Source organism: Bos javanicus, chromosome 20 (genome assembly GCF_032452875.1).
Source record: "Bos javanicus breed banteng chromosome 20, ARS-OSU_banteng_1.0, whole genome shotgun sequence".
In the NCBI taxonomy this organism is placed as follows: domain Eukaryota; kingdom Metazoa; phylum Chordata; class Mammalia; order Artiodactyla; family Bovidae; genus Bos; species Bos javanicus.
In genome coordinates this window covers 66,122,192-66,192,133 of record NC_083887.1, presented here as the reverse complement: position 1 = coordinate 66,192,133, position 69,942 = coordinate 66,122,192, and the positions used below count along the sequence as shown (strand labels likewise).

At 54.5% G+C, this 69,942-nt stretch overlaps 1 protein-coding gene across 2 annotated transcripts; it reads left to right on the top strand.

Annotated features, from left to right (window-relative positions):
* The first annotated feature begins 13,275 nt into the window (after nt 1–13,275).
* TENT4A (terminal nucleotidyltransferase 4A) lies at nt 13,276–54,748 on the top strand. 2 transcript variants are annotated; one of them, XM_061393894.1, is made up of 13 exons: nt 13,276–14,063; nt 38,720–38,843; nt 39,623–39,669; nt 40,513–40,633; nt 41,594–41,701; nt 42,791–42,919; nt 45,061–45,274; nt 47,114–47,240; nt 48,219–48,319; nt 48,867–49,039; nt 49,294–49,452; nt 51,842–52,006; nt 52,596–54,748. In XM_061393894.1, the coding sequence occupies exons 1-13, from the start codon at nt 13,324–13,326 to the stop codon at nt 52,785–52,787; spliced, it is 2,400 nt and encodes a 799-aa protein (XP_061249878.1). In that variant the 5' UTR covers nt 13,276–13,323; the 3' UTR covers nt 52,788–54,748. The 2 variants fall into 2 exon arrangements, with proteins under 2 accessions (XP_061249878.1, XP_061249877.1); XM_061393893.1 differs by having other exon boundaries at nt 13,277–14,063; nt 52,593–54,748.
* The last annotated feature ends 15,194 nt before the right edge of the window (nt 54,749–69,942 follow it).

Sequence of the window (69,942 nt, the reverse complement as noted above, 5' to 3'; positions counted from 1 at the left end):
ATTCATTTGAAAAGACTGTGATGCTGGGAAAGATTGAAGGTGGGAGGAGAAGGGGACGACAGAGGATGAGATGGTTGGATGGCATCACCAACTCAATGGACATGAGTGTGAGTAAATTCTGGGAGTTGGTGATGGACAGGGAGGCCTGGCATGCTGCAGTCCAGGGGTCGCAAAGAGTCAGACCCAACTGGGTGACTGAACTGAACTGAACCCACTCCCTTCAAATACCAAGTGAAAGTGAAAGTGAAAGCTTTCATCTTTTATTTGCTGGTGGTAATACCCACACCTTAATCACAACCAGTGGTCTGTTAAGGAAGCACTGTAGCATCAGGTACTGGTTTGAAGCTTCAGAAACAGGCTGCCTCTCGATCGCTCAGTCATTGCCAGGGGGCTGCCCCGCGCTTTGGAGAACGTGACATCCTTGTGTTTCTCCCAACTACTGTTTTGTTTCTGCTGTGGCTGCCGTTCACAGTGGGGGGCCCTAACCACTGCCCTGTGTGTGTGTGTGTGTGTGTGTGCGTGCACTCAGTCTTGTCTGACTCTGTGCGACCCCATGGACTGGAGCCCACCAGGCTCCTCTGTCCATGAAATTTTCCAGGCAAGAACACTGGAGTGGGTTGCCATTTCCTCCCTCCAGGGGATCTTCCCGACCCAGGGATCGAACCCGTGTCTCTTGCGTCTCCTGCATTGGCAGGTGAGTTCTTTACCACTAGCGATACTTGGGACACCTGGCCTGGCTCAAATTCAGAAGGAAGGCAACGTGAGGATGAGGATTTTTCTTATCAAACAGCCGATTTGGTGGACAAGGCCGCCCTGGCCCCGTCTCCACTTGCCCTTGTGGCTGCGCGGAATCCACTAGCAATGTCTCCCCAGCAAGTCTCCGCGTCCAGGCCTGCCTCCAGCTCCAGGGCTGCTTGGCTGGGCCTGCGAGGTCTCACTGTCTTGAGAAAAGAACCCACAGCTCTGTCAACTCGCTATTTTTAGGCCTGAGTGGACTTCAGCCAGTTCCCCGAGTGTAGTAATTACTCAGCTATTTTATTGAACAGAGCCTTGAAAAATGACAGCACACATCCTAACTCCACTCAGAAATTCAAACGGGTTGAAAAATGCCACGCAGTGGATTCAGGCAGACAGTGACGAGTCTGCTTGCCCTGCGCCGTGAGGCGGGTCCTGTCTCCGTTTGTCTGTTCTGCTCACTGACACCCACCCGGGCAAGCTCACCGCCTGCGCTCCATGCCAGCAGGGAAGGCTTCCCTCCAAGACTCGCCTCTCTAGACCAGCTCCTCGTCCAAATGCATCACTTCTGTGGCCGGCTGCCTCCTGGGTATCTCCCCGGGATGTCAGGCCAGGACATCACAAACCTAATGTTTCCAAAGGAGCTGCCTCCCGCTGCCCTGTGTCTCCATCTAGGAGAGGAAGGCTCTCAGTTGCTCAGGGCACCACCCGGGGTGGTGCCTTTATTCTCCCCTCTGCCCCACTCCTCGGTCAATCCAAATGATTCTGCCTTCAGACTGCACCCAGCACCCCCCCCCCCACCCCACCCACCACCATGGTACCAGCATCCACATCTCTTTGGTGGGACAGCCGTGGCCCCAGACTGGTCCCCTGTCAGGATCCCTCCCTCCTACCGGTTCCCTTCCACTTAGGGAGATTCGTTAGGAATGTAGACTCGACCTCTGTCCCTGGGCTCAGCATCCTCTTGCCCTGGCCTGTGAAGGGGAACATGTGTCTCTGGGTCTTGCTGCCCCTCGTCTCTGGTCTTCCATGTCACACATGGATGTTCTTGACCCGAGTGCCGGTTCAGCAGCAACGGGGACTAGACATGTCCCAGCCCACGCGCCCAAGGGCTCGGTGTGCACAACAGAACAAAACAGACCCCCAGAGGGTTTGTCTGGGGATGAAGATCTACTACAGAAATAGAAAAATGAATGAGTTCATCAGACCTGCGGAGCAGTGAGCTATTCTCTTTCATCACCAGGGAAGTTGGAGCCTGACCAAGAGCGAAAAAACAGGAAGCAGGGCCCTTGACTGCATCTTTCCACTGAGAGCATGAGAAAACTAGGAAACTGAGGGTGTAAAGAAAATTCTAGCTTCTTTAAGAACCTCTGAGGGACTTCCCTTGTGATCCAGGGGTTAAGAATCCGCCTCGCGATGCAGGGGAAGTGGGTTCAAACCCTGGTCGGGGAACTAAGATCCCACATATGGCAGAGCAGGTAAGCCTGGGCATCACGATTAGAGTCTGCGCATTGCAACAAAGAATCCTGCATGCAGCAACTAAGACCCAACACAGCCAAACAAATAAAATATTTTAAGAACCTCTGAGAAATAACATCATGAATACACGTGTAGGACAGGTGCTCTGTGCCCGTCACTCTGGTAAGCACTACACAGGTATCGATTCTTTTAATCTTCACACAGTCCTATGCACGTGTGCGCGTGCCAAGTCCCTTGAATCGTGTCTAACTCTTTGTGATCCTATGGACCGTAGCCCGCCAGGCTCCTCTCTCCATGGGATTCTCCAGGCAAGAATACTGGAGTGGGTAGACATGTCCTCCTCCAAGGGCTCTTCCCAACCCGGGGATCAAATCGCATCTCTTAAATCTCCTAGTCGGCAGGCAGGCTCTTCATCACTAGCGCCATCCTACGCATAAGTTTGAATTATTGTCACCGTTCTGCCAAAGGAGGAGACTCGGGCCACCCAGGTTAATCAGCTTGCCCGAGGCCTCACAGTCAGGAAACAAACAGGAGAGTGACTGCAGTGTGAACCGGCTCCCGCAGGCCCTGTTCTTAACCAAAGAAACTGATCTGGGTTTGAGAACTGGCTGTTTGCTCCAGTCAAGCGCTAAGGCAGGGGGAAATTTCAGCAAACTCCTGAGCTGAGAGCCTGGTCCGTGTACCTGGCCCTGCTTCCCTGTGCAGGGCAGTAGCTTACGGATGCCTTGGGCTGTGGAAGGAAGGTTTGGACCTGGCTGGGGGTGACCTCCGTCAGAGGGGGACCGAGCCCGGGGCTGCAGGAAGCGTCTGAGACTCTGGGGTGTAATGTGTGAACACTCAGGAAGAGCTTCTGGTTGTGGAGGCTTCTCCAGGGAGCGGGAGAAACGCTGCAGCCAAGGAGCCTCTATGAGGCGAGAATGAGAGACCGACGAGCGAGAACTCTGCTGTTTCACCTTCAGGTTGCCTGTCTACACTGGAGGTTTACAGCCGCCTGCATCTGTGGTTCTCTGGCGGGATGCGGAGTTCGGCAGGTGGTGGTGCCCGCTCAGTGTTCTGCTGGGCTTGTAGAGGAGCCCCTGGTAGGCTTGCCCAGGCGGGGGCTCCTGCATGTCCTCCATCCAGGGGTCCTGTCCCAGGCTCTTCACTGGAAGCTCCCGGCTCCGCCCTCTTCCCTTCCTCCACGTGGAATCAATTACGGGGCCGATGATTTTACCTCCAAAACATCCCGTGGCAGCGTCAGCGCTGTGTGTCTGCCAGACGCATTTCCTTTCTGCTGGGCTCGCGGCTCGACTACAATTTATAAACTCCCCCGGCTAGGTGCGGCCGAGAGCCTGAGTTCTGGCCACCGGGCTGCCCGCTGCTGCAGATGTGGGCCACACCAGGTGCGACCCCGAACCTCCTGCCGGACCCATCATCCTTCTCCTTCCCTCCCCTGCCAGTCCTTGCCAGGTACCGGGGGAGCCTGCTGGGCCCAGGGAAGCCAGGACCCCTGGACGGGGTAGCCTGCATCCCTGAAGTACCTTCACATGCCCTCCCTGCCCACACCCAGGCCCCATCAGGCCCAGCTGGACGCAAGTATGAATGAGAGACAAACTCACTACAGCCTGCCGCTGAGATCTGAGGGTGTTTCTTCCAAGAGGCACAGCCCCTGACCTGAGCAAGTTTATCTTCAACTAAATGTTCCTTTGCAAACCTAACACCGTGCTTGTTACTGACTTTCCAGTTCTCTCCTCAGCCCCTGGGTCGTCAGCCACTATCACCACCCTCATCCAGCCTTGTGCATCACAATTCCATCTCCTGAGGCAGAGTGAAAGTGAAAGTCGCTCAGTCCTGTCTGACTCTTTGCGACACCATGGACTACACATTCCATGGAATTCTCCAGGCCAGAATGCTGGAGTGGGTAGCCTTTCCCTTCTCCAGGGGATCCTCCCAACCCAAGGATTGAACGCGGGTCTCCTGCATTGTGGGCAGATTCTTTACCAGCTGGGCCACCAGGGAAGCCCAAGAAAACTGGAGTGGGTAGCCTTTCCCTTCTCCAGGGGATCCTCCCAACCCAGGGATTGAACTGGGGTCTCCTGCATTGCAGGCGGATTCTTTACCAGCTGAGCTATCAGGGAAGCCCCCTGAGGCAGAGTGAGTCTCCTTAAACAATGTAGATCCCGTCGCTCCTCAGTGCAAATCTCCTCATGGGCGTCCAGTGCATCTCACATGCCACGGGGTGGAACATGGCCTTCCCAGGCCAGGCCTCGGTCTACAGTGCCAGCCTCGGGCGAGATTTCTGTGGCCACCCCTGGACCTGGAAGCCGGGACTGTGGTGCTCCTATCCTCAGGGATGTTTCTCTCCCCAGGCGTAGAACATCCTTCCTCTGCACGCATTTCCTGCATCTCAGGTTAGATGGGAGGGGACATCTTGGGATAGCTGTGCTGCTGAAACGTGGTGACCCCCGCCCTTGAGGAACCATGGACGGAGGTCTTTGGTGATGCTCACACCAAGGGCGCTTGAGGACACAGACCCATCTCCACGGTTGTCACACTTCCCAGAAAAGGCCAACCCTGAATTGAACTGAGAGTCTACATCCAACAGACCAATTTACAGAAAACAGAGGAGACTTCCTTGGAGGTCCAAGGGCTAAGACTCCACGCTTCCACTGCAGGGAGCACAGGTTTGATCCCTGGTTGGGGGATTAAGATCCTACATGCCACAGCCAAAAAGCAAAAATAAATCAATAAGTGGGGTCAAGATCTTAAAAAAAGGAAAAAAAAGAAAATAGAGATTACCGCGAACATGTCAAGTGATCCCACAGGGAGATGTACCTGCACAACAGACTGTGGGACAAAGGAGCCATATTCTTCAACAAAAGATTGCCACCCCCTCGACCCCAAAAAGAGAAAAAGACGAGGGAGAAATCACAGATTAAAAACCTGGGAAGATTCAAACCAACCACTGCAATTATAGAGCTTATGGGGGAAAAAACAACCCATTAAAATTTTATAAGATAATCAGATATCGATGATCCAGTAGTCATGTACAGATGTGACAGCTGGTCCATAAAGAAGGCTGAGGGCTGAAGCACTGATGCTTTCGAATTGTGGTGCTGGAGAAGACTCTTGAGAGTGCCCTGGACAGCAAAGAGATCAAACAAGTCAATCCTAGAGGAAATCAACCCTGAATATTCATTGGAAGGACTGATGCTGAAGCTGAAGCTGAAGCTTCAATATTTTGGCCACCTGATGGGAAGAGCCAACTCATTGGAAAATACCCTGATGCTGGGAAAGATTGAAGGCACAGGGAGAAGAGGGCGACAGAAGATGAGATGGTTAGAGAGCATCACTAACTCAATGGACATGAATTTAAGCAAACTCCAGGAGACAGTGGGACAGGGAAGCATGGTGTACTATAGTCCACGGGAGTCACAAAGAGTCGAACACAATCGAGTGTGTGTGATAAGACACAACTTATCAACTGAACAACAACAACAGATATCAGCTATGGATCAGATGTTTGATGATATTAAGTAAGACATTATCATTAATATGTTGATGTGATTAATACCATCAGATCAGATCAGATCAGTCGCTCAGTCGTGTCCGACTCTTTGCGACCCCATGAATCGCAGCACGCCAGGCCTCCCTGTCCATCACCAACTCCCAGAGTTCACTGAGACTCACATCCATCAAGTCAGTGATGCCATCCAGCCATCTCATCCTCTGTCGTCCCCTTCTCCTCCTGCCCCCAATCCCTCCCAGCATCAGAGTCTTGTCCAATGAGTTAACTCTTCGCATGAGGTGGCCAAAGTACTGGACTTTCAGCTTCATCATCATTCCTTCCAAAGAAATCCCAGGGCTGATCTCCTTCAGAATGGACTGGTTGGATCTCCTTGCAGTCGAAGGGACTCTCAGGAGTCTTCTCCAACACCACACTTCAAAAGCATCAATTCTTCGGCGCTCAGCCTTCTTCACAGTCCAACTCTCACATCCATCCATGACCACTGGAAAAACCATAGCCTTGACTAGATGAACCTTTGTTGGCAAAGTAATGTTTCTGCTTTTCAATATGCTATCTAGGTTGGTCATAACTTTTCTTCCAAGGAGTAAGCATCTTTTAATTTCATGGCTGCAGTCACCATCTGCAGTGATTTTGGAGCCCAGAAAAATAAAGTCTGACACTGTTTCCACTGATTCCCCATCTATTTCCCATGAAGTAATGGGACCGGATGCCATGATCTTCGTTTTCTGAATGTTGAGCTTTAAGCCAACTTTTTCACTCTCCACTTTCACTTTCATCAAGAGGCTTTTTAGTTCCTCTTCACTTTCTGCCATAAGGGTGGTGTCATCTGCATTTCTGCTTTATTGACTATGCCAAAACCTTTGACTGTGTGGATCACAATAAACTGTGGGAAATTCTGAAAGAGATGGGAATACCAGACCACCTGACCTGCCTCTTGAGAAATCTGTATGCAGGTCAGGAAGCAATAGTTAGAACTGGACATGGAACAACAGACTGGTTCCAAATAGGAAAAGGAGTACGTCAAGGCTGTATATTGTCACCCTGCTTATTTAACTTCTATGCAGAGTACATCATGAGAAACGCTGGACTGGAAGAAACAGAAGCTGGAATCAAGATTGCTGGGAGAAATATCAATAACCTCAGATATGCAGATGACACCACCCTTATGGCAGAAAGTGAAGATTAATACCATAACTATGTTTTAAAACAAGAGTGCTTATAACTCAGAAATACATACTGAGATATTTACGGATGAAATGATATAGTATCTGGAATTTGCTTCAACGTATTTGGAAGGAGAGAAAGTGGGTAAGGATGTTAGTGAACACATTTGACCATGAGTTGATAATTACTGAATCTGGGTAATGAGTATATAGGGTTTCATTATATACTTTCTTGCTTCTGTTGTATAAATTTGAAAATGTCCATAATCAATGGTGAGGGTGATCACTCATTTTACAGAAATGCTCACCCCCAAGGTTTACTCTTTTTTAAAAAAATTTATTAAATCGATTTACAATGATGTGTTAATTTCTGCTGTACAGCAAAGTGATTCAATTATACATGTATTATACATATATATTCTAGATTTCCTTTAAGTAGTGGCCCCAGCGCTCAAGACTTCCAAAAAGCTCAGCCTTCACCTTGGTAGGAACAGAGCTCTTTGAAGGACATCTGTCTTCATGGACAAGAATCCTTGGGGCACAGCTCAGGTAGATGGCTCTCGCCTCCTGTCTCTTTTTTCTTCATCATATTATTTGCTTCCTAGTGACCAGAGATAATGCACAGGCCGCCCACCGATGCTTCCTGTCTGCCTCTCTCTGTGTGGGAGCATTTTCTGAGTCCCTGGCTGTTGTTGTTCAGTTGCTCAGTTGTGTCTGACTCTCTGCGACCCCAACGACTGCAGCATGCCGGGCTTCCCTGTCCTTTATCATCTCCAGGATGCTCAAACTCATGTCCATTGAGCCGGTGATGCTATCTAATCAGTTCATCCTCTTCACCCTCTTCTATTGACTTCATTATTTCCTAGCATCAGGGTCCTTTTCCAATGAGTTGGGTCTTCACATCAGGTGGCCAAAGTATTGGAGCTTCAGCTTCAGCATCAGTCCTGCCAATGAATATTCAGGGTTGATTTCCTTGAGGATTGACTGGTTTGATCTCCTTTCTGTCCAAGGGACTCTCTAGAGTCTGCTCCAGCAACGCAATTCAAAAAGATGCTTGCTCCTTGGAAGGAAGGCTATGACAAACCTAGACATTGTGTTAAAAAACAGAGATGTCACTTTGCTGACAAAGGTCCATATAGTCAAAGATACGGTTTTTCCAGTAGTCATGTAGAGATGTGAGAGTTGGATCATAAAGAAAGGTGAGCACTGAAGAATTATGAGCAATACTGAACTCTTATTTTAAGCCACCGAGTTTAGGGGTGGTTTGTTACTCAGCAGTAGCTGACTAATACAAACACATGCACAATCTGATTTTTGTCAGTTACTTATATCACCTATTTAGTTTCTGTGAGCAACTGAGTTAGGAACCTTGAATTAGATAGAGGTTTTCAAACTTTACTGTGCTTAAGAATTGTCCAGGGAGTTTACTTAAAATATTGATTCCTGGGCCTCACTTCTAGAAAGCTTCAGTAGATTAAATGAGCCCCTGAGATCTGCATTTAGACCAGCATGTCTGATTTTGGTACAGATCATTCATGAAACACACATTGGAAACCATTTGCTCATGAGAACACTAAAACTGTGATGTAATCACAAATATTACCTCTCCTTAATATCAGGAAAGAGAGAGAGTGGGTTTTGGCCAAAGAAGGGTACATGCTTTGTCTGATAAGCCAAGAAAAAGATGTCCCGCTTCCCGGAGTCTGAGACTGCGTTTTGCTGTCGGTACTATTTCTTTTTTTTTAATACGTATGTATTTTTCTTCAGCTGCATCAGGTCTCAGCTGCGTCACGCGGGATCTTTTGCTGTCGCACGTGGACTCTCTCCAGAGTGCCGGTGCTCGGTAGTTGTGGTGCACGGGCTAAGTTGCTCCAGGGCATGTGGGATTTTAGTTCCCCAACCAGGGATGGAACCCAGGTCCCCTGCATTGCCAAGTGAATTCTTAACCACTGGACCACCAGGGAAGCCCCAGGATGGTTTCTTCATTTACACAAGGAAATGTTTCTTCTAAATCACATAAAAGGTTTATGATCAAATGCATAAATAACAAAATCTGGATATAATTACAAGAAGTTGACTGGTGGCTGAGGAATCAGGCTAAGAGGGATTAACTAGAGGTAAACAGCAAAGAGGGAGTGGGAGGTCAAGGGGCGGGGGTGGGTGGAGAGCTTAAAATGGGGAAAACAAGTGAACAGTGACAAGCTGTGTAATCGATCCTGGAAGCTCGGCTATGCAACTGCCTGCTCTCATTCCCACTGGGTCAGTGAGGTGACGACTGGTCATCCCACCAGTTCATTAAGGGCCCATTGTGTGCCAGACACAATCCTGGAGCTGGCCCCCACCAGAGAAAAGGACAGGTAAAAATTCTTCTCCTTGTGGAGCTTACATTCCTATGGGGTGAGGGGACACAGATGATAAACAACGTAAAGGAAGTTTACATCAGATGGCACAGTGGGTCGGTCTGTGTTCCCTGGCCCCTCCCCCTCAAAAAAAGCTCTGGTCAAGCTCTCCCCCTGGGTGCCAGTAGCATGTGACCTTATTCAGAAATAGGGTCACTGCAGAGGTAGTCGAGTTAAGATGAGGTCAAGCGTGAGCCCTGATCCAAGGTAAATGGTGTCTTTATAAGAAGGGAAAAGACACACAGAAAAAACTTGATGAAATACTGGAGGTAGACAGCGATGTACCCACAAGCCTGAGGAGCAGCTAGAACTGCCGACAGCACCTAGGTGGCACAGTGGCAAAGAATTTGCCTGCCAATGCAGGAGATGCAAGGAACAAGGCTTTGATCCCTGCGTTGGGAAGGTCTCCTGGAGTAGGAAATGGCAACCTGTCTAGCATTCTTGTCTGGAAAATTCCATGGACAAATGAGCCTGGGGGGCTGCAATCCTTGGGGGTCGCAAAGAGTCAGATGCGACTGAGCACAGGCACATACACTTCAGAAGAGTAGGTTTCTCCCCCAGAGCCCCCCGAGAAAGGCATGGCCCTGGGGACACCTTGATTTTTGACTTTTAGCCTCCAGGATTGTGAAAGAATGAATTTCCGTTGTTTCAAGCCATCTGGTTTGTGGTATTTTGTTCTGTGGTCAAGGAAACGAATGGAGATAAATGCTAAGAAAAACAGAGCAAGGAAGGGAAGGAGTGAATGCTGAGGGTCAGGTTTGCGGTTTAAATAGAGCCACTTGGAAGTCCTCCCTAAGGACTGAGAGCGGGGAGGGACCTCTGGGGTAGGAGCGTCCCAGGCAGATGTAACTGTAAGTGCAAAGGCCCTGGAGTGGCAGTGTGCCCACTGCTTTGTGATTGAGTAGACAAGGTGATCAGGCAAGGCAGGGACTTGCAGGTCATAGAACGGCTAAGTGAGAAACAGAGCCCGCAGAGGGTTTGGAGCAGAAAAGTGGCATGATTCTTATTTATTTAAAATCAACACTTTCTCTTTTTTAAGGCTCACTCAGGTGGCTGTGGGGAGACAAGGCCAAAGCGGGCAAGAATGGGTTGGGGAAAGCCAGCAAGAAGGGACTGTTTAGGTTAAACCTATGGAAGCTTGGGGCTTCCAGGTGGTACTAGCAGTAAAGAACTGCCCTGCCCACGCAGCCGGCACAGGAGATACCCCTTTGATCCCTGGGTTGAGAAGACCCCCTGGAGGAGGGCATGGCAACCCATTCCAGTATTCTTGCCTGGAGAATCTCACGGACAAGGGACAGAGGAACCCAGGGGGCTGTGGTCCATGGGGTCACAGAGTCGGACACAACTGAAGCGACTTAGCACAGCACATGGAAGTTTGGAGGGGCTGTGGGTGGAGGGTGGGGTGGATGGAGGCTTTTGGCTGTTTGGCAGGTGAAGCCTAGAGGGTGTATTGGCTCTGGAAAGAGGAGGCTGGGATGACTCCGAGGGCTTTGGCCTGAGTCACTGGAAGCAACGAGTTCCAGAATAACAACTGACTTGTTTTGTGTGTTTTTTTGTGGTTTATTTAACTGGACATGTTCTAATCCTTGATCATAATTTCCACATGTACCATATACAGGTGCTGAGCAATGTCTGAACAGAAATAGCCACTTTTATCAAGTAACATCATTTGAGGGAAGAAAAAAAAAAAAAAAAACCAACACCAAAAACCTAGGTATGCAATACACGGACTTTTTCATGTTGGTAGGTTTCCAGTGTCAAGTACTTAGCGCAGTCCACTCATCTGAGATACCAATGAGGACGAGACCATTTAAAATCTGCTTTGTTCCGAGGTTCGACGGGAAAGGCGTCCAGGCTGCTGGGTGGGAAGGAGGCGAACAGCCTCAGGGCCCTGGCTCGGTCAGGGAAGTCGCCTGGCCCAAGAACGCCCTTCCCGGATCGGGCCAGGCCGGGTGGGGCCGCCGGGTCCGGCAGGCAGGCAGTCTTAGCTCCCCTGGCACAAGCAGACTCTGGACCTCACCGAACGTGTGTGGTCAGCGGTGTGTGCCAAACACCTCCAGAGTCAGAGCGCCGGGCTCAGAGCACCCTCTGGACACGGGAACGCACAGGGCAGACGGCTGGGCAGAGTCGCCGATGAAGCCTGCAGACCCCGGGCCAGCTCGAAAAACCCAGGCCACCGCGGCCTGCTTCCCTGATGGGCAGCGCCGCCGGGCCGGCCTCGGGAAACCGCACCAGTGAGCTAAGCTGCCAGCTTGAGCTTCCTTTTCCGCATAGAAAATCAGTTTTAAAAGCATAACAACAGCAAACCAACAAACAAAATAAGCCTGAGGCGGGATGTGTATTTTCCTTTGGAAACAGAGAGGAGAGAGAAGCTGTGAATATTCAAAACTGTTCCTGGTTAGTAAGATGGGGTATGAAAAATGTAGAACTTGTTTGAGTTTTTAAATTCAGAGAAGGCATAGCACAACGGGTATGCGCTTTAGGCGTTACAGCCACAACAGAAATTCAATGTTACCACCTACTGCTTGTGTGAGGGTGAGCAAGGACTTAGACATCTCTTCGAGCCCGGGTTTTTCTTCCACTAGGAAATGAGAACAACAACGCCTACCTCACAGGGACGCTGACCTTAGCCCACCCCGGCAGCCCATAGCATTGTTTGCGTTGTTAAAGGATTCATGCTTTATTACTTTTGCTATGATTTATTACTATGTACGTCTTTTTATGTCTCCTAAAATTGGGGAGGATCTTAATCTATTTAATTATAATATTAAAAATGAAAAAAAATAGCCTGTGAGGAAACCGGCAGATGAGGGTCAACCCCCCGCAGGGTGTGGGGCGATTCCTCAGGAGGACGCCGGCGAGCACGTGGGCGGCGCCGACACCGGTGACCGCGGCGTGACCGGCCGCCCGCGGGACCCTGGTGGACGCGAGGGGGTCTTTGTGGCATCTCTGGTCTGCCCGTGGGGCGGCGACCGCCCCGCCGAGGGGCCGGTCAGCTCCCTACGTACAGCCTGCTCCCTACGTACAGCCTGGGGAGGGCGAAGACACGGAAACATCCCCCACAGGCGGCGCCGGACTCGGACTCCTGCGCATGCGCGGCGCGGCCGAGAGGCCGCCGGACACCCAGCGCGCATGTCTCCACGCCTCGGCCGGCGCGTGGTGGAGGGAGGTGGGGCCGGCGGATGCAGACGGGACCGAGGGCGGCGCATCGCCTAGCGGCTTCCCCCTCTGCCCCCACCGCTGCCCCAGTCTGGTCTAGAAAGGCCCACGAAGCCGGCGCCCCCTCTTTCCAGCCCCTCCCCCGTCGCGTATCCTTCCGACGCGGTGCCCCGCCCCTCGCTGCCTCCCTCCCCACACGCCCTCTCCTCAGACGGAAGGGAACGCCAGTACGCAGGCGCGCTAACCCAGGCGGCGGTGTCTAGTGAGGATTTGAAATCGGCCGCGCGTGCGCACTGGCGTCCGGGCCCGGGCACGGGAGGCCGCGCTTCCTGCCCGCTCGCCCGCCCCCGCCCCCCGCCCGGCTCCCTCCCCGCCCCTCATTGGAGCGGAGGCGGCGGCGGCGCCCCCTCCTTCACCCGCGCCCCGTCGCCGCCGAGCGTGTCTTTTCGCCGCCGCCTCCGCCGCTGCTGCTGGCAGGGACGCGGAGCTAGCGGCGCGAGCTCGCCTGAGGGCCTGGCTCGCGGCGGCGGCCGCCCTCCCGCGGGTCCCGGGCCGCGCGGCGCCTGGGCCCGCCCCCCTTCGATGGCCTCCGCCGCCGGCCCGAGTGGAACGCCGCCGCGACCCCCGCGCCGCCTGAAGGGAGCCTGACAGGCCCCAGCAGCACCGCCGCCGCCTGCCCGGGGCGCTCCCCGTCTCCTCAGAGACCGCCGCCGCGAGCCGGGACCCCGACGGGAGCCACCGCCGCGAGCCGGCCCGAGGCGCGGCGCAGGCCCGCCCGCCCGTGCGTCCGTCCGCCCGTCCGTCCGTCCGTCCGTGCGCGGCGCGGCGCGGCCCGGGGGCGGGGCGGGCGGGCGCGCGGGCCCGCGGGGCGGGCGCGTGGATGGATCCGCGCGTGGCCTGGATCCAGCCCGAGCAGAAGGGGCCGGCCAATGCCCTGTGGATGCAGATCTGGGAGACCTCGCAGGGCGTGGGCCGCGGCGGCGGCTCGGGCTTCGCGCCCTACTTCTGCCTCAACTCGCCGGCGCTGGACACGGCGGCCGCGGCGGGGACGGGGGCGGCCGGGCCGGGCGGCGGCGGCGGCCTAGGGGGGCCCGCGCTGCCCGCCGCGTCGCCCCCGCCGCCCCCGCCGCCGCCCGCGCCCGGCGCGGCCGCGTTGCCCCCCGCGCTGCTGACGGCGCTCGGGCCCGCGGCCGAGGGCGCCCGGCGCCTGCACAAGTCGCCGTCGCTGTCGTCCTCGTCCTCGTCGTCGTCCTCCTCGTCCAACGCCGAGTCGGGCACCGAGAGCCCCGGCTGCTCCTCGTCGTCCTCCAGCAGCGCGTCGCTCGGCCGGGCGGGCGGCGGCCGCGGCGGCGCCTTCTTCCACTTCGCGGACGGCCCCCCGAGCGCCCCCAACGGGCACGCCGGGCCGCGCGGGCCCGCGCCCGCCGGCTCCCCGCCGCCGCAGCACCAGTTCCACCCGGGCCGCCGGAAACGCGAGAACAAGGCCAGCACGTACGGCCTCAACTACCTGCTGTCCGGCAGCCGCGCGGCCGCGCTCAGCGGAGGGGGCGGCCCCGGGCCCCAGGCGCCGCGGCCCGGCACGCCGTGGAAGAGCCGCGCTTACAGCCCGGGCATCCAGGGGTGAGTGCGCGCGGCGGGGCGCCGGGAGGGGGGCGGCCTCGGCCGCGAGGGGCCTCCCGGGGCTGCGCCGCGGGCGATCGAACGTCCCCACCCGGGGCTCCCACCTCGTTTGGAGGGTGGGTGTCGGAGGCCGAGGTCCGACTCTGCGGGGAGCTTTTTAGTTTATTTTCATATTCAAAGTATAAACGAGCGGTGTGTCGAGATTCTAGAACTAACGGTGCCGGAAAGGGCCCGCTGCGTTCTGCGCGAGCAGGTGTTTTCCTTTTCTCGCTGGCTAAACTGGAAAGGTGAAGAAAACAGCAGCCCACTCTAGTATTCTTGCTGAGAATTCCCATGGACAGAGGAGCCTGGCGGGCTACAGTCCATGAGGTCGCAGAGTCGGACACGACTGAAGCCACTTAGCAAACTGGAAAGGAGGTCGCAGACTTTCCAATATTACCCCTGCCAGGTTAGGGACCTTTTGTCAAGTGGGATGCAGAGGGGTGTTTTATGTTAACTTGCAGAGGCTTTTTAGTATTGTCGGGAACTTGAATCGAGTTGAAGGCAAATGTTGGTTAAATGTTAACTTTTTTACCGCCCCCACGCCCCCGCGAAAATCCATTTAGAACAGGACTAGATTTTTCGGTAGCGATACAGTTTAACCAACAGCGAACTTAGAAACCACTTTCTCGTGAAGGGGCTTTCACATTGTGGTTTAATTTTGTGCCGAAATTGCCAAATAGCGTCTTCTGCAGTTTTTTTTTTTTTTTTTAATAAGTTAGTAGTGTTCAGAAAAAGTAAAAAACGTTTGTAGCAATTGGTTATTCTCTGGGAAGTGTCATCTCTATTTTAAGTATTTCCACATCAGCCTAATGGGGATTAGAAGTTCCTTTTACGGTTAGAGCAGTTGCAGAGGCCAGGACCTGTGAGGAAGATGGGTGTGTGTGGGGGAGCTGTCCCAGGTGAGACTGTCTGAGGTGTGAGTGCTACTTACCTAACCCTTCCTACGCTTTTCCGAGCACCTGGAAACAAGGTATCCGTAGACAGGTTTTTATCAGCATTTTAGGATTTAAGTTATAAACTTTCTTGTACAGTTAGCTGATTTAAAGGTCACCTAAAGATCTTTCAGGGTGTTAAGGTTGTAAAATATGAGTTTTATAAATCCCACAGTTGCTTGGTATTTGGATTATTTGTAAAAGTAACTGTCTGTTTATCTCGTAGGTCTGTTCATTCTCTTCTGAAGAGTGTTGTGAAACCTAAGTTGATACCACTTTAAAGCGTGTGTGATACACAGTAATACCTGCTGTTTCTGCAGCTTGTTTCTCCTGGTGTGGGTTGGAAGCAAGTTACTTTCAGAAATTCCTGAAGTCTTTGAGTTAGGGCTTCCCTGGTACTTCAGCTGGTAAAGAATCTGCCTGCAGTGCAGGAGACCCCTGTTCGATTCCTGGGTCGGGAAGATCCTCTGGAGAAGGGAAAGGCTACCCACTCCAGTATTCTTGAGTTTCCTTGGTGGCCCAGCTGGTAAAGAATCTGCCTGCAATGCAGGAGACCTGGGTTCGATCCCTGGGTTGGGAAGATCCCCTGGAGAAGGGAAAGGCTACCCACTCCAGTATTCTGGCCTGGAGAAGTCCATGGACTGTGTAGTCCACAGGGTGGCAAAGAGTCTGACACGACTGATCGACTTTCAGTTTGAGCTAGTACTTCAGCCCCAAGTAGGAGTCCCACCTCCTCTTCTTGTCTCCCTCCAGTTGTTACTTGTGGAACTTTCTGAGCAGAGGTGGTAGGGGTGGCTGTAGGTTTCCAGCCTGTCTCCCCTGGAATTGACTGTGTCTGAGCCCTAGGAAAACAGGAGGGCATGTGGTCTTCACCTGTAGAGCTCCGGGTGTGATGCTCTTGTGGGACCTGCTCAGGCTCTGCAAGCGGTGTCCTCACCTGTGGTTTCTGGTAAGCCTGGGCATACGGGTTGCTGTCGCTTTCCTTAAGGAGCCCGCGACCTGCCAGGTGCTGTGCTGGCGTCTGGGGGAGGGGCTGGCGTGGGACATGGCCCTGGGACGCTGACTCGGGGGCCCCTTTCGTGGGCTGTTGTCCTCTCTAGTGAGGTTCAGTCAGGTCCCCTGGCCCCCCCCCCCCCCCCCCGCCCCCCGCGCACCTCTCTTGCTCCCCTTAGGTTAGAGGCGGAACAGACGCCCTGCCTGCCCCTCCAGGCTCTTCCTGGGGTCTCTGCTCCCGGGGGCCTGCCTCCTCCACCCTCACCAGCCCGTTAGAACGCAGCTCCGCATGGTGCAGGGCTGAAGAGTGGGCTCCCAAGCCGCCAGGGGTTCTGCCTTTCAGCCCCTTAAGTAGGTGGGTTTTTTCCCTCTTTGTATTTTTCCCCCTTCCTTGCCGGACTCTGTGGGTGGCCCTGGGTCTGTCCACTCTCTTCCATCCCTGCCTAGAGGAGGAGACTGCTTGGAGCCCACCCTGTGCCTGACGGGCGAGTGTCCAGCGCCTGGTTCCCTGCTCTGAATCCTAGTGGACTGCCGCTTTAGAAGGGCAGAGAGGAGGCAGAGTGCACCCCAGCAGTGGTCCAGCTGGGGGGTTCGCCTGTGGGGGGAGGAGGGATGCCTCCCCAATGGTCAGTCATGTCCGCCGGTCTGCTGGGCTTCTGGGAACTCACCTTTTGGTGTGGAGAAAGAACTGTGTCTGGAGCTTGCTCCTGGCCACCAGCTTCTCTGGAGTGATGAGGAAGGCCACCAGAAGATCTCTCCCTTGTGGCTTAGAAAGGAAAGGAACTGAGGTCAGAGAGCTGCTAGTCCTCCCAGCAGACGAGACGCTTGTTGACGAGAAGTTGCTCAGCCCTTGTAGTCTCCGGACAGCATTTCTGGATGGATGGTGTCTGCAGCCCTCCAGAAAGGGTTGGCACTTGCTGGTGTGGCGGGAATTTGAGTGGCCTCCACTGAACCCCATTGGGCCTCTGCCTGGCAGCCCCTGTAGCAGCCAGCACCACCCTTCTTTCTTGGGGAGCTTTCTGCCCTTGGGAATTCAGCCTGATGGCTGCCTTAAGAGATGGCCAGCCTGTCTTCATCCTCTAGGAAGATGAAGAAAAAGCATGTGAAAGCGGATGGGAATGAGGGTGAGAACTTCAGTGTGGAGAAGGTCAAATGTTTCTCTTGTAGCTGGCGTTGCCTCTAGTTCTTAGTCTGTTTCTTTGGTTGAATCTCAGTCTTTGGGGAACCGTGTGGGCAGTGGGAGGGGTGCTCTGCCTGGGCTGCTGACCTGGGGATGCAGGCAGGTGGCGGACGGGCTCAGGGCCCCTGTGACCTGGCTTCTGCCTGCCCCACTTCACTGGCCCTCGCCTCCTGACCTCGCTGAGCTTTGTTACTTTGCCCGGGTCAGCCTCAGCAGCTTCGGAAACCTCAGTTTCAAGGTAAAGAAAAGTCCTGCATAGCAAGTCGGGGTATGGGCTCCAGTTCCGCTCTCACATCCCGCCTGGTGCCCTGTGGGCCCCTGGGAAGGAGGTCCTGGGATGAGAGAAGAGGCCTGGCGAGGCCTGCCATCAGGTCCTGCCCAGGCTCGGGCTCCAAGTTTGCCCCCTCTGGCCTGCCCGCGTGTGCGGGGTCACCCAGCAGCCTCCCTGCAGGTCCCTGGACGTTTCATTTTTAAAGGTCTTCTGTCCCCCAAAGAGAATCCGCTCAGCCTGAGTGTCCGAGACACCCACAGGTGCCGTTCATAGGCGTGTCCAGCCGCTCCCGCTGGGCCTGGCCCGGTTCCTTCTGCCCCAGGCCTGTTGCCTTCTCCCCGCTCTCCTGAGTCAGCGCCTGGAGGAGGTCACAACCTTGCCCCTCCCTCTGGCCCAGCCTGCGGTCCAGCAAGCGGCCTCCCCTGGCGTGTCCTCGGCACTGGTGGGAGAGCACAGGGGAAGGCCCAGCACGACTGCGGACTGCCGTGGGCCTGGGGCTGTCTCCGCTCTCCTGCCTTTGTCTCGTCCTGATGTCGTCCTCTGAGCGTGCTGGGATTCGCAGGAATGGTGTTTGGAGATCTGCCTCGAAAGGTGGCGCACCTGGGCCTGGTTTTTTTCAGTGTTCATTCCCAGAGGCCCTTGGTTGTGGAGGGCAGCAAGGGTGATGCACTGGGCATGTGTTTGCTGCTGCCCGGGCCATGCCTGAAATCCACTGCCACGCAGGCACTCACCTGTGTGCTGGTCACAAAGCTCTTCCTGCCCCTTGCACCATGGCTGGTGTCTCTGCAGAGTGAAATTGGAAAGCTCGCTCAGGGTCCTGGCTGTGACGCTCAGGGAAGTGGCGCCTGGTCGCTGGTAAACAAGGACGGGCTGACCCTCAGGGAAGGGGCTGCCAAGGAGGAGCGGGGAAGGGGCAAGACAGAGCCCTGGAAGTGGAGGGGCAGCTTGTTACACCAGCTGGCGAGGGGGCCTTTGAAACGGGGTCCCTCAGATGGTTTTGTAAAAAGCCTTCCCGATTGCTCCTGTGTGGAGGGCAGGGTGGGATGGAAAAGCCTCGCCAAGGCCGGGCCGCTGAGACACGGCCCGTGGTGGGGACGTGCGCTCCTAAAAGGAAGTCTTCGGTGTCATGAAGTTAAAAAAAATTCCTAAGTGAAGATTGTTTGTCAAAGTAAAGTGTCAGACTTTCCTTTTGTTTGCCATTTAATTTGTGATTTTGGTCCCCGTTTTAAGTGGGCTCATACGAATGGAAGGAGAGGTAGCAGTCATCCTTGAAAACTGCTGTTGTTAAGGTGATTCTGGTTTAAGCTTTGGCTTTTTTGGTTGTGGAGTAAAAGAGGGTTGTCATAAACAGGCAGACACCAACCTGTGTTTTCTAGTTCACAAACCTGGTTTTGATGACGCAGCCAGAACATGAGCTTACGGGGTGCGGGAGGAGGGCTGACTGACCCACCCCCGGGAGCCCCCGGGTCGTTGGAAGCCACAGTGCCTGCTGGGAACAGTTGCCGGCCTGTCTAGAAGGCTCCAGCTGGCCCCTCAGGGTTCCTCCGCTCCGAAGGCTGCTGAGGGGGTCTGGCAGCAGAGGAAGGGGAGTTGGGCAGGCTCCATGATCGGGACAGGTGCCCGAGACACCCGCCCACAGGGCACTGCAAATGCAGCATCTTACGCTGAGATCTCAGGGCCACACCTGGTGTACTGCTGCTGTGTAACAAGCGTCCACGGGCTCCGGGCTGCGGAGCCGCTGTCGCTGACTGTCTCACGGGCTCTGTGGGTCGGAGGTCGGGCTGGGGGCTGGCTCCTCCACTCGGGCGCTCGCTGGGCTGATGTCTGGGTTGCCTACTGCATCCTCCACTGGGCTCAGGAGCCCTCTGCGAGCTCACTCCTGTTACGGTGTGATTCTCCCTCATGGCTGCAGGACTGAGGTCCCTGATTTCTTGCTGGCCGCCAGCTGGGGCCTCTTCAGCTCCTTGAAGCCACCAGTGTCTTTTGTTCCTGGTCCTTCTGTCTTCAGACCTGCCAGGCTTTGAATCTTTGGCAGCCTCTGCCAGCTGCAGAAAGCCTTCTGCTTTAAGGACTTGTGGAGTTGGGTCAGGCCCACCAGGGGACTGTGCTAAGGGCTCGCAGTAATACAGTGTGGTCCCAGGAGACACGAGCATTTCCTCAGGGCTGCAGGTTCTGGATCTTCCGGGGTAGAGGTGGGGAGGTGTTCTCTTGTAGATGACCTGTCTGCCTGGGAACTCGGGCTGCACTTTTCTTTTCCAACACTGCTGTCCTTTGACTGGACACTAGCCCGTCACTATGACTGGCAGATTGTCTGTCTTCTGGTCTGGTTGTCACCAGTGAACTCGGGCAGCCAGCTCGACCATAGCTCTGAGTGCCTGTCTGTGTGTCTCTCATGTGGACTGTTCTTAAAATATGTTATCTGAGCAGAGTTTATGTGAATGCTGTGGACATAGAAAAATCTCAGAGATTGAGAAGTCATGTGTGTGAGGTGTCCTGCCTTGGCTCGCTTAGCGAAGGTGCCCTTTCTGCGCCGGGGAAGGGTGGCCGGTGACTTGCCTGGTCACCCCTGAATTACCCCACAGTCCCTCCGTGCTTTCAGAAGACCCAGCCCAGGTCCCGGGACTGGTGCCTTGCTCAGAAGCCCCGCCTCAGGGCTCTCCCCTTTCCTGTGGAGTTATTGCTGCTCTTGAGAACTGGCGCTGACTCTCCTGTGTTTTTTCGGGGGAGAGTGGGCTGTGTCCTACCCTGCATTCCCAGTGCCAGGCACAGTCTAGCCACTGGTGTGTGTCTGGTGGGCGAGTGAGCGAATGAATGAGAGAAAGAAAGGAAGAGAGTCTGGCAGGTGTGGCAAGTCTGCAGAGTTGAAATAAACCAAATGCTAAAAATAACTTTCACTGTTTTTCTTAGAATTTTTGAAGATTTGATTGCTAACTGAGGTTATTTAAGTGCAGAATGAAGTAAGATCTATCACAGTGTATCTGCCTCCCTTCCTGAAAAGTTGCAGAAGTCAGGTTTACGCTTTGCAACCCAGGATGTGAAAAACAGAATGTTCAACAGTTAGAAAGGCACCTCCAAAAAAAAAAAAAAAAAGAAAGGCACCTCCATTTAGTTTTTAACTGGTTTCTCTTTCTTATTATTAAATTAACGCCTAACACTAGGAGGCAGAAAGCTTGGTGCCCAGTCGGTATCCTGCAACCGGGTCCCACGTGCCCTGGGCTTCCGAGGCCCGGCTTCCCTTTGCTGTGGGGAGGGGCAGCGGAGGCTGGGCCCACACCGGCCTGAGGCGGCTCTGCACTCGAAGGTGGACTGCGCTGAGGTTCCCCTTGGCGGGGAGTGGCTTCAATTATCAGCACCATGCCCTTTTCTTGTGGGTTTGTGCTCCTTTTAACTCCCAAGTCAGCTGCTGTGCATAGCCATTTCAGCTCTGTGTGGTTGAGATCAGAGTGAACTTCCTAAGTGATAACAGGTGGATTGTAGGTAGTTTCTATCTTTTCACGTTTGGAAGGGATTTTGCTAGAAGCACCATTGCACTGACATTACTCGCTGGCTTGCTCGGATGCTGTCAGTTGTGTCTGGCTCTTTATAACCCCGTGGACTGTAGCCCGCCAGGCTCCTCTGTCTGTGGGGATTCTCCAGGCAAGAATACTGGAGTGGGTTGCTCTGCCCTCCTCCAGGGGGTCTTCCCCACTCAGGGATTAAACCTTGTGTCTCTCATGTCTCCTGCATTGGCAGGCAGGTTCTTTTCCACTGGAACCATCTGGGAAGCCCTTGAAAGGCATTTCAGATCTTAACATTTCTGGAATCCTGGGAATCAGAAGGAATGGCTAGGGTGGAGGAGTTAAAAGGAAATGAAAAATCAAAACATTTGCCTGGTGGTGGTGGCTGCGTGGGGAAGCAAGGGGAAGGCCTTGAGCTCACTGGGTTAGCCCCGTCTCGGGTAGCTGGTTTTCCTGTCTGGACGTGACTGGCTTCTTTGAGGGTCCTGACTTGGGAGCCTCTGTGTTTTCCCAGTGTGTTTCCCACTGTGGCGGGGGGCCCGGCCCTTCGCCGGGCCTGTCACATAAAAGGCAAGCGGGTGAGTTGTCACATGGAGGAGTTAGGAAGGCCACTGGTTTCGTTCCTCCCTCTTCTCTAGAGAAATCGAAACCAAAAGTTAGGTGGTTCTTGTTGCCAACCGGCCAACCGGGTAGTGGCAGCATTCCCTCTCAGGCCAGAGCCTTTGTGTTGGAGAGAAGGCTGCAGGGCACTGGGCGGGTTGCGGGGACAGCTGGGGCAGCCCCACCCAGGCCGGAAAACGCATTCTCCCTTTGATCCCAACAAACTTTTCTGCTTTTAAAAATTAAAACAGTGCCTGAGTCTTGGGTCCTCTAGGTTTAAGCGTCCTGTTTTCCCAGAGCTTCCAGGGTCCTCTGTGTATTTACCAGGTGTGTGGGGGCTGCCCTGTGTAACTTGCTTAGAAGCCTTTGGGAGTTTGGTCTTGTCTTGAGTAGAAGGGGCAGGTGTTAATGCTGTTTCTCTGAGCTCCTTGCAGCCTTCAGCATGTGCTCTGGGTTGTGTCACGACTTGCGACTGAACGGCGGCTATGTGTTGTGCAGGAAAGCGGGGTGAGGGTCCGGGTGGGTCAGAACTAGGGCCGCGCCGCCCACAGGACGTTCGTGAGGACGGGGCCTGGTTCAGTGCTGCCCAGCGTGGGGGCCACTGACCCACTGACACAGGGCTGAGGAGCTGGGTTTTCATCATACTTAAATTTACTTAAAATTTAAACAACTTTACGTTCGACAGCACTGAACTGCAGTAACTTCAGATTCTTTACTCAAAACACGGTGCTTGATTTAGTAACTGCTGCCTAAATCACACCCTCACACCAACAGAGGCCGTGTTGCTCATCAAGGTACCACTGGGAAGCCCCGGAAACGGTGTTTCTGAGTTTCTAGAGGAATTTCTTTCCCAGGGCTGCTGTCTGCAGAGTGCAGGAAGCATAAACCAGGTTCCTGGCGGAGGACCCCGACGGCCGGGGGGTCTGCTCCAGCAGGTGGGCGGCGGTCTCCCGCATCCCAGTCTCTTCTGCAGGGTGGTCTCGCCACCCCACCTCCCCCCGCCCGCCCCACAGGTTTCTCCCTGTAAGCCTTCTCCTGTTGTGTAGACAGAAAAGTACAGCCTGCCCAGGCCGATGTGATCTGGCCAGAGGTGCTGCCCCTGGGACTGTCAGTCTGGCGCTGACCCTGGGGAGATGGCCAGAGACTGGGCTGGAGCTCGCAGCTCTGCAGACCTGGCTGCGGTGTGTCTGTTGAGGGTCATCTGCTGTTTTGCTTTCCTGGAGACAGCAGACCAGGGGACGGGGACCTAGGCCCTCCACCCCTCAGGACTTTGAAGGTCTGATGACCAGTGATAGAGCTGGGGGACCTGGGGGGGGGCCCTTCCGGCCTCTGACGTCCGAGGAGTTCCCCTTCCCCTAGGTATTCTGGAACTGCCTGGGGAAGGCCGCAGGACTCCTGCCATCGGGATTGTTCTTAGAGCTCGGGGTTTATGAACAGTGAAGGGTTTGAGGAGCTGTTGACTTGGGTTCTTCTGGAAGACAACTCAAAGATGGAAAAGCAGGGCTGGCGAGCATGTGCCTCCGGCCACCTCGGTGTCGAGGCTGCTCTCACTGTCCTGCTTCCTCCCAGGTCCTTGGGCAGGAGCTCACTGTGAAGAGCAGGTTAAGTTTTGGTAGATGACGCGTCCTGCCCACGGTGCAGCTAGAAAGCCGAAGAACAGGCGCCTCAGCCTAGGCCTGCTGGACAAGAAACCCGGCTTCCCCACTGCCCGCTGGGGAGGGGTTGGTGCCCTCAGGAAGGCCAAGAGGAAGGAATGTGGTGAACGGTCAGGGGAGCCTTGGTGCAGCGCACAGAGAGTATTCTGTTATTGGCATCTCCTCTGAATTTAAGCAGACAGGTTAAAAACTTGAGGTATAACTCTGGAAATGACTGAAATATAGGAAAGAGGATACTTTGCCTGGCTTACGAAATGCAAAGGGATTCTGAAGTATTGTTACAAGTTACCTCTTGGGAAGAAGTGGATGATGAATCTGTCTGAAGAGTTGGTGTCTCTGTCAAAGACTGACTCATGAGGGACCGACGTACAAACCTCAGTGCAAGGTGAAGTTTAGAGCTAAGAATACAGAGCTGAGTCCAAATTCCAGACACCGGGGACCTGTGAGTATTGTCACAGGTTAAGGCCTGGAGTGAAGGAGAGCTTGCAGAATTGGCCTCTCAGGATGGGTTTTAGAGTAAGCCCGTGGGAAGTAAGTAGAGGGCGGGGCTGGGGAAGATGGCTCCGTCCCGGGGCAGCTGGACAGGGCAGCTGGGCCTTTGCTGCAGGGATGGCAGTGGTCCTCGGTGCGTGTCGTGGTATTTATTAATCATTGTGGGCCTCCCGAGCCCCCACCTCTCCAGGAGGAGGAGAGGGCATGAGGCTCAAGCCGCTGAATCTGAGTGTGCTGTAGGCTGACTTAAATAACGATATTGGTTTTATAAAACAGATTTGTGTGTGTTTTTTGGTAAAAAGTAAAAAGCTTAAAATCACGCAAGCCTACCCCCGGGAAATATCCACCGGCCCTCAGGTGACTGCCATTGTGGACATCTCTCTAAGTCCCGTTTGGATGGACACATGGCATTATCAGCAGACGTACTTCAGTGTTCCTTAAATACAATTTACTGAATTATTAATTTTGCTTGAAAGCGAAAGTAGGATTCACTATTAAATAGAATAATAGTTTCTAAGAGCTCTTGTGGAGACTAAGAATATGAAAAAGATGATGAAAACCTTATGTGGCTAAGTGTAAAGAAAAGTTGGAGTAAAGTTTTTTTTTTTTAATGATTTTTTTTTGCTGGGTCTTCATTGCTGTGTGAGGTTTTTCTCTAGTTGTGGGTGGCGGGGCTCCTCTCTAGTTGTGATGCTTCTTGTCGCGGCTTCTGTTGTTGAACACGGGCTCTAGAGTGCTGGCTTCGTGGTTGCGGTACGTGGGATTCGTTGCTCGAGGCATGGGCACGTGGGATCTTCACTCGTCAGGGATTGAACCCGTGTCCCCTGTGTGGGCAGGTGGATTCTTTACCACTGAGCCACCAGGAAAGCCCTAGAGTAAAAAGTTGTAATAAAATCACTTGCGTTTGCTTGCTGCCACATAGAGCTGTGAGCCCGTGCTGGGGAGTTGCCTCCCGCCAGTGATGTGTTGAAGCCCTGGTGCATGCAGTGTGGTGGTGGTAAGAGGTGGAGTCTTTGCGGGTGATGGGCTCAGATGCGGGCAGATGGGGCCTCATCGTGGGAAGACTGCCCTTATGGGAAGAGGACCGTGTTCCCTCGTTCTGTCTCCACCATGCGGACACGGAGAGTTGGTAGTTCGCACGCCCGGACGAGGCCCTCACCGTCGCCCAGACGTGCGGGGAGCAGGTGCTGGGCTTGGGGCGCCCAGAGTCATGTAAGGCGCCCATCTGCGGGGCCCACGACACGGCCCTCAGTCTGTCCCCAGCTCCTGACATGGGCACCATTGTCTGTCACTGCGCGTTAGGCATTGGTGTCTTGTTCCGTCACTGTGATCATTGCCTTCGTTTATTGAGCTCCTCCTGAGTGCCAGGCCCCGTTCTGAACACTGTGGACTCGTTGAATCTTCATGATGATGCCGCGTTGGGGGTGCCGTCAGCAGCCCCGTGTTTTCCGGGGTAAACAGGCCCAGAGTGGCGGGGATCCCGCCCCGACCCCGCAGTCTGCAGTCGCTCAGCCTCGATTCTGCACTTGTGCAGACGTCGTGCTGGGCACCAGGCTGTCCCTGCATGCCACCAGCTTTCCACATTCTGGCAGGCGTCTTTGTGGGGCTACCCTGCGTGTGAGCACTGGCGCTGGCTGGGTCTGAGCCCTTGCTCCCCCTGGCCCTCATCCCCTGGCCGCTCCACGGGCTGGGGCCTACCAGTCTGGTGTACAGGAGAGCTCGTGGGCATGTGCTCCCCAAAGCCTGCGGGGAGCCAGCGTCGTGTCCTCAGTGTGCTGCCCACCGTCTCAGTGTCGTCAGAGATCTGAGGCAGGACAGAGCTCTGCGCAGGGACGCTGGTTGCTTCTGGATGCCCGAGGCTGTCTCCTGTCCTTACCTGGTCCTATCTGCGGCAGGGCCCTGCCTCAGGCCTTCTTGCAGCCGCCCTGCCATCCACATACCAGGCTCTGCCTTGACTTTTGGGGCTGGGTGCTTGTTGGTTTCATCTTCCTGTTGGCGGGAGTCTTCCACCTTCTCCACATGGACAGCCTGCCTTCTCTCTTTCCCCTCTTTGTCCGCCCTCCTTAAACTGGCCCTTCCCAGGCTGTTGCTGCAGTGGCTCCCCTGTGCTCCCTGTGGCCCCTCACCCTCCTTTCGCCCCCTGTTTATGGCCACATTCTTAGCTAGGTTTTCCATAGCATGAGGCACAGGAGTGGGTTTTCCTGGCCCCAGCCGGCGTCCACTCCTGCACTGGGTTGCCGTCCTGGTGACCTTCGGCATCCTGGTCTCTGCCTCTCGGTTTGCTCTGCCTTGGTCCTGGGCTGCGGTCCCTGAGGATGCGGCATGAGGGTGTCCGAGCCCTCCCACTCCCCTGGAATGTTCCCTTTCTGGCCAGCTGCAGGCTGGAGGGGCTGCTGTGCCTTCGGCGGGCTCTCTGGGACCCGTGGCCCCTGGGTGGAGAGGAGAGTCTTGGGGCAAGTCTGTGGGCCACCTTTTGGGGCTTGCAGCCTGTTCCCTGAAGAGCTCGGCTTCTTGGGGCCCAGCTCCCGTGCTTTCATGGGGGGTCTCCAGGCCTGGCGTCCGTCTGCTCTGAGGTGAGGTCAGCCCAGGGGTGGCTGGCCCTCGTTGCTGGTGTGTCGGCCCCAGGCTCTCTCTGCTCCAGGCGGTGCCAGGTTCTTCTGGCCTCCAGGGCTGCCCTGATCTATGAACGTCTGGCTGCGTCTTGCCCTCTGTCCTAGCTCTTGCACCAGCTCATTGGGAGGCTGCCCCTGACCCCACACCATGGAGTAGCCGTGATGTTGGCCACGGCCACCGTCTGGAATCTCTGCAGGGTGTGCTGTGCTTCACGTTGGTTTAGTTGCTTGCTTGGCTTCCTCCTCCACGGCCCCTGACCCAGCTCCACGAGACGAGGGCCTGCTTTTCTCTGTCTGGCGCCCTGTGTAGCTGGGGTCAGAGCCTGCTCCACCGGGGTTGGCTGAAGGAGCCAGACGATGACTCGCGTCTGCTTTCTGGTCTTCAGTGTGGACCTAAACCTTTGGGGCCAGTGAGTTCTGTGTTTTGTCCTCCCTGCCTGCCTGCCTGTCTGTCTGTTTTTACTAGTTTTCAGCACTGTTGTGTTGTCCCCCTTTTCTGTAAAATGTTTTCCTGGTTGTCTTGGGGGGGCCTTGGGAGGTTGGCGTGTGCTTTTGCTGGTGTCTTGAGCCAAAACCCCAGGCCTGACCCTGAGACTCGAGAGATGGACATGTCTCAGTCATGCCGGGCAGAACTGGAATAAACGATTTACTGCCTGCTCTACACATGTCGAGAACTTTTGCCGATTGAATGAAAAGTAAACATTTGATAGTTAAAAGTTATGTTTTTATTCTTCTGGTATCATAGGTCACACTTGACTTTGATGTATACACAAATACTGGATACCGTGAAATTAAGTAGCTTTAATTACAGTGGACTTTGAGAAATGCTGACACACGGGCATGTGGGGAGACTTGGCTCTCATGTGGCCAGCAGCGCACAGGCGCCTGGCGGTGACAAGCGCCCACGTGGTCATGTCCATGGTCTGCCGGGAGCGGGCTCAGGCTCACCGAGTGCCCCCCTGGGTCCCAGGAACATGGATGGTGGTTGGCAACGCCCTCCATCAGGTATGCCACACAGCGTTCTCTGGGGAGAGGCACACAAGGTGTCTGGCGTCGCTGCCCAGTGGTCGGGGCCAGGGACAGAGCAGCTGGCTGGGCAGAGGTCTGCAGGAAGCGGGGGGTGTGCTGGGGAGCACGGAGGCTCCAGGGGGCTCTCGCAGCAGCGCAAGCAGAGACACGTGAACCTCGGGTTCCTGCCAGCAGGTTCCGTGTGGGCTGCGAGGCTTGGGCTGGATGCCAGCCTCTGAGCATCTGTAAGGTGGGAGGGGGAGGGGTTCTGAGGGTCGTGCTTGTAACGTGTGTCACAGGTGAGTGGCCCCAGCAGGCAGGTGTGCGTGTCAGTTATTGTCTGCCTAGTAAGAATACTGATACGATAACATTGCTAGTGAATTTTAGCAGTTTCTAATTTGGGAAGATCCCCTGGAGGAGGAAATGGCAACCTGCTCCAGTATTCTTGCCTGGGAAATCCCATGGACAGAGGAGCCTGGTGGGCTGCAGTCCACGGGGTCCCATAGACCCAGACACGACGGAGCACACATGTGACATCTGTATGTAGCCTGAGTCCCACCGGGCACAGCCCTCTGGCAGCAGCACTGTTGACAGGAGCCGGCCAGCGGGGAGCCAGCTGCAGTCCCTGGTATGGAGTGGCCAGAAAGACCAGCAGGGGTGGTGGACATCCCCTTCCTCACTGGTCCCCTCCGGTCAGTCATCCACGTCCGCAGAGGTGGTTCTGGGCTTGTAGGTTGGCTTTGTTAGAAGCCTTGTCTCTCTGCTAATAAGCCAGTGACCTGGGTGTACTTTAACCAGAGTTCTAGGGCTGCACGGCGTTGGAGATGAGCACAGGAGGAGGCCCCTGGGCCCCCAGGGTGCCGGGCAAGGGCCCAGCCAGAGGGAGCGCGTGTGTGGGTTTGGCCTTAATGTGAAGGCTGAAGGCGGCCCGCCTGAAGAGAAGCGAAGCTCAGCAGTGTCTGACTTTGGTCTTTGGAGTGAAGTCAGTCACTAACCCTGCATGGGGACGCGTTCTCTTGGCTTCCATTATAAAAGCAGTACAGTAGTTACTGAAGAAATTCGGAAAATAAGGACAAAAACGACCGATGCTACTTTTCTGTTCTTAACATATTTCTCTCTTATTTTTTAATGTTGCTTTAAATGTGTCACAAATGGGTCATTTTGTATGTTCGTTTAAATCTAACTGTAGATAAATGGCTCCTCCTGTCTCAAAAAGCTCTTTTAAACAGTTTTCCAGGATGAAAATTAATGTACATTGTTTCTCAAATAATTAGGAATAGATACATACAACTTTTCACTTTTTATAAAAGCCTGTTGTGCATATTTCTGCCCGTGTCTGTATGTTGGGTGACTTGCTGAGCGTGATTCCCCAGCCTGTGGCTGAAGGTCAGGATCATGAGCTGCACAGCTGTGGGTTTGAGTCCTGATCAAATAATACTTGCCTGAAAGACTGTAATGGCACCCCGTCCCATCATTTTATAGCAAATACATGGTGAAAAAGTGGAAGCAGTGGGAGATCTCATTTTCTTGGGCTCCACAATCACTGTACAGTAACTGCAGGTATGAAATTAAAAGATGCTTGCTCCTTGGAGGGAAAGCTATGACAAACCTAGACAGTGTATTAAAAAGCAGAGACATCACTTTCCTGACAAAGGTTCATATAATCAAAGTTTTGGTTTTTCCAGTTGTCATGTATGGATGTGAGAGTTCCACGATAAAGAAGGCTGAGTGCCAAAGAATCGATGCTTTCGAATTGTGGTGCTGGAAAAGACTCCTGAGAGTCCGTAGGACTGCACAGAGATCCAACCAGTCCATCCTAAAGGAGATCAGTCCTGAATATTCACTGAAAGGACTGATGCTGAAGCTCCAATATTTTGGCTACCTGATGGGAAGGGTGGACTCATTGGAAAAGACCCTGATGCTGGGAAAGATTGACAGCAGGAGAAGGGGGCGACGGAGGATGACATGGTTGGCTGGCATCACTGACTTGATGGCCATGAGTTTGAGCAACCTCCTGGAGACAGTGAAGGCCAGGGAAGCCTGGCTGCCGAAGTCCACGGGGTCACAAAGAGCTGAACACGAACTGGCAGCTGAACAACAAAGACTACTTGGGAGACACTAGTGAAAATGCTGGCAACGCAGACAGTACTGTGCAGTCTCCCAGAGTAGTCCTCTTCCCAGACTGTTAACCGTATTGCTGCCCAGAAGATTACCCAGCTTACCTTCGTGAGTGTAAGCACATCTGGAAATAGGACAGAAGATGTAGCTGTCTCCATTTGAGAAGTGATCCAGCTCCTGGAGCCAGGAGCAGGGCTGGGCAGTTCCCTCTGAGCCCTGCGGCCTGAAGGGCCTGTGCTGCGGCTGCCGTGCAGGGCTGGGTGGCGGGGTCCCGAGCTGTTGTGTGTGGCTCACCCAGGGGTCTTCTTGGCACCGTTTGCCCTGGCAGCCCCTTGGCTGTGAGCTCCTCCAGACTGTGGGTCCTGGAGGGCATGTGGGCTCCTCAGGACCCCACTGTCAGGAGGCTGAGCCCCACTGGTCATTTGCGCCCCGTGACGGGTTGAGGACTTGCTTTGTGGGAGTTCCTTGCTGGCTTACTCCAGCTGGTGGCTGTGGTGCATCCCGGCAGAGTGATGGTTCTGAGCAGTTGTAACCACCAGAATCTCTGCTCACATGTCTGTGAAATGCTGAGGTTGGCTTCATCCTGGTCTGTGGGAAGCTCTCAGGTGTCTTAACCAGCATTTTCTGTGTAGAAATCATGTTAGCATGTCTTTTTTGTTCTCGCAGTGGGTTTGAGAAGATATGCCTTAAATTAACTGCCTCTGCCATGCTTAATTAAGAGCTTCTGGTATCTGACCTCTTGCTTGCTTCTGTGAGGAAGAGGAGATAGTCGTGATTCTCAGGCTACTCGGGGCCCCAGGGCCCTTGCTTGGTGTGTGCAGTATGGTTGGGTTTGGTCTGCCAGGGGGAAGAGGTGCTTCCCCTGATCCACACAGAGGCACCTCTGCTTCCCTTCAGTTCAGGTGCTTGGACGTCGCCTGCACGCAGTTCTGTGTGAGTCATCCCAGGACAGATCTCTGGAGGGAAGGAGAGAGAAAGCTTGCTTTTAAAAAAAAAAAAAAAAATTTATTTTTGGCCGTGCTGGATCTTTGTTGCTGAGAGTGCTTTCTCTCGTTGTGGCCAGCAAGGGGCTACTCCTCGTGGAGCGCTGGCTCTCAGGTGCCTGGCTTCCGTCATGTGGTCTGCAGGCTTAGTTGCCCTGCTGCACGTGGGGTCTTCCTGTACCAGGGGTCAAACCCATGGCCCCTGCATGAGCGGGCAGATTCTTAACCACTGGACCACCAGGGAAGTCCGAAAGCTTGCTTCTGCCAAGAGCTGAATTTGCATGGACCAGGGTGACAGAGTTGACGATTCCTGAGCTGCAGAGCCCTCTGGCCTGGCCCTCTCGTTGTCCTGGGTTGGCCTTGGCCTGGCCTGGCGCCCCAGGGCCCCCCGTCCGTCACTACGTCCTCCTCCTCCTCTTCCAGTCACTCAGCCCTCAGGACCCTCCCCTGGCAGCAGCTCCCCTGGGGCCTCCCTCTGCACTCTGGAGGTCCCGCAGCTTCCTGCAGCGCTGTGCTCTCAGGAAGCCCTGGACCCAGGTGGGTGCTGGCGGATGCAACGAGGCCGAGGTGCGGCCCGCAGGCAGGCAGTGGGAGCCCTGGCTCAGCGACAACCCAGAGCGCTCTGGAGGCACACGGGCTTGTGGTTTCAGTCTCCTTACACTTTTGAGCTTAGGTTAAAAAGTTAACCTTTGACGGTCTCATTCACGGTGTTCTAAATAGTTGGTAGAGATAGTAATTGGTCTGTAATATTATTTAAAAATAAATGCAAATGATTTGTAATTAGCTCACTAACTGTGTTTTAGAAAGGATTGTCCACCCCCAAAATAGAAGTCATTTGGTCATCCCGTGCAGGTCTGTCTGTCCAGGAGCCTGTGCTTTGTAGCCACGGGGGTGCAGGCCTGTCTGTGCCGTGGGCGGTCGGGCACTGGGCTCTTGCTGTAAGAGCATTCAGGTGGCTTGAAAATCTCCTCTAAGACTCCAGTGGTTCACTCCAGATCTTTTCACCAAGGTGCTGTTGGTGGCAGAAATGCAGAGCGTGAACATTGTGGAGCTGAGGGAGGGCACTCCGGTTTCTGAGAAACCACTGGCTTATCAAGGCTTGTAAGGAGAGCTGGAAGGAGTGGGAGAGGGAGAGAATGAGAATACATCAACAGTGGAAGACGGCTTCTAGTAAGTTCTTTTGCCTTTTTCACTGTAATCAAAAAGCCTGGCTTTCCACAGGCATTTGGAATTGACCAGGTTCATGGAGGGTGTGAAAGGGAGGGTGTGAAAGGGAGGGTGACTCGTAGTCAGCAGTAGGGGGGCAGTGGGGGCGGGGGCCGGGGCGTGGGGAGCACGGGATGGGCAAGTCAGACGACTGAGTGCCCGAGAGCGCGGTGCTCGTGGGCTTGGGCACCGAAATGTCCTGTCACCGAGCTGGAGGAGGTCGTATTCATTCATCTCGTTTTTCTTTTCCCGCTAAGCGATGAATGAAGTCTGCCTTCTGACCGTGGCTTTCCTTGGAAAAAGCCACGGGGATCTCACATGTAGGGGAACAGGCAGCCCTCTGTGCTCCCCCCTCGCAGACCTGCAGCAGCCGCCACTGGGCCTTCCCGTTTGCCCCGCCCCTGCCCACACTGTTTGAAGCACGTTTCGCTATCCTCGATTCTAGTCCCTGTGGAATCGTCTCCTGCCTGCTGTGGTGCATCGCCTGTCCTCTTGTTTGAGTGCAGAGATGTCTCCATGGAGCCACTCGCAGACTGTGCCGTGCTGGCAGCGGGAGAAGGAGCCTTTCTGCCTGGGGCTGGGTGCCAGGGCCCCGGGCTGGGGCGGTGCTGCTGCCAGGCGCCCCCTTCAGAACCAGCCAGCCCTCGCTGGCTTTGGTTCAGATTTAGCCAGTGTTGGAAGCCATATAATCCTGCCAGCTCAGCTTCTGCAGGCGAAAATCCTCCTCCTGGAATGGGTCATCTGTTCTCATGAATAGCTGTATTAGCTGTGAAATGACATAGTTTGGTACCCAACTTAATACTCTGTCTTCTGCTCTTTAAAAACACTCATTGACTTGGATTTCATAAATATGGACAGCAGCCATGTATTTACTAAATAGATACTGAAACAAATGCAAAAATTCATTTGGCTAATTAATGTACTAAAAATTGAAAAGTCGCTACCTTTTGAGTGGGTTTGAACTCTTACAAGAGAGTGATTGTAAGAAATGTCTCAGAGGCTTGTTTTCTAGCAGTTCCTTAATTAAAATTCACCGAAAACTCTGGTCTCACCATTTGCATCTTCCTTAAAATAGCCAGGAAGGGCATCAGTTCAGGACTTGCTCCGTTGTGTTGTGTCTGTTTGAGATTCTTCCGCCCTGACTATTGAAGCTGCGTGTGGTCTGCCTGGCCTGTCGCCAGGGCTGGAGTGTGTCAGAGCCCGCCTCGCAGACACGACGTGAGGCTGCCCTCTAGTTCCTCCTGTGCACCTGCCAGCAAGGCTTCCCACCACGTCCCAGCTGACGGCACCTCTCCAGAGGCTAGAGCTGCCTCCATAGGCAGCTGTCCCGGGCTCCGCTGCTTGTGGGGTGACCCCTTTAGACCCTGCGGTGGGACGCAAGGACACTCGGGTCTCCTTACGTGAGGGTGAGGTCTGTGTTGTGCAGAGGTGTCTGGAGTTGATTCTCCACCTCGTGTCTGCAGAGTCACAGTCAGGCCTCACACCCCGTGACCCTCTGTGGCTTTCTCTGCCTCCCCATGGTGCCTTGTGGCCAGCTTCTAATTCACGTGTTCCTTTGGATCTGAGGTGCCGTTACTTGCAGGAACTCGACCCATTTGAAATTGAAATATAAACTTCATATAGACAACTTTCTGTTCATTAGCCAGCTTAGAGGTGTACTGTTATGAAACATGCCGTGAAGAAAGAAAAATACTTAATTCTGAATTGGTTTGATGCTCAGCCATTGATTGAAAGATGCATCCCAATTTTAGACACATTGAAATGTTAAGGGAATATAGTACGTTTTCGTGATAATGGAAGAATAATAGTCTTTGCCCAATTACAAGTTACATCAGTTACTTGGAAAATGCTCTAATCAGGCACCGTTGTTTACCAGGGTCTTGTTGAGCTGTTAAGTCACAGTTTTGTGAATGTAGCAGTGTGTGTATATATAAATTATATCAAGAACTGTAACGCTTACTTTTAACAGTTGCTGTTCAATGCTGTCTGACTCTTGGCGACCCCAAGGACGGTAGCCCGCCAGGCTCCTCTGTCCATGGGATTTCCCAGGCAGGAATACTGGAGTGGCTTGCTATTTCCTGTTCTACTTTTTGTGTTGTATTTAGTGTTATTTCCGGGTGTTAAATACAATTAATGGTGTAATGAGCACACTCATGAGTGAACTTGTATGTGCTTCCTCAGTTGGGTTTCCTCTAAAATGCATCTTTTTTCCTTATCACTTTTTAAACATTATCATTTTTAAAAAATTATACACAATTTAAATTATTTTTTGGCCATACCATGTGGCATGCGGGTTCTTTGTTCCCCAATCAGGGACCCAAGCCCACACCCCCTGCAGTGGAAACTTAAGAGTCTTAACCACTGGACACCAAGGCAGTCCTGTTCACTTTTCAATTTATACGTAGATGAGTATATTCTAATAAACCCCCAAATTCCAGCAGCACCCAGGTGTCTATAGAGTAGGGGGTGGTCACTCTTGCCAGCTTGTTGATCACCTGGAGGAGGAAGCCCGGTGGCCTTGGCTTGTGGCCTCTTGGACCTTTCCCTGAGTTACATGAACACAGAGCGTGCGTTTGTGTGTGTGCGCGCGCGCGCGCCAGAGCCCAGGTGTTTCAGGCTCAGTGAGGGAACCTTCGTTCAGTCAGACCCGTGATCAGCTGACCCCAGGGTGTGAGGTTCAGTCTGAGAGTGCCTTGGTCTTTCTGAACAAATCCTTCCTGTTTCTGCCACGTGTAGCTGACAGTTTACACACCACGTGTTTTTGGATAGAATTTCTTTGCGATGACTCGGCTGTCTCAGTCTTTGGGATTGTCATGTTTGTGGTGGAGTCGGGAGGTCTGAGGTAGGTCCCTTTGATTTTTCTTCTGTTTGATATTTTCATTTAAAACTTTACTTCTGCCTCTGTATTACGTTTTCAGATGTAGAACGAGGCAGGACTCTGCCTTCCTTTTTTTTTTTAGCTACTGTGTCAGGATTGAGTTTGCAGAGAGGGAAAGTCACAGAGTGATGGTTCCCTGACCCCAGAGTGCCAGGACCGGGAAAGGGCAGGCGAAAGGGCTGTGGGTGCACCGCCCTTAAACTCTCTGAGAAGGCCCCTGGGGCTTCTGTCGGGGCTCCCTGGTACCTGTAGGAGCAGGAGGTCCATGATCTTTTAAGCACCTGGGCCCTCCAGGTTATTGTCGCTCCGGTCGGTTTTGTGATCCCGCTTCTCTGATCATGATAGAGGAGATGGTCCCGCAACGGTCACAGCATAGAAATTTTCCTTGAGAGGTGTGGGAACGGGTGACGCGGGCCCCCGGAGACATGATGACTAAATTGCATGCTGATGCGAGACTCGAGTGTGGTTTTTACGCAGAGGTCTTGTCAGCTCTGAGACTCGTTAGAGATTTTGCTGTGTGAGAAGAGAAGAGCAACCATGCTCATTTTCATTATTGAGTAGAAAAGATGAAACCTCTTCCTGGCCATAGTGCTGTAAACCCTTTGGAGAACTGAAGGTGCGTGCGTGTTCACTCTCGGAAGCGGTGATCGTCAGGAGGCCCCGCCATGTGTCTGATGCTGGTGCGGTCGGCAGCGCTCCGTGTGGGAGTGTGCTGTTCCGCCCGTCACAGGTCGTTTCTCAGGCTGATGGATGCTTCTTGTGGTGTCAGTTCAGTCTCTCAGTCGCTCAGTCGTGTCTGACTCTGCAACCCCGTGGACTGCGGCACGCCAGGCTTCCCTGTCCATCACAAATTCCTGGAGCTTACTCAAACTCATTTCCATATTGAATAACAACATCCCAGCTGTTTTATTTAGGACTGTGTACCTTTTCCTAGGATACTTGGCCGTTTAAGTGACTTGTACTCATGCATTGAGTTATCCAGTGCCGAAGTCAAACACCTTCTGGATACTCGTTTTTGATGACATTGTATAGGGAAGGCCAGGTCTTCGGTGATGAGGTCATCAGCAAACTATGTATTTGATCAAAACGTGATTGATCCCACGAGTATTGATGGAGTGCCTGCTACAAGCCACTGCTGAGACAGGCCGTGAGCAGGTGCCCTGTCCTGAAGGTCGTGTTCCCCTGGCTGAGCCGGACTCCTGGCCACCTCATGCCTAGTGGGGGTGGGGGCACTGCTCCTCCTGCCCGCAGGCCCTGTGGGGCAGCTCTGCCTGGCCCCCAGCCCTCTCCTGCCCTTGGAGCTTCCTTCCTCTCAGGGTTCCTCTGAGAGCCCGAGCCAGAGGAGGCAGCTTCAGGGCTTTCTGAATCTGTCCAGATGATTGTCAGACCTTGTATGACTTTGTGCACCGACAGGGCCTCCCATTCCAGAGCCACAGCAGTACCTTGAGGGGCCCTGCCTTCCCGGAGGAAGAGCCCCAGGGTGGACCAGAGCCTTCTTGTCCAGCCAGGCCTCCAGCAAGATCCCTTCTGTTCCCAGAGGCAAAGCAAGCATCCTCTTCCTGACACGTGCTACAGCAGTCGTGAATTTACAGATGCGATTTATTACGTATCTCAGACACGCATTCTGGAGAAGGCAATGGCACCCCACTCCAGTACTCTTGCCTGGAAAATCCCATGGACAGAGGAGCCTTGTAGGCTGCAGACCATGGGGTCGCGAAGAGTCGGACAGGACTGAGCGACTTCACTTTCACTTTTCCCTTTCATACATTGGAGAAGGAAATGGCAACCCACTCCAGTGTTCTTGCCTGGAGAATCCCAGGGACAGGGTAGCCTGGTGGGCTGCCGTCTCTGGGGTCACACAGAGTCGGACATGACTGAAGCGACTTAGCAGCAGCAGACACGCATTCAGTGTCTCACGGTGGAACAGGACAAGGCAAGTCAACAGCCGTCTGACGCCGCCGCCGGTCACACGCGGCCCTGAGGGCAGGCCTCGGGAGGCTGAGGGGTGGCGGTGTGTGGCTGTGTCTCGCACAACTGTCCTTTCCACTCTGTGGTGGCATCTGGGGGGTTGGAGTGGCCTGTCTCCTGATGCTTTCACGTGCTGAATGTGTGGAACGTGAGCTCGGATTTGACCACATCGGCTCTGCTGTTCTTCCAAGTCTTCCAGCCAGTTGCCTGGCTCCTCCAGGCCTGTGTCCTCAGTCAGCGTCTCTGCACCTCTGTGCTCTGCTCTTACCCACAGCGCTGAGCTGCAGGGGAGCCTGTGTTCCTGGTGCTGGGGTGGGCTGACTGCTCACCGACGGACGGGTGACCCAGGGGTGTGTGCAGCCTCCCGGCAGGTGCTGGGGGTGAGGGCTGACGTCCTCGATAGCAGGAGGGTCCCTGGCGTGGTCACTCACCTGGCACGTCTGGTCATGCTGATGACCGTGCTGAGCTCGGGGAATTGTGGCTCACAGCTCTCACGACGTGCCATCTGAGCCGCTGGAAGGGTTGCGGGAAAAGGCTCAGGATGTCGTTGGCTCTCAGTCATTGTTGAGATGATTAGAAGCTTTACCCCCTAAGTCTTGGAAATTTGATTGCTGTTTTGGTAAAATTACTGCATTTCAGTGTGGTGTGACTTACTACCTTTTCTGATTGACTAAAAACTGGACTCATGGCTTAAGCAGTAGCAGCTTGGGGTGATGTTTTGTTTGGAAAATTAGACATGGTGGGCTCCAAGTTAGGTCCCCGGTCAGTGGTGGCCTCGCCGACACTACCGATGTGCCGTGAACAAGGGTGTTGAGGGTTTGTCTCTTGCTCCGACCTGTCTGGGCTTTCAGTGGCTTCATGTCACTTGTAAACTGAGTCCTAGGACTGTCAGTGCAGGTGAGCTGTGGGGAGGTGATCCTGCGGGCGAGAGAGCCACAGCTGGCTGTGAGCTGAGTTGGTGGAGGACGAGATGTCAGCCGTCTGGCCTCACCTTCGTGGCTAGGCACCAGATGGCTCCGTCAAGTCGTGCCTGCTCTCAGGTGGACTGTCTTGCTCACTATTGAGCTGATGTTGATATTATTAATGAATGAATTTCACTTTATCTTCTTTTCCTTGCTGCTGCTGCTAAGTCGCTTCAGTGTCGACTCTGTGCGACCCCATAGACGGCAGCCTACCAGGCTCCCCCGTCCCTGGGATTCTCCAGGCAAGAACACTGGAGTGGGTTGCCATTTCCTTCTCCAGTGCATGAAAGTGAAAGGTGAAAGTGAAGTTGCTCAGTCATGTCTGACTCGTAGCGACCCCATGAACTACAGCCTACCAGACTCCTCCATCCATGGGGTTTTCCAGGCAAGAGTACTGGAGTGGGTTGCCATTGCCTTTTCCTTACTAGTAATCAAACTTGGAAGGGAACCGAGTAGATTTGACTTGATACATAATTTCTGGGAGTAGGTTATTTGCTCCCTTATCTTTAATCCTGCAAAGTAACTGAGGGTGACATGTCTTCCTTCCAGCAGAACGATGACCCTACGTTGCCCCCCCAGGGGACTGGCAGAGGAGTGACTCTGGGGGCTGGGGTACGAGGTGGCTTTCGGAGCCCGCCAGTCTCTCCTCAAACCACTGCTTTTTATTTTATATCTTTGTTAGAAACGATGGAGTAGGGGAGGGCTGAACTGATTGGTGTCCCTCACACCTTGGTCGCTGGCTCCCGAGTCGTGGCCTGGGCCCTTGTTGCCGATCTGGGGCGTTGTCTCAGTGGGTCGGGCAGACCTGGCCGCTGAGACTCGGGCCTGCCAGGCTCCTGAGGTCAGGTGTCTTCTCCTGGCCTGGCCTGTCTCAGAGCCCGCCGTGAGGGCACCCCTGGGCCTGGAGCACACCCGGCTGAGGTGAGACCCCTGGGTAACTGGGGTCCCTGTCGTGCCTCCGTTGGGAGCACCCTTCACCTTCTCAGTTTCTTAACGTCAAGTCACTGAGACGTTTCTTTCGGATAAGACGTTAGATGCCAGTCAGAAGCTTTGGTGCAATGCACTCGTGTTACTCTGGGGTGCTGAACCATACTGCCTCCCCACAGAGGGGTCATCTCACCCTGTACTCTCAAGAGGAAACAAGAAACCGGATTTTAAGTGGCCAGTGATAGCTTTTGTGTCACGCTGATCTGATAACAGAACGAGCCGTGTGGTTGCATCTAATGGTAACTCCAGTGTGTTTCTCTTTTGTCCGCTAGACTTCACGAGGAAATAATTGACTTTTATAACTTCATGTCCCCTTGTCCTGAAGAAGCTGCCATGAGAAGAGAAGTGGTGAGGAGGATCGAGACCGTGGTTAAGGACCTCTGGCCGACGGCCGATGTGGGTATATGCGCCGTGCCGTGTCACTGCGGACATCCTGTCTGCGGGCCTGTGCAGACCTGGCGGGCTGAGCCCCCTGCTGCAGTGCTGGGAGGGCGGCGGCCTCACCTGGAGCTTGTTAGAGACGCACATGCCCCTGCCGAGGGGGACCCCGGGAACCCGGGCTGGGGGTAGGGCTCTTCTCAGCTCGCCACCCCCCACCCCCCACCCCCACTGGTGGTTCTGAGTTTCTGACGTCTTCAAGTGTGAAGACTGTCTGCCTTGGGGAATTCTTTTTTGGAATCTTTTGATTATTTTCCTTGTTTGTAATTTACCCTAAGATAAGTTTACCCCTTCCCGCATCAGACTTCGTAGCAGGGTTCCATTGTGTGAATCCTGGAAGTGTTTGCTTGCAAACTGCTTCCCCAGTGAGTGAACCACATGTGCTCTTGGAGGCGCTTCATGGGCCCTGGGCATGTGGGGGGCAGTGGGAGATGGCCCTCTGGTGCCCTGGTGTCCTCGTCCCTACCGCAGCAGTTTCATCCCTGCCCTTGGGTGCCCTGGGACAGAGCGCTGTGCTGTCCACAGCCTGGAGACCAGCGCTATGCGGCTGTGGGCGCCGCAAGGGGCTGTTTCGTTCTTTGATTCTGAGCTTTGGAGAATTCCTTTTGGGGCAGGCTTTTAACTTAAGGCTTGAGAGGATGCTGTCCGGTCAGTGGGGCCCCGGGCAGGAGCCGAGTGAGCAGTGGCGGCGGGCGCTGCCCGCTCGTCCCGGGTCTGAGCAGTGCCCTCTGTTGCAGGTGCAGATATTCGGCAGCTTCAGCACCGGTCTCTACCTTCCCACCAGGTGAGCGCCCACTCCGCACAGATGAGGGTGTGGTGGACGAAGCTGGGGCCAGGGGGTGGCATCTTTGTGCGTGCTGAAGGCTGAAAGCAGCTTTCTTGTGTGCAAATCTGAGACTGGAAATGTAAGCTAAAGGAGAAAGCCACAGAGCACAGGGGGAAAATTGCAGGAAGCAAACATTTACTTTACTGTTACGATCATTGACTGCTTTGCCTTTTTCCTCTTGCACTTACTGGGATGGGCTGCAGAGAAGATGAGAAAGGAGGGGATGGGGAAGATGGGAGCCGTGGAGCACATGCAGCAGAAACAGTCTGAGCTCTTTGGATGCTTTTGAAAAGTTGCTTTTACATCTTAATGAAACTTCAAGCAAAATTGCATTTGAATAGGATTTTGTGAGGATTTTTAATTGATAGAAAACATCAAACAGGTGTTTGCATTTTAAAGCCACTCTCCAGCGTTTCCTCATAAAGGGTTTTTTAATGTTTAGTTTTACGTGCATCATTTTATTAAAAACTTGCATTCTGCTAAGCCAGTTTAATCCTCGGAGACTAAAGAGACTGCAGCCTCAGGATTTTTGGGGTGGCATTGGCGAGGCTGGTGGGGAGCTGGATCCACCACAGGTGTCCATATGGGAGGGCCAGGCCTCCGCAGTCCCCTTGTGGTGTGGCGAGTCGGTCAGCGTCTGCTCTCTACCTGTTACAAGTAGTTCACAAACTTCGTTTTCTCTCACTAAGAGGGAGAGGCTGGTGGGATGATGTCGGCCCTGGAAGCACTGTGGGCCTGCAGCCGGTGTGTTGCCATGCAGACAGGGGAGCAGGGGTTCACGCTCGCCTCTCTTCCGTCCAGTGACATCGACCTAGTGGTCTTTGGGAAGTGGGAGCGCCCCCCACTGCAGCTGCTGGAGCAGGCCCTGCGGAAGCACAACGTGGCTGAGCCGGGCTCCATCAAGGTCTTGGACAAGGCGACGGTGAGTGCCGCTGCTGGGTGCCCTGTCCGAGCAGGGGGCGCGCGGCCACCTGCCGGCAGCTGTGGGGATAGCTGACACGGTTTACAGCGGGGACTGGTTCTGTTTGAAGACTGCTCATGTGAATGTGCTCGTGGTGTTTTGTAGTTAGGGTTTCTAGCTGACGATATGTTTGGAGACCGTCTGAAGTGCACATTGTACTGCAAACACTGAACTCTGCAAACACTGAGCTCTTTGGATGCTGGTTAAAGCATGACTTTAAAGCATGACTCTTTAGTCGTGCACTAAAATATACGCCTGGGTCATCCTTTGTGAAGCCGTGCAAGGAGGGGATAATCATACCCGAAGCAGGGCACGTTCAGAGGCTGCCTCTGTGGAGAGTGGGGCCCAGTGATCAAACCACGGCATTTATTACGTAGAAAAAGTTACTATTTGCCAAGTTACACTTCAGAAAGAAAAACTTGCCTGGTCCTTTCTTGTTCCAAAAATGTCCACATATGAAAAAACATACTTCCCTCAGGCAGAAGGTGGATGACCAGGCCTCTCTGGTGTGTGTGTCAGGGTCTGTCCAAACCCAGAGCTCTGCACAGCCTAGGAGCCCTGTGTCACCGGCCTGCTCCCTGATGCGCCTCAGTCTTGGCCCCGCCCCTCCGTGGCCCCACCCCCTCTGTGGCTCTGTCCCTCCTGCCGGGTGGCTGCTGGCTTCTGAGCAGGCATCGGTGTTTACATACAGAGCAGCCAAGGGGGCTCAGCCTGACCTGAGCAGCCCCCAGAATGTGAGTTTGGCAGTGTTACTACTAGTTTCCAGGATCGGGGGTTTAGCCTATGAGTATGGGGTGTGTGTGTGTAAACTCCTTTTGTGTTTAAGGAGAAAACCCTCTGTATAAATTGGGAAACATTTTGATACCTGACCATAAACAATGTTGCCTATTAAAGCAAGTTCCCTAAATTAAATCTCTGCAGGTACCAATTATAAAACTCACAGACCAGGAAACAGAAGTTAAAGTCGACATCAGCTTTAACATGGAGACCGGGGTGCGGGCAGCGGAGTTCATCAAGAATTACATGAAGGTGCTGTCACCGCAAGTTAGCACGATGCAGATAAGGGGCTTGTTAAGTTGGCTGACGTTTCCCTTATAAATGTTGAAACCTTTAAACTAACGATAATCTTTAATGAGAAAGACAGTTACAGATGGATTTACGTTAGAGTGTTATTTCTTTGGAATTACATAGCTGTTTCACAGCTTTGCCTTCCTTTCCTAATAATTTTATACACTTGCGCATCATTATAGAGATCCTTCTAGTTATTACACAGTGGCCATCCCTGCAGCTCATTGTGCCTGATTTGCAAGTTGAGTACATCATAGTGGAGCGTAGGTTTGCTTTCTCTGGGGTTGCGGGGAGGTCTCAGTGCCTCAGGATGGGAGGTGTTCCTGGAGTTGAGGGACTCTGGACTCTGACCAGGTGTGTGGTGCAGTTAAGTGGAGCATCCTTCCCCGTTCAGAGAGCTGCGTTGTCTGGACCCTGCCTCTGCCCCCAGTTTGAGGCCTCGCTCCTCGGGAGCCGCTCACTCTGCAGTCAGGCTGGTCCGCAGAGTCCCCTCTGCTCGAGCAGAGCTGGAAGCGCGGCGGAGGTGGCTGAGCCCCTGCACCCCTCCACAGATCCAGTCGCCCTGCTCTCCACCCTTGTCCTTCGTTTGGCAGTGTTGCGTCCTGCTGGCCTCCTGCCTCGTGAGCTGCCCACCCCGCTGCTTGTCTCATGGGTGCCCCTGAGTGTGGGCGTTTTGCCTGCTGGTTCTGGGACCTTCCCTCGCCCACGGCTGCACCCACAGAGCCCTGTGCTCAGCGCCTGAGAGGGGGCAGAGACTTGGAGGAAGCTCCCGTTCACTCCCTGCGCCCCTGGGCCTGGGGTCTCCATGCAGGACCCCCGCCTCAGCCGCGCTAAACCATCATCTGGGGAGGGGCCCCCAGCAGGGCCCTAGTGAGCCCCTCATGGATCTCTTCTCAGGCCCCCATGGGGTGAGGAGGCCTGGTCTCCTCAAGCCTCCCGAGGAGCAGGACGAGGAAGTGAGCTTCTTGTCCGCACGTGGAGTCTGCCCAGTGTGGACTCTTCAAAGCCACAGTAAATAACCAGATGCTGTCTTTCTTTTGGAATTTGCAGAAATATTCGTTGCTGCCTTACTTGATTTTAGTACTGAAACAGTTCCTCCTGCAGAGGGACCTGAATGAAGTTTTTACAGGCGGGATTAGCTCGTACAGCCTCATTTTAATGGCCATTAGCTTTCTGCAGGTGAGTACGCTTTGTCTCAAGAACCCTTGACCTTGAGGCTGACGTGGGGGTCGTTGTTCCCTGGTGTTCTGACCAGTTGCTTCTCGGCTTCCAGGTCTTTGCTGTCCCTGCCCAGCTCTGTTTTGATGTAGTAGAAATTGACTTCTAATGTTGATGATGAAACTGTTTTGATCAATACTTTTTTCCTTTGCATCTGTTTTTTTTGTGTCTGTTGTAACTGTTAGAGGGCTTATCTCATTTTATCAATCAAGTATATGTTGACCTAACCCTGAAGAAACATTATGTTCAGAAAAATTGAAAGACATGCCTTGAAAGACAGTGAAAACCTTTTCTTCGTTCTTGACTGTCATTTATACTGAAAAATTTGTCTCAGAAAAAAAGTCAAGTCCCACATATGGGGAAAAAAAAAAATAAGAGCTTTTTCCTGAGTGATGAAAAGTTGGTGTTTTGTTTTTATCTGTTGCCCGTATTTTGTTGAGTAGCGTGGAAAAACCTATCAGGAAACCTGAGTATTAAAGGCTGTGCCGCGCTGATGACCTGTCCTTACGCTGCGTTTCTAATGTGCGGTCTCTGCGTGAATCGAGGCACGATCGTGCCATTTACACTTGTCAGCCCCTCTGCTGTGTTCTGGCCGCACAGCGCTGCTCCTCTGTTCTGTGTCTGTGGTGGTGCTGAGGGTTTTGTGTTGAGACTTGTCTCGGTACCGTCGGCACTGCTGATGGTGGAGCGGCTGGGCCCAGCGCCCTGCACCCTGGGGTCTCCTTGGCGTGCCTCTGGGGGGGCCCCGTGAGGGCCCACGGGCAGGTGGGGCTCTCTCTGCTGCTCCTCGCTGCGCCTCCCTCACGCTGCCCTTAGAGCCCTTCTGCCCGAGGTGTCGGACCTTTTTTTTTTTTTTTTTTTTTAGAACTAAGCATGAGCTGTGTCCTTAAGTTATTTCCTCCCGCTTACCTGAACTGTCCCAGCAGCCTTGTAGTGTGACCACTGCTCACTCTCGTGATGCCGGGTGCCCGGCTCAGTGACCCTGCGCAGGCCACCCGGGCCTGGGCAGGGCGGCCACTGTCAGCTCCACCCCCTTGGTGCCCAGCCCTTCCCACCTCTGCGCTGTGCCCACTGAGACGTCTGATCCATGCCGGGGCTCACGGAGGTCGTGGCTCACTTGCTTGGCCTGGGTAGCGCTCAGGCGGGGAAACAGGAGGGAGAAGGCCAGAGAGCAGCAGGACCACGGCGCTGAGCCTGCGTGAGGGCTCCTGAGCCCGGACACGCCTGCAGCCTAGGAGCCGCGCTTGCGCCACGGCTGCTGCACTCTGAGCGCTTTCAGCTGCCGTGCTTCTGCCGGGACTTGGACCCGATGGTCCTCTTCCCGACCGTCACTGTCCAGTAGCGCGGGTGGTGCTGTTTGCTGGGTCCAGTGGGCTGGCCGCATGCGCCCGCGGGGCACTGGTAGGACCAGCAAGCTGAATGTTCGGTTTAACTTGTTGAAATTCACAGCTCGAGGCCGTCACAGTGGGCCGTGCACTCAGATTCCTGAGCCTTTTAATGACACTCGGGAAGGTCAGTAGACAGGGGCTCAGCTTCAGAATAAATCCATTAGCTGCTGCAGGGACAGGTGGAGTGGAGCTGAGGCTGAGGCTAAGCTGTGTGCCGGCCAGTGAGGCGAGTTTGCCGTAAATGCTGGCACAGAGCTGGTGGCCGTTCAGTTAGGCCTTTGATTCTGAGCAGTGATGCTTTTCAGGCTCACACTGCCCCCTGCTGGTTGCATTTCAAAATAATGGAATTAATACTAGAATCTATAAGTTTGCCTCCACCATCTAGGTGACTCTGAATTGTACAGAATATGGTCCACTCACCTACCACTGTTTGGGAATTTGGGGTTAATCAGATGTCTGTGTAGCAATGTGTGGCTTCTGAATTTCAAAGAATTGGAGTATAATTTAAAAATTCAGATGAGCAGATCTTTTTTCTCTTGAACACCCTTGGTTGACAAGCTCTCCAGGCTCCGGTGATGCCTCCTGGCTGCCGGTGGTGGTGGTGGGTGGACGAGGGCCCCTGACTGCATCCTGGGCCAGCCGTCTGAGCTCACCGCGTGTGCAGTGTCTGCAGTGTCCAGAATCCACACAAACCGGGGGGCCTCGCTTTCACAGCTGCATCCGAGAATTGACGCCCGGAGAGCAGATGAGAACCTCGGGATGCTGCTTGTGGAATTTTTTGAACTCTATGGAAGAAATTTTAATTACTTGAAAACTGGTATTAGAATAAAAGAAGGAGGTGCCTATATCGCCAAAGAGGAGATCATGAAAGCCATGACCAGCGGGTACAGACCGTCGATGCTGTGCATTGAGGACCCCCTGCTGCCTGGTAAGGACCCTTGCTCTGCGCGGGCCCCCATCTGCAGGCACTGTGCTCTGGCCGCTGATGCCAGCCAGGGAGCATTCACAGGCGCCCAGCCACGGGCAGTCACTGGATCTCGTGTAGAGTCCTACTGTACTACTGGGGTCAGGGCTGGCACGTCAGAATTCCTTGTTAATACTTCTAAATAACTTACTCTAAAGTTGCAACTTAGTTTGCTTTCTGTAATCAGAGTAATGTAGAAAGTGTGAATTAAGAAAAAAAATTCTGTTTTTTCTGAATAGAAATGTATTACCTGTCTGTCATAAAGCATCTGTTTCCCAGAAGCTTGTCACAAAGAAAAGTGAAGTGTGCCATAATCCCCTCCCCTTTGCACGCTCTTCTCATATTTTCCCTGTGTGGATATTAACATCGAATATTGCCTCGTTATTGATTGGACGTGTGTGCTCAGTCCTGTTTGATTCTTTGTGACCCTATGGACTGTAGCCCACCAAGCTCCTCTGTTCATGGGATTCTCCAGGCAAGCATACTGGAGCAGTTGGCATCACATAACACAGACAACTTTGCCACTTTCGGTTTTACTTAACGGTAAACCCGAGAGTCCTCTTCTGTGCGTAGAGGGAGATTCCGGTGTAAGACTGGCTCCTTGCAGAGCCCAGTTAAGGTGCATTTCCCGCACCTTTGCTGGCCGTCTTTGAAATCTTTGCCCACCTGATAAGGCCAGGCATGTCCATTTTCACTTCCTGTACTTTCTTTAATGATGGGTGAGGTGAAACGCATGGTTACTTGTCAGTCCCACAGGTGTCTGTGGGGGGTTATTGGGTGACACGCTGCTCTTTGTGGGTGATAAAGTCAGAGGCAGCAGGCGACAGGCTGGGTGGTGAGATGGTATGCTCCGGGTGCAGAGCCCCTGCGTGGTGTTTTGTGTGAGCTCACGCGCTTTGTCCGTCCGTCCGCTGCACTGTCCTCCCTGGTTTTGTAAGGTCCTCTGCGGTCAGGAAAGTCTTTCTTTGTTGACATGTTGTACTTCTGTCTCTTGCACCTGTATTTGGTATTTTTTATTATTTGTGTGTGTGCGTGTGTGCTAAGTCACTTTAGTCGTGTCTGACTCCTTCTGACCCCATGGACTGTAACCTGCCAGGCCCCTGTGTCCATGGGGTTCTCCAGGCAAGAATACTGGAGTGGGTTGCCATGTCCTCCTCCAGGGGATCTTCCCGACCCAGGGATCAAACCTGCATCTCTTTTATCTCCTTTATTGGCTGACAGGTACTTTAGCACTCACGCCACTTGGGAAGCCTTTTGTCTCTTGCATTATATTTGGTATTTTTTTAATGTTTAGCTCCTGTATATGTTTTTCAACACCCTCAGATTTATGGTTTTTGTTTCGTGGCTCCTGGGGTATGACATTAATTTCTTGTCTTCTGAAAGACTGTCCTCTGTGGTCGCCTGGTCTGTGTGGCGCTTCCTCAGCGGTGCGTTTCCCTCCCCCAGGACAGGCCTCCAGCCCTGGTGTGTCTGCGTTTGGTCAGCTAAGTGGCCGGCAGTTCCTTTGTCTTCAGCGTTTGCTGAAATGTAATTGAAATAGGAAAACTCACACAGTTACTGAGCGGCTACATGATTAAACCTGGAAAAGAGAAAATGTTGGTGCTCAAGGATATGTTTCCTAAGAAAAACACCCCCACCTGAACTTGAGGAATGAGTTACATGTAAATTGAACTTGGAAAGTCTGCTGTTCCAGCAAAGTTCGCTCCTTACCTGGACTCCCTTAATGACTTCAGTGCGCTTCATTTTATTTGCTGTCTGCAAATGTGAGAAGCCGCACCTCTGACGCTGGCTGTCTCTTCTCAGGGAACGACGTGGGCCGGAGCTCCTACGGGGCCATGCAGGTGAAGCAGGTGTTCGACTACGCCTACATCGTCCTCAGCCACGCCGTGTCGCCGCTCGCCCGGTCCTACCCCAACAGAGACTCCGAAAGGTACCCCGTCCTGGGGCCGCGGCCCCCGTCGTTTGCCTCCACGGAGTTTGCTGCCCTGTTTCAGGAGAACCTGAGAATGCTGGGAAAGGAAGGCCTTTCAGGGGCTCAGGGTGGTCATGGCGGTCAAGAGGTGAAAGGTTTTCATTTAGAGAGCTAGGATTTTCCCAGGGTATTAGTTTTTGGGGAGGTCATTTCTGGCTTTTAAAGCTGTAGAGTGTGATGCTTTTTTTCCGGCTGCCCTCAAGAGGTGGGTGTCTGGCCCTGAGGGATGCGTCCAGCCCCCAGGCCCCTCCCTGCACACCGGTCGGCCCTGAGGGACGCGTCCTGCCCCCACCCCCCTCCCTGCACACCGGTCCTTTGTGCCCCTGTTTGGGCGCTCACTTTTCCGGTGTGTACTTTTACTGGTGAGAAGTGTTTCTTCCTGACCGCAGATTACGCGCCCGTGGAGGTGGGGCTGGGATGGAGGGACAAGCTGAGGGGAAGTGAGAGGCAGGGGCGATGACTGTCATAGGAGATTGCTGAAGCTGGGCCAGTACGCCGTCCTCAGAGGTTATGGAGGACGCAGACTCTGAGGCCAGCTCGGTGGTGGGGGCACAGGGCTCTGTGGCTTCTGTCCCCTGGGTGTCTGCGGGCAAAGCTTTGGGCCTGTTCTGGGCACTCTGTGTCCCCCGTGTGGTGGGAATGGGGCCCCTGTGGTCACTGGGGCTGGGGCCGGCTTCCCTACCTGGTGGGGACTTCAGCGGTCCTTTGTGGACAGATGGAGGTTCCAGGACTTGTGCTTCCCTGCCCCCACTTTTTACGTTCCGTGTAGGTTTGGATTCAAACAACAGAAGTCAGCCGTGAGATTACCTTAGCTTGCCCCAGCTTTCCCTTAGCAGAGTTCCGTGTTAGGATGTAAAGTGGCTATTGGATAGGACGGTCGGCTCCACAGCATGCTCTGTGCGGCACTCACGCCCGCTTGCCTTTGCCCTTCCACAGCACCTTAGGGAGGATCATCAAGGTGACTCAGGAGGTGATCGACTACCGGACATGGATCAAGGAGAAGTGGGGCGGCAGGGTCCACGCGGCACCAGACCCCGGTGAGAGGCCCCCTCCCGCGGCTCTGCACGTCCTGACGCGCTCGCGCAGCAGTGTCTGTCTTTTAGTAACAAACCATTCACACTAAGAAAGCAGCTTGTTTCCTGTAAGAGTTTAAAGCTGTAAGGTTTAGGCCAGTGCTGTGCACACATGGAAGTTCTGAAGTTCCCAGGAACTGCATTGTAAGTGGAAGAAAGCAGGTGAAATTAATTTTAGTAGTCTGTTTTATTCAACTGAGTGCTCAGCATACTGTCATCTGAATGGGTAGTCAGCGCCCAAAGCTGTGGGTCTTTGGTGCCGTGTCCTCCGCGAGCGGTGCGTGTTCACACCTGAAGCGCCTCAGGGCCAGGCTCTGTAACTCACAGGTGGGGCTGCACACCGTGTTGTTTCGAACATAGTTGAGTGCACTCCAGTGGCTGAAGTGTAACTTAAAAAATTAATTGACGTGAAGTGAAATCAGGAGCTGGCTTTGTCAGCCTCACGCGCAGCGTCAGAGGCATAGTGGGGCCGCGGGCTGAGGAGCGTGACGGCTCCACCTTCCTCCCACAGACAACAGGGTGAAGACCGCAGAGCGGATGGGCACCTGCGAGGGGGACCAGCCTCCTCGACGAGACCCCGAGCCTCCCTTGGGCCCGCGCCTGACCCTGCCCCTGCCTGGCCCACAGCTCCGGTCATCCGGCTCGTCCGCCTCCTCCGTGTCCTCGCTCTCTGGCAGCGACATCGTGAGTGGCGTCCTTTGAGCCGGGGGGCTCCTGGGGGTCGTGGTGTACAAACTTATGGGGAGATAAGACCAGCAGTCGGGGTGTTTCAGCTGCAATTCCATGATGTTCTTCAGTTTTGACCTGACCGGGAGGAGCCCTGGGTGGGGGCGGGGGGGGGCGCCCGCATTCTCGGACGCCCTGGGTCTTGCCTGTGGCCACTCCTGTCGCTCTGAGGGGCACGAGCCTCGGGTGCAGCCCTCCTCTTGTCCCCCCAGGACTCAGACACGCCGCCCTGCACCACGCCCAGCGTGTACCAGTTCAGCCTCCAGGCGCCCACCCCCCTGCTGGCCAGCCTGCCCGCCGCCCTGCCCATGGCGAGTGGCAAACCTCAGTCCACCACGTCCAGGACACTGGTCATGACAACGAACACGCAGGTATGCGGCTGGCTGGGCTCTTCCCAGTGACGGCCTGGGACCAGGTCCAAGGTGCTGTGCGCTGTAGGCCTGACTGACAGTGTTAGATTAGAGAGAGAACCTTCGACGTTCTTGGAACAGATATGTCTGTCCTGTAGGCCGTTCTCATCCTTGGTGGGTTGATAGAATGTGAGTCCTGTTGTCCCGCAGAAGTCCGTGTTCTTGAGCTTCACCATATGCTGTGTTTGCACCAGGGGACTCTGGGTGGGCCCAGAGCTGCTGCTTGACAAGGTCCACGTGGTCTTTCTGCAAGTGATGCTGGCGTTCAGCATGAGGCTGCTGTCCTGGGCTCGTGCTCAGAGGGCCCCTGGTGCCGTCCCTCGGCTGAGAAGGACACGGTCCTCGATTTCCTCAAAGAATCTCATTGTTTGCACTCTTATTCAGATTTGATACTAGCTTTGACTTCTCCGCGTCATTCACTACATACTATTTATAGAATTTTTTCCATTATAGTATGTTCTTTTTCAAAAAATTTAGACAAAATTAGTATACCCGTGTTGTTTTTAGAACCCGGGTGTTTTAAAAAGGTAGTTTTTAGAGGTAATTTTTGATGTTTTAGATTTGTAGTTACTTTCCAAATATACATCAACTGTATGTGTATGAAACTCATCACATTAATGCACTTCTGAAGTCGAGTCGGCTTTCACAAGCAGTTGTGATCTGAGCAGAAGGTGATGGGTATGCCCACGTGTCCCCACGTCTCTCTGTGATGCTGGGCTCCCCTTGTAGGTAGGGTGTTCTCAGGACACACCCCAGGCTAGGGGGGTGCGGAGGCAGCAGGCGCGGGACGCACAGTGATGGCCATCAGCAGAGCCCCCAGAATCTTTCACTGGTATATTAGCAAGCAAGAACCACAGAGGCAGTGCCTGCAGTGTGGACGAGGAGGCAGTGCCTGCACGTGGGCGAGGGCCGCGGAGGCAGTGCCCGCATGTGGGCGAGGGCTGCCACAGGCAGACTTGGGGCTGGCCTCTGCTCGGGCCCAGCTCCCTCGAGAGCCGTGTGCAGGTGCTGCTCGTGCACCTCCCGGGTGGCGTCAGGACCATGCGCTGCCCCTGGTCCTGTCTGTCACCTGTACAGATAGGCAAAAGCTAAGGCCACTCAAGGGATTTTTTTTTAAAAAGCAAAATATTTATTTATTTTACTTGGCTGCCCTGGGTCTTAGTTGTGACATGTGGGATCTAGCTCCCTGACCAGGGATTAAACCTGGGCCCCCAACCTTGGGAGCGTGGAGTCTGAGCCACTGGGCAACCCGGGAAGTTGTCATTTAAGGTTTAAGACAAAAAGCTCACTTTATCATTTTATCGCCAAACTGCAAATGTCATTTCCAGTGGGGGAAGTGACTGAGGGAAATCCCACTTGCAAACCCTCACGTGCATGGTCTCTTGAGTGCCTCACTCGTGTTGAAGTCTCCCAGATCAGGATGCAGTGGAGACTGAACAGCCAGGGCACAGAGCTGTCAGAGACCCTAGGAATGGGTTCTTCTCTGCGCCCCTGGGGGCACAGAGCTCCCACTGAAGAGAGGCCCTGGGTGGGAGGAAACGTGAGGAAGGGGTGCCATCCCTGAGGCCAGCTCCTGCCACAGCTGTTGCCCAGGAGGCCACAGCCACCCTCCTGAGGTCTCGGGGGCTAATGCGGACAGTTCTAAGATGAGAGCAGAGAAGGTCTGGAAAAGCAGGGGAGGGGCTCCCGAGCCAGCACCTCTGCCCTGATGGGAAGGTGCTGCAGAAATGGGAGGGGAGCGGAGGTGGGGGTCGTCCCATCTGCAGGCCTTCACTCCAGCTGGCCTGGGGCATCTTACCCCGCTTGACCCAGGGCGCTACCCCAAGACTCAAGGGACAGTTTCTCTGATAATTGTAGTTCTCTTGAATTTTATGGTCACCAAAACCTTATGGCTTGGGTGACCGGACATCCTTCATGTTGTCATTGTGCTTCAGAGCAGACTGTTGTGAGGTGGTAGGCAGACATAGACTGAGTCAGAGCTACTTAGGAGCCTGTTGTGGTGTAGTCAGACTGAGGAGCCTGTTGTGAGGTTGTAGTCAGACCCACTGAGGAGCCTGTTGTGACGCAGTCAGACGGAGACTGAGGGGCCTGTTGTGAGGTTGTAGTCAGACATAGACTGTGGAGTTTGTTGTAAGTTTGTAGTCAAAGACAGACTGAGGAGCCTGTTGTGAGGTTGCAGTCAGACCCACTGAGGAGCCTGTTGTGAGGTTGTAGTCACACAGACTGAGGAGCCAGATGTGAGGTTGCAGTCACAGACTGAGGAGCCAGTTGTGAGTGGGGCCCTTCTCGGGGCTCCTGGTAAGAGCGGTGTTGCGTGGGCACTCATGCTGTCTCTGGTCCTCTCCCCCAGACCAGGTTTACTATCCCGCCCCCGACGCTCGGCGTGGCCCCTGTGCCCTGTAGACAGGCGGGCATCGAAGCTGCTCCGGCGCTGAAGGCCGTCCACCACGTGTCCTCCCCGGCCATCCCTTCTGCGTCCCCCAACCCGCTCTCCAGCCCCCACCTGTATCACAAGGTATGGCCCCAGTGCCCAGGGCTGGTCCCCCGCAGGCTGGCGGTCGGCCCGCACTGAGCACCTTTTCCACGGAGGGGGTCCACACATGCTCTTTGTTCTCAAGGGGCAGCTTGATCATTCAGCTTCGTACTTGCTTTCCCTGTGACAAGCAAAGCGTTAAATTATTTTAAAGTTCAGTGTAGTTTAATTCATTGAATTTGTTAGCATAAAAGTTAAGTTCGAAGTAAAGAATATTTTCCATTTTTTGTTAATTTCCACGGTAGGAACTTTGGTTTTCAGGAAGCAAATGATGAAGCAGGAACGATGACGCTGCCCACGGTGTCGCCCCCTCACCACTGCACTGCCCCTGGTCTTGCTGCAGGCGCCCTGGACTGGGCCGGGCTTTCTGGTGCCCGGGGCCCTGGGTCCACTGCCCTGGGGCCCTCTAAGTCGTCCCTACACGTTAGAAATGCAGTTCAGGAAAAAGGCCGGGATGTCGGGAAGAGCCATGGCCGGGGTCTAGGCTCTTGGCCCGCGGGGGAAGTGGGGCTGCGGGTGGGGGTCAGTCCAGGCCGGCCTCGAGCCGCGTCCCTCTCGGTCCCCTCAGCAGCACAGCGGCATGAAGCTGTCCATGAAGGGCTCCCACAGCCACGGCCAAGGCGGCAGCTACAGCTCGGTGGGTACTGGCGGCGTGCGGCCTCCTGTGGGCAACCGGGGCCACCACCAGTACAACCGTACCGGCTGGAGGAGGAAAAAACACACACACACGAGGGACAGCCTGCCTGTCAGTCTCAGCAGGTAATGCTCCCGGCGGTGCCGCCCGGCCTGCCCCGCAGACTGCAGCCGGGCGGCTGCGGGGCCCCGGGACTGGAGACCAGCCCCGGCCGGCCACGCTGCATGTCCCCGTGTGGTGGTCACGTCCTCAAGAGCAGCTCCCTGTGTCGTCTGTGAAGCCTTATTAGACGTGGATGCTGTCTGCTGCCTCCCAGGCGCCTCCTTCAAGGCCGGAGCGGGTCTGCAGGAACTGGGGGCCGCGCGGGGTTAGGGCGCCTCTCGGCACCATGCCTGCCCTGCGGGTTGGGTACTTTCATTTCACGTTGTTGGAGCAGCGGAGAGCGAACCCCATTATTTGTTGGGAGATCATCATTGTTTTACTGCCCTCACGTTTTGTTTCAAATTTCAGAACTGTTTTTCTATGTAAATATTGAAAACTTATGATTTGTGCAATAACTCAGATATTTTTTATTTAATTTCATATTTTCACATAAGTTATATTGAAGGGAGGAGGGAATTTTTTTAAACAAGCTTAGATCCTTTCCCGAGTTGCATTTTCTAAGTTGGGTTCATCGTGTCGGCTGGATGTCTGATGAGCGTTGTTGTGAACACCACGAATGAGGGGCTTGGGTAATTTTTATGTTCCTTCTTCAGGTCAGACGTGAGGCCTCTCAGCCTGTGGTGAAGGAGCCGAGTCCCTGCTCCCCCAGGGCTTTGGCTCCTAAACATTCTGACCAGCTGCCTGTCGGCTCTGCCGTCCGGCCTGTCTGTGGTCCTGCTCTGACCTCGGAGTTTTAATGTTTTGGGTTTGGTTCTTTTAAACTGTAGACAACAGACCCAGCATTTAAAGTGCCAGAGTATAACTTTCTACAGGGAGAAAAGGTCGTCACGTGATAAGATCTCAAGCGTGAACTGTGAAACACTTCAGTTTTTAGTCACACAGCCTGTCATAATGGGTCTGGCGAGTGTCATCACAGACAATGGTACCCAGTTTTAGGAATGTGGAGAAAGGAGTTCTGTTGATTCCGTTGTGGAATCTGTAGCGGTATGCATTCGTTCTGTTAAGAGCAACTATAGGAGAAGTACTTGAGCTGCTTGGCGCGCCGTGGGGGGTTTTTAACACATCGCTGGAGAGCACAGCCCAGTGTCGGGCCGGAGTGGCCGGCGCCCGACCCAAGAAGCATCCTCTGCAAGTGTGTTCTGCCACGACAACCACTGTCTCTGTTACCCATCCCGAACACCGGCGCAGCCACCCTGCCTCACCCTGAGTTTCCCGAGTGCCGCGGGTGTCCCGGGAGGTGGGCGCCTCTCCTGGGTCATCCGGTTCCCATTTTTAAGACGGGGTTCTGACCCTGCTACACTACAGGTGGGATGTTCTTTGAAGTCCACTAGCGAGAAGCGGGATGAGAAGCTTACTGCCATGACCCCGGTGGCGTGCAGAAGCGGGGCGTTCTCGAGGGCTCCGAGCGCTACACACCCCGCCGTGTCTGTGGCCCCCGAAAGGCGGGCCTGGCCCGCTGGTGTGGAGAGGGGCCGACGTGCCTGCGGGCTCCCTGGGGGGCTCCCGAGCCAAGTAGCACAGTTTGTCTGCGGTTCGTGATGATCCAAGGTTATCAAAAATATTTAAAGATATTTAAATTGTGAACCTATTGATAAAGAAATATTTATAAAAACTGATACGTAGGCCTGTACTAATTCTACGCATTAGCAATATTGACTGTAACCCCCCACTCAAGAAACGCGGCGGGGATGCAGGAGCACCGCCAGTGGCCCCAGGACGGAGCCCCAGGCCTGGGCGCCAGGCTCCAGCCCGTCACAGTGAGCGGATGAATTGGCCTGGCTCCCTGTGGCCACACGCCGCGGGCTGGCAACAAGATATATCATGTTTCGATTTTTTTTGTGCGTGGACAACAATGTGGAAGCTAAAATTGACATATTTTTATGTGAAGTTTTTCTATTCTTTGATTTTTAATAAACTTGGGAAACCAGGTGGTGGCTGTGTGTGTGCCTTTTCCTTTCAAGGCGGGGGCGGGCTGCCTTCTGCAGGCTTCGTTCTTGCCTTGTCCAAGGCCGGACAGCCAGTGATCATGTTGTCATTGGTTCATGAACTCAGAATCCAGTGAGGTTGCAGGCTGGCCATGGGAGAGTGAGCCCTGTCCCGGGCTAGGTGACAGGATGAGCTAGAGCCATTTATTGATGCTCTTTGTGTGTAGTTTCTGACAAGCCGATGTCCATGGTTCTTAACTTCCCATCAGAACCCTTTGTTCCACTTTTCTCTCTCGAGTCAACACTATACGATTTCAAAATAGCGCATTTGAAACCACAGAAAATCATAGTGTGGCTTAAAATGTAGCTTACGATTAGAACGTATAAGGAAATTTATGAAAATTCTCACTCCCTTGAGTTACTGAGCGCTGGCCTCGGCCCGAGGCCTCTGGCCCGATGCCCCAGAGCCATTGTGCATGGAGCTCGGCGCTGTCGGGCCGGTGTCGTGGGCCCTGTGTACCTTCACGTCCTTCCAGAGGAGGCTCCTTCTGAAGACGCTCTGAGCAGCAGTCTGCAGACACCAGGCCTGGCTCCTCAGGCACCCCCCTTGCTGTGAGGTCGCAGAAAGCCTCCGAGGGTAGCTGATGGCCCATGACCTCAGTGGAGAAGGGAGCTGGGGCTGGGGGTGCAGGGTGTGTGCCAAGCTGCTGGAGTCGTGTCCCACTCTGTGACCCCGCCGGGCCCCTGCGCCCATGAGAAGATTCTCAGGAAGTGAAGGGTGACGGGTGCATGTTCCTGAGCAGGGTGCCTCGGATGGCCTTGGGCCAGGACTCGAGTGGCCTGGGGGAGCTGGGTGCGTTGGGTGCACAGGAGGTGGCCTGAGTAGGGTGCAGGAGCTAGCTGGAGGGGCAGAGGGAAGGTTCCTCTGCCCCTGTGGCCAGCTCTGGAGGGCAGGCTGGAGGAGGGCGTTGGGTGGTCCAGCTGAGAGGACAGCTGCTGGGTTTAAGAGGTAGGGATGGCCCGCAGGTGGAGCTGTAGGGCCGCCTGGAAGGCTCAGGGGCGGAAGGGGGTCTCTGCCCACAGCACTCTTTGCACCAGCGTGGACAGCGTGATTCCAGATGCCCGAGGCCTCCTGGAGGGGCAGGGACTCAGTAGGCGAGCCACGCTGGGAGCCTGGGGTGTGGGCTGTAGAGACTGCAGTCTCCTCAAGTATAAGCTGGGTCTCGGGGGGCTTAGGGACGGCGAGGGGGTGCCGGTGCTGTCTGACGGGGCCCTGCATTCTACTGGGACACCACGTGCTGGCGTCAGCCATCTGGAGGGCCCCCTCAGCTCGCTGCCCTGTGGCCTGGCCCCACAGCCTCAGTGTGACTCTCTGTTGGTTCACCACGTTGTCCTGGGCCCATTAGCACGGATTCCCAGGTTTCCAGATGCCCCTGTGCCCCGGTCCTGCACCCCCCGCCACCCACAGCTGGGTCTCCAGGATTTTGTCTGAGTTGCTTTGGGATCTCAAGTGCCTTGTCTTACCCTGATTCGAGGGACCTGGTAGCTGGGCCCCAAGCTGCCTGTGTGCACAGGGTCAGTGACATTGGTAAATCGGAAGCAAGTGTATGTGTTTTTGTTTGTCATGCTGTGATGGGTTTTTTAAAAGTTTATTCTTTATAGTTGACACATTAATTGTAGGTATACAGGTATTCACCTGGGCTTCCCTGGTGGCTCAGATGGTAAAGTGTCTGCCTGCAGTGCAGGAGACCTGGGTTCCATCCCTGGGTCTGGAAGATTCCCCTGGAGGAGGGCATGGCCACTTACTCCAGCATTCTTGCCTGGAGAATCCCAAGGACAGAGGAGCCTGGCGGGCTGCAGTCCATGGGGTTGAAAAAGAGTCAGGCACGACCGAGTGACTGCCACACACATAGAACATTGTATTTTGGTATTTGTATAGCTTCCATGGACTGGGTTGCCATGCCCTCCTCCCGACCCAGGAATCATCCTGATCTGGGGACCGAACCCAGGTCTCCTGCATTGCAGGCAGATTCTTCACCGTCTGAGCCACCAGGGAAGCCCACTCCACTGAAAGTCACTATGAAATACTATCTGTGTTCACCGTGTGATGATCTGATGAAGCTTTGAGGAGGGTGTGATGCTTATATCCTTACACTTCAGAATTTGCAAAGCTTCTGCCAATCCTCAGGTCATTTAGATGACCAAAGGAAGCTGACTTAAAAGCTGACTTAAAAAAGGATGGTGGCTACCATGAAACACACACACAAAGTCCCAAAGACCCCATTCAGTTCAGTTCAGTCGCTCAGTCGTGTCCAACTCTTTGCGACCCCATGAATCGCAGCACACCAGGCCTCCCTGTCCATCACCAACTCTCGGAGTTCACTCAGACTCAGGTCCATCAAGTCGGTGATGCCATCCAGCCATCTCATCCTCTGTCGTCCCCTTCTCTTCCTGCCCCCAATCCCTCCCAGCATCACAGTCTTTTCCAATGAGTCAACTCTTTGCGTGAGGTGGCCAAAGTACTGGAGTTTCAGCTTTAGCATCATTTCTTCCAAAGAAATCCCAGGGCTCATCTCCTTCAGAATGGACTGGTTGGATCTCCTTGCAGTCCAAGGGACTCTCAAGAGTCTTCTCCAACACCACAGTTCAAAAGCATCAATTCTTTGGCACTCAGCTTTCTTCATAGTCCAACTCTCACATCCATCCATGACCACTGGAAAAACCATAGCCTTGACTAGACGGACCTTTGTTGGCAAAGTAATGTCTCTGCTTTTGAAGCTATCTAGGTTGGTCATAGCTTTCCTTCCAAGGAGTAAGTGTCTTTTAATTTCATGGCTGCAGTCACCATCTGCAATGATTTTGGAGCCCAAAAAATTAAAGTCTGACACTGTTTCCACTGTTTCCCCATCTATTTCCCATGAAGTGATGGGACCAGATGCCATGATCTTCGTTTTCTGAATGTTGAGCTTTAAGCCAACTTTTTCACTTTATCAAGAGGCTTTTGAGTTCCTCTTCACTTTCTGCCATAAGGGTGGTGTCATCTGCATATCTGAGGTTATTGATATTTCTCCCGGCAATCTTGATTCCAGCTTGTGCTTCTTCCAGCCCAGTGTTTCTCATGATGTACTCTGCATAGAAGTTAAATAAGCAGAGTGACAATATACAGCCTTGATGTACTCCTTTTCCTATTTGGAACCAGTCTGTTGTTCCATGTCCAGTTCTAACTGTTGCTTCCTGACCTGCATATAGGTTTCTCAAGAGGCAGGTCAGGTGGTCTGGTATTCCCATGTCTTTCAGAATTTCCCACAGTTTATTGTGATCCACACAGTCAAAGGCTTTGGCGTAGTCAATAAAGCAGAAGTAGATGTTTTTCTGGAACTCTCTTGCTTTTTCGATGATCCAGCGGATGTTGGCAATTTGATCTCTGGTTCCTCTGCCTTTTCTAAAACCAGCTTGAACATCTGGAAGTTCACGGTTCATGTACTGCTGAAGCCTGGCTTGGAGAATTTTGAGCATTACTTTACTAGCGTGTGAGATGAGTGCAATTGTGCGGTAGTTTGAGCATTCTTTGGCATTGCCTTTCTTTGGGATAGGAATGAAAACTGACCTTTTCCAGTCCTGTGGCCACTGCTGAGTTTCCCAAATTTGCTGGCATATTGAGTGTAGCACTTTCACAGCATCATCTTTCAGGATTTGAAAGAGCTTAAGTGGAATTCCATCACCTCCACTAGCTTTGTTCATAGTGATGCTTTCTAAGGCCCACTTGACTTCACATTCCAGGATGTCTGGCTCTAGGTGAGTGATCACACCATCGTGATTATCTTGGTCGTGAAGATCTTTTTTGTACAGTTCTTCTGTGTATTCTTGCCACCTCTTCTTAATATCTTCTGCTTCTGTTAGGTCCATACCATTTCTGTCCTTTATCGAGCCCATCTTTGCATGAAATATTCCCTTGATATCTCTTAATTTTCTTGAAGAGATCTCTAGTGTTTCCCATTCTGTTGTTTTCCTCTATTTCTTTGCATTGATCGCTGAGGAAGGCTTTCTGAAGGACCCCATACCCAGGGCTAACTCCCACCATCTTCGAGCTGCTCAAGAAAAGGTTTCTTTACTGTGTTTCCATGGCTCCGTGGGGGTGGGGCAGTCCCCCAGTAATGGATGAGGAAGCCTTAGGCCACCCCTGCTGGTGTCATTCACTGTCCATCTCCCAAGGTCCCTGGGTCCTGGAGAAGGACCAGTTTGTGATTCAAAGTCCCCAGGGTGAATTCTGGAGCTTCCCTGGTGGCTCATATGGTGAAGACTCCACCTGCAATGCGGGAGGCCTGGGTTCCCTTCCTCCCTGGGTTGGGAGGAGGGCATGGCACCCCACTCCAGTATTCTTGCCTGGAGAATCCCCATGGCAGAGGAGCCCAGTGGGCTACATCCAGGGGGTCGCAAAGAGCCAGACTCGACTGAGTGACTAAGCAGCAGCAGCGGTGGCAGGATGAATCCTGGAGCAGGCGGGTGGACCGGATGGGCCTGGTGGTGACGGGTTCTCAGGAGGAGAGGCCTGGAGCAGGCGGGTGGACCGGATGGGCCTGGTGGTGATGGGTTGCCAGGAGGAGAGGCCTGGAGCAGGCGGGTGGACCGGATGGGCCTGGTGGTGACGGGTTCCCAGGAGGAGAGGCCTGGAGCAGGCGGGTGAACAGGATGGGCCTGGTGGTGTTGGGTTCCCAGGAGGAGAGGCGAGTTCTGCCTTCAGGGAAGCTGCTCGGCGGGCATCCCGGCCGCCGTGGTGCAGCCCGGAGCTCCTCGAGGCCTCCCGTGATCCCTGGAGAAACTGCTGAACTCAGCCTGGACGCCTTCGCTTTATGCCTGGTGTTGGGGGCCGGCCGGGAGCCACCTGGGTGGATGTGTTCACACGGTTACGCGCAAACCACCCGCACTTGGTTTTCTCTGCCAGTGTTTGTACTGGAAGATGCTCACCTCATACAGACAATGCTAGAAAAGCTTGCTCCTTCCAATGACTGGTCCTTCCCGCTCCTCGCTGGCTCACCGGTCTTCCCCCGCATCTCCCTTCTCCCGTGCGCAGGCCCTCCTGGCAGGACGGGCGGTCCCTCACTCTGCTCCGAAGGTGAGAAAGACAGGAGTGGGGTTGGGAGGCAGCTGAGGCTCCAAGCATGTAGTGGGCCCGCGTGATACCCGTGACACCCGTGACACCACCAGCACCGTAGCTCAGCCCGCAGCCATGCTGAGCACAGGTGAGTCAGGGGAGGCACAGAGGTCAAGGAACTCGGCCAAAGTCGTTTAACAGGATTGGACTGAGTGGGACACAGCTTCCTGTGGCCTCAGGGCTCCTTGCCCCTTTCCCAGAAATGAGGGTCTCAATGCCCCCAGTGCAGCTCACATTCACACCCCACCTCCCCTTGCAGACATGGCCTTGCCTCCTGGGTCAGGAGGAAAGCCCCGGGCCGGCTGCTTCCCCGGGCGGTAAACAAACACATAGGAGGCGCGGCCCCGCCTTTGCTGGGTTCTGCTTGTCCTCTGTCTCATACCCCCGCTTCTGTCTCCCTGGATGTGATAAACACACAAGCTCATGTGGCTAGGTATGAGCCATGCTGCCAGGCGTTCAGGCATCCAAGTGCTCCCATCGGTGGTCTTCGCTCCCACGTGGCCCTGGCAGGGACCCCATCTGGCCCCTCACCCGCTCTGAACAACAGCTCCCACCCGTTCTCCGAACCTCGCTACAGCCTTCCCGGGATGCATTTATCCTTTGGGAAGGCCCGTGACACACGACGCATGTTTTGTGATAATTCCTTCTTGTGGATGGCCAAGGGTGCCCACCTTAGCATCATTGCTCTGTACAAAGTGATTCAAACACCTTTGCTGGGCATCTCAAAGGAGGCTTGATGCCAGGGCCCCACCTGCAGAAATTGGCATTAACCGTGTAGACCAAGCCTCCGCCCACCGGCTTTAAGCCATGGGATTCTCCCCTGAGGCCAGGGGTGACACCCGTGGCCCAAAGCATCACGTGTCCCATTCCTAAGACCACCTCACCAAAAGGTTGCTTTGCCACCACGTCTGTTTGACTGTTCGTTAGGTGAACCACTGCCCGCTCTTACACGTGGGATCTGTTCTGTTCTCTCTTGCTCTGTTGCTTTAAAAAGCAGAATGCTGGTGGCTCATTAGCTGCATCCCTCTCACACCCGTGACGGTCTGGACCGTCATCTGAAGCACGGCTCTGGAGTCGGGAGAGGAGGAGCACTGCCTCGGACAAGGAGGATAGGACGTGGGCTTGAGCTCAGCTCCTTCCTGGGGTCCCTGGGGCCAGACCAGCATCCTCCGCAGCTTTCAAAACAAGCTGGCAGGGTGGGCTCCAAGGGGCTTGGCCTCTGAGCATCGTCTCACCGGCTGGAGCTGACCACTGCGTGGTCACAGGCTAAGTGCTGCTCAGTGCTGTTTTGGGTGCAAAACGAAGAGCGGTTGGGAGGTTCTCTTGGCTTCCCTGCTTCCTCACGTCCAGAATTTCCGCCTGGCGGTGATCATGTAGAAGACGTGGGTAGGTCTGGCGCCAGGCAGGGGTCCTTCCCCACGGAGGGGGCCCTGACGCCCCTGGGTGTTCTGGGCCCCTCTCGGGCATGGGGGCAGGATAGTGTCGGCCATGGTTGGGAGCCCGCCCTTCGTCCATGTCCAGAGGGCACCCACCCCCGCCCCGGTCAGAGCTTCCCAGAGGGTCAAGGGCTGCCTGTCTCCTCCGAGCTGCTCCCGGACTCGCCACTGGTCAGTCCATCACCTTTCTGATGTGCACTAAACAGTGATACGAAGGTAGGGGGCTTCCCTGGTGGCTCAGAGAGGAAAGAATCCGTCTGCAGTGCAGGAGACCTGGGTTCAACCCTGGGTCGGGAAGGTCCCCTGGAGAAGGGAATGGCTACCCACTCCAGTATTCTTGCCTGGAGAATCCCATGGACAGAGGAGCCTGGCGGGCTACAGGTCATGGGGTCGCAGAGAGTCAGAGATGACTGAGCCACTAACACATGCACACCCCCACAAGAAGGTGGGATTTCTTCTGTGTTGTCTGAGTTTTTCAAATTTATCTTCTTTACTCAGAAGATTGCGAGCTTTCTGAGGCACGTGTGTGGATGTGTGAGAGAGAGAGAGGGAGAGAGTTAAAGGGCTTGTGTGTGTCCTTCACAGGCTCAATGCCACTCCGGACATCCTGAAATCCCTTGCTGAGATCTCACTGGTTTATGGATGGGTGCACATTCTTCTCTTGTTCTACGGGCAAAGAAAAAGCGCTAAGTCATGTCCGACTCTTTATGACCCTGTGGGCTGTACTCCATCAGGCTCCTCTGTCCATGGGATTCTCCAGGCAAGAATACTAGAGTGGGTTGCTATTCCCTTCTCCAGGGGACCTTCCTGACCCAGGGATCAAACCCTGGTCTCCTGCATTGCAGGCAGATTCTTTACCAACTGAGCTACAAGGGAAGCCCTAGGGGCAAAGAAGTCAGGAGCAAAGAGCAAAGCTTGGGTGAATTAAAAAAAAATGCTTTATGTGAAAGAATGCAGCAAGAAATAAGATTCCAGGTACATTTTGTAGGAAAACTGCAATCTAGACACACACTTGCCTTCAAAAGACATCAGGTCCCCCTTGGAGCTGCAGCGGCTCACAGCAGTGCTGCCAGCCCTGCGGGCTTCCTGTGGCTCTGTGACAGCCAGCCTGCAGTCAGCGCTGGGCGAAGGGGCGGGCCACGAGTGAAGCTACATAACGGATCACCTGGACCCCCAGCCTACGGCAGGCACCCCTCCCTGCCGCCTGCACACATGCACACTCCATCCACACCCCACACCCCATCCCACCCCACTCCCCATCCACACCCTGCTCCCCATCCACAACCCACACCCCATCCACATCCCATCCCACCCAACTCCCCATCCACACCCCGCTCCCCATCCACAACCCACACCCCATCCACACCCCATCCCACCCAACTCCCCATCCACACCCTGCTCCCCATCCACAACCCACACCCCATCCACATCCCACTCCCCATCCACAACCCACTCCCCACACCCCATCCACACCCTACACCCCACGGACAACCCACTCCCCATCCACACCCCACTCCTTGTCCACAACCCACACCCCATCCACACCCCATCCCACCCAACTCCCCATCCACACCCTGCTCCCCATCCACAACCCACACCCCATCCACATCCCACTCCCCATCCACAACCCACTCCCCACACCCCATCCACACCCTACACCCCACGGACAACCCACTCCCCATCCACACCCCACTCCTTGTCCACAACCCACACTCCATCCACACCCCACACCCCATCCCACCCCACTCCCCATCCACACCCTGCTCCCCATCCACGACCCACACCCCATCCACATCCCATCCACACCCCACTCCCCACACCCCATCCACACCCCGCTCCCCATCCACAACCCACACCCCATCCACACTCCATCCCACCCCACTCTCCATCCACACCCTGCTCCCCATCCACGACCCACACCCCATCCACATCCCATCCACACCCCCCTCCCCACACCCCATCCACACCCAACTCCCCATCCACACCCCGCTCCCCATCCACAACCCACACCCCATCCACAACCCACACCCCATCCACACTCCATCCCACCCCACTCCCCATCCACACCCTGCTCCCCATCCACAACCCACACCCCATCCACAACCCACACCCCATCCCACCCCACTCCCCATCCACACCCTGCTCCCCATCCACACCCCACACCCCATCCACACCCCACTCCCCATCCACAACCCACTCCCCACACCCCATCCACACCCAACTCCTCATCCCAGCCTACACTCCATACCCCACACCCCACACCCCACCCACACCCCACACCCCATCCACACCCCACTCCCCACACCCCATCCACACCCTACACCCCACGGACAACCCATTCCCCATCCACACCCCACTCCTTGTCCACAACCCACACCCCATCCACACCCCACTCCCCATCCACACCCCACTCCCTAGCCACAGCCCACATCCCACCCACACCTCACACCCCACTTACACCCCACACCCCACACCCAAGCTACACCCCACAATCCACCCCACCCACACCCCACGACTCATCCACCCCACACCCCACTCCTCATCCACACCTCGCTCCCCATCCACAACCGACACCCCATCCCAGCCCACACTCCATACCCCACTCCCCATCCACAACCCACACCCCATCCACACCCCACTCCCTATCCACACCCCACATCCCACCCACACCCCACTCCCTATCCACACCCCACATCCCACCCATACCCCACACCCCAGCCACACCCCATCCACACCCCACTCCCCATCCCACCCCACACCCCATCCACACCCCACAATCTGCCACACCCACACCCCACGACTCATCCACACCACACCCCACACCCCACTCCCCATCCACACCCCACATCCCACCCACACCCCACACCCCAGCCACACCCCACCCACACCCCACTCCTCATCCAGCCCACACTCCATACCCCACACCCCATCCACACCCCACACCCCACACACACCCCATACCCCAGCCACTCCCCATCCACAACCCACACCTCATCCACACCCCACACCCCACACACACCCCACACCCCAGCCACACCCCATCCACACCCCACATCACACCAACACCCCACACCCCACACCTCATCCACACCCCACATCACACCCACACCCCACACCTCACACCCCATCCACACCCCATCCACTCCCCATCCACACCCCACCCCCCACCCCACACCTTACACCCCATCCACACCCCACACCCCACTCCTCATCCACACCCCACATCACACCCACACCCTACACCTCATACCCCATCCACACCCCATCCACTCCCCATCCACACCCCACCCCCCACCCCACACCTTACACCCCATCCACACCCCACACCCCACTCCTCATCCACACACCACACCCCACCCACACCCCCCACCCACACCCCACACCCCCCACCCACACCCCACACCCTACACCTCATACCCCATCCACACCCCATCCACTCCCCATCCACACCCCACCCCCCACCCCACACCTTACACCCCATCCACACCCCACACCCCACTCCTCATCCACACACCACACCCCACCCACACCCCACTCCCTGTCCACACCCCACACCCCATCCACACCTCCTCCCCACGGCCCCTCCCCTTCCCCAGGCCTCCCATCTCCCGTCCCAGGTGGCCGTTTCTACTGGAGAGTCTGTGGTCCAGGCCTCCTGCCGTTTGCTGCCCCTGCCCGTGGAGGGACCGCTGTGCAGTGACCTGGCTCTGGGGTGGACACTGCCATCTGTCCCCCTTCTCTGGGGGCTTCTTCTCAGGCTCTTGGCGAGCCCTGTCTGCGGCCTGTGCCCCATGGAGCAGCGAGGGGGCCCCCTACCGCCCGGGAACCCACCGCCCCTCCGCCCGCGGGGCAGGCGCCCTGCAGTCACCGCAGGGCAGGAGGGCCCTGCACGAGGGAGGCGGGCCCTTGAGGCTGGCTGCGAGGTCACTGAGTATCTGACAAGAAACCCCGTGCCCAGGTTTTAGAAAAGTTAAGGACACGAGGCTGCAGCTTTTTTCTGCTGAAAACCAGAGAGACGGGGGACACCCCCTCCGGGGAGTGACTGTGGAGGGCCTGGGGCCACTCCTGCTGCCCCGCCCAGGGGATGCCCGCTTCAGCCGACAGGGGGCACCCCGACTCGCCACAATCAGACCTCCTCTCTCCCTGCAGACCTGCAGCCCTGTGGGGCCTGGGGTCGGTGGTCCTGTTGTGGTCAGGTCCCCAAGGACGTGCTGGGAGGTCTGGGGCGGGGGAGGGCGAAACTCCAGCCGGGACAGCAGTGCTCCGCCCGGGGGAGCAGAGGGTTAGGGGGAACCTCTCCTGGGGGAGGGAACAAGCCTCTCCGGGGAGGGGACACTGGCCCACCGGGCAGGGGCCTGGTCGTGGGGGGCCATGGACAGTGCAGGTGGAGGAGGTCCCTGGAGCTGTCGCCACCGCCTCGGGGGCGGAGACGGCCCTGCAGCTCCAGGGGACGGACTGCTTGTGGCCCCTGCCTGCCAGGGGAGAATGGGCTGGCGCCCTCATGGGTCATTAGGCTGAGAGCAGCAAGGGTGGAAACCACTCTTCTAATGGACACACAGAGCCCAGGTTGGTGAAGGAAACTTTTTACAGTTGCTTTACCCTGTTGTGTTAGTTTCTGCATATGTATTGTTATTGTTTAGGCAGGAAGTCGCGTCCAACTCTTTCTGACCCCATGGACTTTAGCCCGCCAGGCTCCTCTGTCCATGGGATCCTCCAGGCGAGAATACAGGGGTGGGTTGATGGTTCCTTCTCCAGGGCATCTTCCCAAACCAGGGATCAAACCCACTCCTCCTTCATCGGCAGGCTGATTCTTTAACACTGAGCCACTGGGGAAGCCCATGTATACATGTATCCTGTCTTTTTTAGGATTTCCTTCCCATTTAGGTCACCACAGAACAGGTAGTGGAGTTCCGTGCTGTACAGTAAGTTCTCATCAGTTATCCACTTTATACAGGGTATCAACAGTGTATTTATGTCAACCCCAGTCTCCCGATTCATTCCTCCCCTTCTTCCCCGCTTGGTGTCCATATTTTTTTTATGTCTGTGTCTCTGTTTCTACTTTGCAAATAGGTTCATCGGTACCATTTACGGAAGAAAGGCTTCTTACTCTCTCTGCGTGTCTTTCCAGGGCTGTGACCCTCCTCTGCCTAGTTAGGTCCTGGGGCAGGTTGGAGACTGTCTTCCTGCAGACCTGGGCCCCCCTCCCCTCAGAGGTGGGGCTAAGCACCCCCTCCCCAGAGGGCTTGGCCCCCCTCCACGTCCACCAGAGGGATTCCAGAAAGTCTTGCTTTTTATTCTCAGAAAATCAGCTCATGCCAGACTCCAGTTTCTATGTATCTTGCAGTTTGAAGCAGACAATGGTGAAAGCTGTTTCCCTTCGCAAATGTCCAGCTTCTCCCTGATCTTGGTGATGGTATCAAAGTCACAAATCGGGGTGGGTGGGACTCCCAGCCTCCCCCCCCCACACCCCTGGCGGGGGGGCTCATTCTCCCTCACCCAGTTCAGGACAAAGGTGGGCGCAACACCCAGGTCCCTGGGGACACAGGGTGTTTGGGAAGGTGACCCAGGGGAGAGAGGAGAGCAGGCAGAGAGGGCTTAACTGTCAGTGGGGCAATGAGTATAGCCTGACCCTGCAAGCCAAGCTTCTTTTAAGCCTCCTCCTCTGTGGCCAAAGTGCGTGGCATGCTGGGGAACCCGGTCCCCTAGGCCGGGGGGGCTCCTTGGATGGCCAAAGGCAGAGTGGGGTCTGTGGGTCCAGTGTGCCCACGGGCTGTGAGCTCATCCCAAACATGGAGTGAGTTTCAGCTGTCTGAAGGCCGGTGCCCAGCCCCAGGGCTCTGGTTGGGAGCATAGGAGGGGCTCCTGGGGGTCCCAACCCCCCGGGGCTCCCATCCCCCTTTGCCACTGGTTGCAGGGAGAGGTGTCTTCATGGTGGCTGGAAACCAGCTTCAGGAAGACTGTCCTAACCAAGCAGGAAAATGGGTGGACCAGAGCAGCCTTGTCCCCATGAAATCCTCACTTCTGGACTCCCTGATCACCATTGTCATCACAGGGGCAATCCGTGACACTTTTCAGTGAAGGGGGAGAAGGACTTGTCAGGTTTCTAGTTTTGTCTTTCCCTGGTGGCTCAGATGATAAAGAATCTGCCTGCAATGCAAGAGACCTGGGTTCCATCCCTGGATCAGAAAGATCCCCTGGAGAAGGGAATGGCAACCCATTCCAGTATTCTTGCCTGGAGAATATCATGGGCAAAGGAGCCTATTGGGCTACGTGTGTGGGGTCACAAAGAGTCAGACACGACTGAGCAACTACCATTTTCACTAACCTGTATTTCAGGTGTGGTCTTCAATTGAAGGGTGGCTGAGCAGGGTTCTCATACTGTTTCCCAACTGTGTTGACAGAGTGTCCCACCCACGGGGTCAGCAAGAATTTGAAGACATCATGGCTAAAATGTCAATCAGGGATCACACACCCATTTCGGGGCTTCCCTTGTGACTCACCTGGTAAAGAATCCACCTGCAATGCAGGAGGCCTGGGTTTGATCCCTGGGTTGTGAAGATCCCCTGGAGAAGGGAAAGGCTACCCACTCCAGTATTCTGGCCTGGAGAATTCCATGGACTGCAAAGAGTCGGGCACGACTGAGTGACTTTCATTCACTTTCACACACCCATTTCAGGCACACAACTGGATATAAAAAGATAGGCTCAAAGAAATCCACTCACACTTCCTATTGCAAACATAGTAAAGGTTCTGTTTGGAAACTACACACACTTAGTATCTCCAATGTTGTATTTCATTGTAAACACATGATGATGTAGAAAAGGGTATAATTTTTTGCCACGCTTCATGTAGATGCCGCAGATGGCTTCCTGTTTACCCTAATGAACCATAAAAATAAAGTCATAGTCTCTGTGGATTCAAAATCTACTCCAGTTATCACTAATATTAAGAATCCCTGCCTTAGAGGAGAGTAAGTTTTGTGTTCACCGCATCAGAGATGTTCTTATGTTACCTTTATATTTATTCTGCTTTGATTATAAAAATCTATAACTGGTGTGTGTGTGGGGAAACTTGAGAAACTGTGGAAACCACGAAGCAGGTGCCCTTTTCTCTACCTGTGTCATTGCTGTTCAGGGTTCTAATCGTGGGACCTGGGTGACTGAGAGCTTCTTCTCCACCCGAAGAAGGAGGCTTCTGAGGCTCTATCATGTTATGAGCCCAGCCATCACTTCACATGCACAGACCACAGCGGGGTAGATTGGGCGGGACCCGGGTGGCAGTCAGAGCCCAGTCTGTGGGTTGTGATGCTGGAGAAGCAGACCCCCTGCTTCTCAGCTTGTGGGGGATAAAATATGGAGGGTGGGGGGCAAGGTGGTCGGGTGCCCTGGTTCACCCTGGGCTGGCGGCATGGGCTGCCTGCTGGCTGCTGGGCTGGGGAAGGGCCAGAAGGTGCTGTGTCCGTTTCCTGGGGCAGGTGTGACAAAGCACCGCAGACGGGGTGGCACAGACACAGAGTTTTGTCTTCTCCCAGTTTTGGAGGCTGGATGTCCGGGATCCCAGGGTGGACAGGGTGAGCTCCTCCCTGGTCCAGGCCCCTCTCCAGCTCCAGGTGGTCTGCTGGACACCTTCAGCTCCAAGCATCGCCTGATGTCTGCCTTCATGTCCATGTGGTGTCTCTTTGTCTGAAGGTCCTGTGTCTAAACTTCTTTTTTTTGGTAAGGACACACATCAGATTCAGGCCTGGCCAGCTCCAGCCTGACCTCATCCAACCAGTTTCATCTGCAGCGACTCTATTTCCAAATAAATTCACGTTCTGAGGCTCTGGAGGTTAGGGTTCAATGCTTGATTTGGAGGAGGGGATATGATTCAGACCATAACAGCTGCACATGTCCTGATCCTCAGAATCTACTCATTTTACCACACAAGGGGAAGGGCACTTTGCAGATGGGATTAAAATGCTGTTGCTCAGTCACTCGGTCCTGTCCGACTCTGCAACCCTATGGACTGCAGCATGCCAGGCTCCCTGTCCTCCACTAACTCCTTGCATTTGCTTAAATTCATGTCCGTTGAGTCAGCGATGCTATCTAACCATGTTATCCTCTTTCTCCCCCTTCTCCTTTTGCCCTCAATCTTTCCTAGCATCAGGGTCTTTTCCAAAGAGTCAGGTGGCCCAAGGATTGTAGCTTTAACTTCAACATCAGTCCTTGCAATGAGTGTACAGGGTTGATTAAATTAAGGATCTTAAAAGGGGGGAGGTTGTCCTGGATTGTCTGGGTAGGTCCCACATATAATCATAAGTGTCCTCCTAAGAGGAAGGTGGGGGAGATTTGACTACAGAACAGACAGCAACGGTTGCAGTGATGTGGTCACAAGCTGAGGGATGCTAGTGGGACCCGAAGCTGCAAGAGGCAAGGATCCTCTCTCCCCAGAACCTCCAGGAGTGGCCGGCCCCACCCAGCCCTCAGCATTAGCACCCCCGACACTGATTTTGGCTTTCTGGCCTTCAAGACCATCAGAGAATGAATCTGTGCTGTGTTTCAGGCACCAGGTTTGTGGTCATTTGTGAGAGCGGCCGTGAGAACTGGGATGGCAGCACTTCGTCTTCCCGA

Coding starts and splice junctions, on each gene's coding strand:
- TENT4A (XM_061393893.1), top strand. CDS start 13,324: ATGGATCCGCGCGTGGCCTGGATCCAGCCCGAGCAGAAGGGGCCGGCC. Junction 14,064..38,719: donor TACAGCCCGGGCATCCAGGG/GTGAGTGCGCGC, acceptor TTTGTCCGCTAG/ACTTCACGAGGAAATAATTG. Junction 47,241..48,218: donor CCCAACAGAGACTCCGAAAG/GTACCCCGTCCT, acceptor GCCCTTCCACAG/CACCTTAGGGAGGATCATCA.